The sequence below is a fragment of the Scyliorhinus torazame genome, unplaced genomic scaffold (assembly GCF_047496885.1).
Source record: "Scyliorhinus torazame isolate Kashiwa2021f unplaced genomic scaffold, sScyTor2.1 scaffold_907, whole genome shotgun sequence".
Classification (NCBI taxonomy): Eukaryota; Metazoa; Chordata; class Chondrichthyes; order Carcharhiniformes; family Scyliorhinidae; genus Scyliorhinus; species Scyliorhinus torazame.
In genome coordinates, this window is record NW_027308634.1 from 92 (window position 1) to 72,008 (window position 71,917).

The window sequence follows — 71,917 nt, forward strand, 5'->3', positions numbered from 1 at the left end:
ACTGTGGGACTCCCTCACTCCCCCTCCCTCAGTCCTCCAAACTGCGGGACTCCCTCACTCCCCCTCCGTCAGTCTCCAAACTGTGGGACTCCCTCACTCCCCCCTCTCTCAGTCTCCAAACTGTGGGACTCCCCTCACTCCGCCCCTCCCTCAGCCTCCAAACTGTGAGACTCCCTCACTCCCCCCTCCCTCAGACTCCAAACTGTGGGACTCCCTCACTCCCCCTCCCTCAGTCTCCAAACTGCGTGACTCCCTCACTCCCCCCTCCCTCAGTCTCCAAACTGTGGGACTCCCTCACTCCCCCCTCTCTCAGTCTCCAAACTGTGGGACTCCCTCACTCCGCCCTCCCTCAGCCTCCAGACTGTGAGACTCCCTCACTCCCCCCTCCCTCAGACTCCAAACTGCGGGACTCCCTCACTCCGCCCTCCCTCAGTCTCCAAACTGTGGGGCTCCTCACTCCCCCCTCCCTCAGTCTCCAAACTGTGGGACTCCCTCACTCACCCCTCCCTCAGTCTCCAAACTGCGGGACTCCCTCGCTCCCCCCCTCGGTCAGCCTCCAAACTGTGGGACTCCCTCACTCCCCCCTCCCTCAGTCTCCAAACTGTGGGACTCCCTCACTCCCCCCTCCCTCAGCCTCCAAACTGTGGGACTCCCTCACTTCCCCCTCCCTCAATCTCCAAACTGTGGGACTCCCTCACTCCCCCCTCCCTCAGTCTCCAAACTGTGGGACTCCCTCACTCCCCCCTCCCTCAGCCTCCAAACTGTGGGACTCCCTCATTCCCCCCTCCCTCAGCCTCCAAACTGTGGGACTCCCTCACTCCCCCTCCCTCAGCCTCCAAACTGTGGGACTCCCTCACTCCCCCTCCCTCAGTCTCCAAACTGTGGGACTCCCTCACTCCCCCCTCCCTCAGCCTCCAAACTGTGGGACTCCCTCACTCCCCCCTCCCTCAGTCTCCAATCTGTGGGACTCCCTCACTCCCCCTCCCCTCAGTCTCCAAAGTGTGGAATCCCTCACTCCCCCTCCCTCAGTCCCCAAACAGTGGAACTCCCTCACTCCCCCCTCCCTCAGTCTCCAAACTGTGGGACTCCCTCACTCCCCCCCTCAGTATCCAAACAGTTGAGCTCCCTCACTCCCCCCTCCCTCAGCCTCCAAACTGTAGGACTCCCTCAGTACCCCCCTCCCTCAGTCTCCAAACTGTGGGACTCCCTCACTCCCCCCCTCCCTCAGTCTCCGAAATGTGGGACTCCCTCACTCCCCCATCCCTCAGCCTCCAAATTGTGGGACTCCCTCACTCCCCCCTCCCTCAGTCTCCAAACTGTGGGACTCCCTCACTCTCCCCTCCCTCAGTCTCCAAACTGTGGGACTCCCTCACTCCCCCCTCCCTCAGTCTCCAAACTGTGGGACTCCCTCACTCCCCCCCCCCCCCCCTCAGTCTCCAAACTGTGTGACTCCCTCACTCCCCCCCTCCCTCAGTCTCCAAACTGTGGGACTCCCCCCTCCCTCAGTCTCCAAACTGTGGGACTCCCTCACTCCCCCCTCCCTCAGTCTCCAAACTGTGGGACTCCATCACTCCCCCCTCCCTCAATCTCCAAACTGTGGGACTCCTCACACCCCCCCCCCCTCAGTCTCCAAACTGTGGGGACTCCCTCACTCCCCCCCCCCCTCAGTCTCCAAACTGTGGGACTCCCTCATTCCCCCCTCCCTTAGTCTCCAAACTGTGGGACTCCCTCACTCCCCCCTCCCTCAGTCTCCAAAACTGTGGGACTCCCTCACTCCCCCTCCCTCAGTCTCCAAACTGTGGGTCTCCCTCACTCCCCCCCTCCCTCAGTCTCCAAAACTGTGGGACTCCCTCACACCCCCCTCCCTCAGTCTCCAAACTGTGGGACTCCCTCACTCCCCCCCCCTCCCTCTGTCTCCAAACTGTGGGACTCCCTCACTCCCCCCTCCCTCAATCTCCAAACTGTGGGACTCCCTCACTCCCCCCTCCCTCAGCCTCCAAACTGTGGGACTCCCTCACTCCCCCTCCCTCAGTCTCCAAACTGTGGGACTCCCTCACTCCCCCTTCCCTCAGTCTCCAAACTGTGAGACTCCCTCACTCCCCCCCTCCCTCAGTCTCCAAACTGTGGGACTCCCTCACTCCCCCCCTCCCTCAGCCTCCAAACTTGTGGGACTCCCTCACTCCCCCTCCCTCAGTCTCCAAACTGTGGGACTCCCTCACTCCCCCTTCCCTCAGTCTCCAAACTGTGAGACTCCCTCACTCCCCCCTCCCTCAGTCTCCAAACTGTGGGACTCCCTCACTCCCCCCTCCCTCAGCCTCCAAACTGTGGGACTCCCTCACTCCCCCTCCCTCAGTCTCCAAACTGTGGGACTACCTCACTCCCCCTCCCTCAGTCACCAAACTGTGGGGCACCCTCACTCCCCCTCCCTCAGTCTCCAAACTTTGGGACTCCCTCACTCCCCCTCCCTCAGTCTCCAAACTGTGGGACTCCCTCATTCCCCCTCCCTCAGTCTCCAAACTGCGGGACTCCCTCACTCCCCCTCCCTCAGTCCTCCAAACTGCGGGACTCCCTCACTCCCCCTCCCTCAGTCTCCAAACTGTGGGACTCCCTCACTCCCCCCTCCCTCAGTCTCCAAACTGCGGGACTCCCTCGCTCGCCCCTCCCTCAGTCTCCAAACTTTGGGACTCCCTTACTCCGCCCTCCCTCAGCCTCCAAACTGTGGGACTCCCTCACTCCCGCCTCCCTAAGTCTCCAAACTGTGGGACTCCCTCACTCCCCCCTCCCTCAGTCTCCAAACTGTGGGACTCCCTCACTCCCCCCTCCTCAGTCTCCAAACTGTGGGACTCCCTCACTCCCCCCTCCCTCAGTCTCCAAACTGTGGGACTCCCTCACTCCCCCCTCCACAGTCTCCAAACTGTGAGACTCCCTCACTCCCCGCTCCCGCAGTCTCCAAACTGTGGACCCCCCTCACTCCCCCCTCCCTCAGCCTCCAAACTGGTGGGACTCCCTCACTCCCCCCTCCACAGTCTCCTAACTGTGGGGCTCCCTCACTCCCCCACTCCCTCAATCTCCAAACTGTGGGACTCCCTCACTCCCCCCCTCCCTCAGACTCCAAACTGTGGGACTCCTCACTCCCCCCCTCCCTCAGTCTCCAACTGTGGGACTCCCTCACTCCCCCATCCCTCAGCCTCCAAATTTGTGGGACTCCCTCACTCCCCCCTCCCTTAATCTCCAAACCGTGGGGCACCCCTCACTCCCCCCTCCTTCAGTCTCCAAACTGTGGGATTCCCTCACTCCCCCCTCCCTTAGTCTCCAAACTGTGGGACTACCTCAACTCCCCCCTCCCACAGCCTCCAAACTGTGGACTCCCTCACTCCCCCTCCCTCAGTCTCCAAACTGTGGGACTCCCTCACTCCCCCCCCTCCCTCAGCCTCCAAACTGTGGGACTCCCTCACTCCCCCTCCCTCAGTCTCCAACTGTGGGACTACCTCACTCCCCCCTCCCACAGCCTCCAAACTGTGGGACTCCCTCACTCCCCCTCCCTCAGTCTCCAAACTGTGGGACTCCCTCACTCCCCCCACCCTCAGTCCCCAAACTGTGGGACTACATCACGCCCCCCTCCCTCAGTCTCCAAACTGTGGGACTCCCTCACTCCCCCCTCCCTCAGTCTCCAAATTGTGGGACTCCCTCACTCCCCCCCCTCAGTATCCAAACTGTTGGACTCCCTCACTCCCCCCTCCCTCAGTCTCCAAACTGTGGGACTCCCTCACTCCCCCTCCTCAGTCTCCAAACTGTGGGACTCCCTCACTCCCCCTCCCTCAGTCTCCAAACTGTGGGACTCCCTCACTCCCCCCTCCCTCAGCCTCCAAACTGTGGGACTCCCTCACTCCCCCTCCCTCAGTCTCCAAACTGTGGGACTACCCTCACTCCCCCTCCCTCAGTCACCAAACTGTGGGGCACCCTCACTCCCCCCTCCCTCAGTCTCCAAACTTTGGGACTCCCTCACTCCCCTCCCTCAGTCTCCAAACTGTGGGACTCCCTCACTACCCCCTCCCTCAGTCACCAAACTGTGGGACTCCCTCACTCCCCCCTCCCTCAGTCTCCAAACTGTGGGACTCCCTCACTCTCCCATCCATCAGCCTCCAAATTGTGGGACTCCCTCACTCCCCCCACCCTCAATCTCCAAACTGTGGGACTCCCTCACTCCCCCCTCCCTCAGTCTCCAAACTGTGGGACTCCCTCACTCCCCCCTCCCTCAGTCTCCAAACTGTGGGACTACCTCACTCCCCCCTCCCACAGCCTCCAAACTGTGGGACTCCCTCACTCTCCCTCCCTCAGTCCCCAAACTGTGGGACTCCCTCACTCCCCCCCCTCCCTCAGTCTCCAAACTGTGGGACCCTCTCACTCCCCCCTATCTCAGTCCCCAAACTGTGGGGCTCCCTCACTCCCCCTCCCTTAGTCTCCAAACTGTGGGACTCCCTCACTCCCCCTCCCTCAGTCCCCAAACTGTGGGACTCCCTCGCTCCCCCTCCCTCAGCCTCCAAACTGTGGGACTCCCTCACTCCCCCTCCCTCAGTCTCCAATCTGTGGGACTCCCTCACTCCCCCCCTCCCTCAGTCTCCAAACTGTGGGAATCCCTCACTCCCCCTCCCTCAGTCCCCAAACAGTGGAACTCCCTCACTCCCCCCTCCCTCAGTCTCCAAACTGTGGGACTCCCTCACTCCCCCCCTCAGTATCCAAACAGTTGGACTCCCTCACTCCCCCCTCCCTCAGCCTCCAAACTGTAGGACTCCCTCAGTACCCCCTCCCTCAGCCTCCAAATTGTGGGACTCCCTCACTCCCCCTCCCTCAGTCTCCAAACTGTGGGACTCCCTCACTCTGCCCTCCCTCAGTCTCCAAACTGTGGGACTCCCTCACTCCCCCCTCCCTCAGTCTCCAAACTGTGGGACTCCCTCACTCCCCCCCCCCCCCCTCAGTCTCCAAACTGTGTGACTCCCTCACTCCCCCCTCCCTCAGTCTCCAAACTGTGGGACTCCCCCCTCCCTCAGTCTCCAAACTGTGGGACTCCCTCACTCCCCCCTCCCTCAGTCTCCAAACTGTGGGACTCCATCACTCCCCCCTCCCTCAATCTCCAAACTGTGGGACTCCCTCACACCCCCCCCCCCTCAGTCTCCAAACTTTGGGACTCCCTCACTCCCCCTCCCTCAGTCTCCAAACTGTGGGACTCCATCACTCCCCCCTCCCTCAGTCTCCAAACTGTGGGACTCCATCACTCCCCCCCTCCCTCAATCTCCAAACTGTGGGACTCCCTCACACCCCCCCCCCTCAGTCTCCAAACTGTGGGACTCCCTCACTCCCCCCCCCCCCCTCAGTCTCCAAACTGTGGGACTCCCTCATTCCCCCCTCCCTTAGTCTCCAAACTGTGGGACTCCCTCACTCCCCCTCCCTCAGTCTCCAAAACTGTGGGACTCCCTCACTCCCCATCCCTCAGTCTCCAAACTGTGGGTCTCCTCACTCCCCCCTCCCTCAGTCTTCAAACTGTGGGACTCCCTCACACCCCCCTCCCTCAGTCTCCAAACTGTGGGACTCCCTCACTCCCCCCCCCCTCCCTCTGTCTCCAAACTGTGGGACTCCCTCACTCCCCCCTCCCTCAATCTCCAAACTGTGGGACTCCCTCACTCCCCCCTCCCTCAGCCTCCAAACTGTGGGACTCCCTCACTCCCCCTCCCTCAGTCTCCAAACTGTGGGACTCCCTCACTCCCCCTTCCCTCAGTCTCCAAACTGTGAGACTCCCTCACTCCCCCCCTCCCTCAGTCTCCAAACTGTGGGACTCCCTCACTCCCCCCTCCCTCAGCCTCCAAACTGTGGACTCCCTCACTCCCCCTCCTCAGTCTCCAAACTGTGGGACTCCCTCACTCCCCCTTCCCTCAGTCTCCAAACTGTGAGACTCCCTCACTCCCCCCTCCCTCAGTCTCCAAACTGTGGGACTCCCTCATTCCCCCTCCCTCAGTCTCCAAACTGTGGGACTCCCTCACTCCCCCCTCCCTCAGCCTCCAAACTGTGGACTCCCTCACTCCCCCTCCCTCAGTCTCCAAACTGTGGGACTACCTCACTCCCCCTCCCTCAGTCACCAAACTGTGGGGCACCCTCACTCCCCCCTCCCTCAGTCTCCAAACTTTGGGACTCCCTCACTCCCCTCCCTCAGTCTCCAAACTGTGGGACTCCCTCACTCCCCCTCCCTCAGTCTCCAAACTGCGGGACTCCCTCACTCCCCCTCCCTCAGTCTCCAAACTGCGGGACTCCCTCACTCCCCCTCCCTCAGTCTCCAAACTGTGGGACTCCTCACTCCCCCCTCCCTCAGTCTCCAAACTGCGGACTCCCTCGCTCGCCCCTCCTCAGTCTCCAAACTTTGGGACTCCCTTACTCCGCCCTCCCTCAGCCTCCAAACTGTGGGACTCCCTCACTTCCCCCTCCCTCAGTCTCCAAACTGTGGGACTCCCTAACTCCCCCCTCCCTCAGTCTCCAACTGTGGGACTCCCTCACTCCCCCCTCCCTCAGTCTCCAAACTGCGGGACTCCCTCGCTCCCCCCCCTCCCTCAGCCTCCAAACTGTGGGACTCCCTCACTCCCCCCTCCCTCAGCCTCCAAACGGTGGGACTCACTCACTCCCCCCTCCGTCAATCTCCAAAACTGTGGGCACCCTCACTCCCCCCTCCCTCAGTCTCCAAACTGTGGGATTCCCTCGCTCCCCCCTCCCTCAACCTCCAAACTGTGGGACTCCCTCACTCCCCCCTCCCACTGTCTCCAAACTGTGTGACTCCCTCACTCCCCCCTCCCTCAGTCTCCAAACTGTGGGACTCCCTCACTCTCCCCTCCCTCAGTCTCCAAACTGTGGGACTCCTCACTCCCCCCTCCCTCAGTCTCCAAACTGTGGGACTCCCTCACTCCCCCCCCCTCAGTCTCCAAACTGTGTGACTCCCTCACTCCCCCCCTCCCTCAGTCTCCAAACTGTGGGACTCCCCCCCTCCCTCAGTCTCCAAACTGTGGGACTCCCTCACTCCCCCCCCTCCCTCAGTCTCCAAACTGTGGGACTCCCTCACTCCCCCCTCCCTCAATCTCCAAACTGTGGGGACTCCCTCACACCCCCCCCCTCAGTCTCCAAACTGTGGGACTCCCTCACTCCACCCCCTCCCTCAGTCTCCAAACTGTGGGACTCCCTCACTCCCCCCTCCCTTAGTCTCCAAACTGTGGGACTCCCTCACTCCCCCTCCCTCAGTCTCCAAAACTGTGGGACTCCCCTCACTCCCCCCTCCCTCAGTCTCCAAACTGTGGGACTCCCTCACCTTCTCCTCCCTCAGTCTCCAAACTGCGGGACTCCCTCACTCCCCCTCCCTCAGTCTCCAAACTGTGGGACTCCCTCACTCCCCCCTCTCTCAGTCTCCAAACTGTGGGACTCCCTCACTCCGCCCTCCCTCAGCCTCCAAACTGTGAGACTCCCTCACTCCCCCCTCCCTCAGACTCCAAACTGTGGGACTCCCTCACTCCCCCCTCCCTCAGTCTCCAAACTGTGGGACTCCCTCACTCCCCCTCCCTCAGTCTCCAAACTGCGGGACTCCCTCACTCTCCCCCTCCCTCAGTCTCCAAACTGTGGACTTCCCTCACTCCCCCCTCTCTCAGTCTCCAAACTGTGGGACTCCCTCACTCCGCCCTCCCTCAGCCTCCAAACTGTGAGACTCCCTCACTCCCCCCTCCCTCAGACTCCAAACTGTGGGACTCCCTCACTCCCCCTCCCTCAGTCTCCAAACTGCGGACTCCCTCACTCCCCCTCCCTCAGTCTCCAAACTGTGGGACTCCCTCACTCCCCCCTCTCTCAGTCTCCAAACTGTGGGACTCCCTCACTCCGCCCTCCCTCAGCCCTCCAAACTGTGAGACTCCCTCACTCCCCCCTCCCTCAGACTCCAAACTGCGGGACTCCCTCACTCCGCCCTCCCTCAGTCTCCAAACTGTGGGACTCCCTCACTCCCCCCTCCCTCAGTCTCCAAACTGTGGGACTCCCTCACTCACCCCTCCCTCAGTCTCCAAACTGCGGGACTCCCTCTCTCCCCCCCTCCCTCAGCCTCCAAACTGTGGGACTCCCCTCACTCCCCCCTCCCTCAGTCTCCAAACTGTGGGACTCCCTCACTCCCCCCTCCCTCAGCCTCCAAACTGTGGGACTCCCTCACTTCCCCTCCCTCAATCTCCAAACTGTGGACTCCTCACTCCCCCCCTCCCTCAGTCTCCAAACTGTGGGACTCCCTCACTCCCCCCCTCCCTCACGCCTCCAAACTGTGGGACTCCCTCACTCCCCCCTCCCTCAGTCTCCAAACTGTGGGACTCCCTCACTCCCCCCTCCCTCAGTCTCCAAACTGTGGACTCCCTCACTCCCCCTCCCTCAGTCTCCAAACTGTGGGACTCCCTCACTCCCCCCTCCCTCAGCCTCCAAACTGTGGGACTCCCTCACTCCCCCTCCCTCAGCCTCCAAACTGTGGGACTCCCTCACTCCCCCTCCCTCAGTCTCCAAACTGTGGGACTCCCTCACTCCCCCCTCCCTCAGCCTCCAAACTGTGGGACTCCCTCACTCCCCCCTCCTCAGTCTCCAAACTGTGGGACTCCCTCACTCCCCCCCTCCCTCAGTCTCCAAACTGTGGGACTCCCTCACTCCCCCTCCCTCTCCAAACTGTGGGACTCCCTCACTCCCCCTCCCTCAGCCTCCAAACTGTGGGACTCCCTCACTCCCCCCTCCCTCAGTCTCCAAACTGTGGGACTCCCTCACTCCCCCCTCCCTCAGTCTCCAAACTGTGGGACTCCCTCACTCCCCCTCCCTCAGTCTCCAAACTGTGGGACTCCCTCACTCCCCCCTCCCTCAGTCTCTTAACTGGGGACTCCCTCACTCCCCCCTCCCTCAGCCTCCAAACTGTGGGACTCCCTCACTCCCCCCTCCCCTCAGTCCTCCAAACTGTGGGACTCCCTCACTCCCCCTCCCTCAGCCTCCAAACTGTGGGACTCCCTCACTCCCCCTCCCTCAGTCTCCAAACTGTGGGACTCCCTCACTCCCCCTCCCTCAGTCTCCAAACTGTGGGACTCCCTCACTCCCCCCTCCCTCAATCTCCAAACTGTGGGACTCCCTCACACCCCCCCCCCTCAGTCTCCAAACTGTGGGACTCCCTCACTCCCCCCCCTCCCTCAGTCTCCAAACTGTGGGACTCCCTCACTCCCCCCTCCCTTAGTCTCCCAAACTGTGGGACTCCCTCACTCCCCCCTCCCTCAGTCTCCAAAACTGTGGGACTCCCTCACTCCCCCTCCCTCAGTCTCTAAACTGTGGGACTCCCTCACTCCCCCTCCCCTCAGTCTCCAAACTGCGGGGACTCCCTCACTCCCCCTCCCTCAGTCTCCAAACTGTGGGACTCCCTCACTCCCCCCTCTCTCAGTCTCCAAACTGTGGGACTCCCTCACTCTGCCCTCCCTCAGCCTCCAAACTGTGAGACTCCCTCTCTCCCCCCTCCCTCAGACTCCAAACTGTGGGACTCCCTCACTCCCCCCTCCCTCAGTCTCCAAACTGTGGGACTCCCTCACTCCCCCTCCCTCAGTCTCCAATCTGCGGGACTCCCTCACTCCCCCTCCGTCAGTCTCCAAACTGTGGGACTCCCTCACTCCCCCCTCTCTCAGTCTCCAAACTGTGGGACTCCCTCACTCCGCCCTCCCTCAGCCTCCAAACTGTGAGACTCCCTCACTCCCCCCTCCCTCAGACTCCAAACTGTGGGACTCCCTCACTCCCCCCTCCCTCAGTCTCCAAACTGCGGGACTCCTCACTGCCCCTCCCTCAGTCTCCAAACTGTGGGACTCCCTCACTCCCCCCTCTCTCAGTCTCCAAACTGTGGGACTCCCTCACTCCGCCCTCCTCAGCCTCCAGACTGTGAGACTCCCTCACTCCCCCCTCCCTCAGACTCCAAACTGCGGGACTCCCTCACTCCGCCCTCCCTCAGTCTCCAAACTGTGGGACTCCCTCACTCCCCCCTCCCTCAGTCTCCAAACTGTGGGACTCCCTCACTCACCCCTCCCTCAGTCTCCAAACTGCGGGACTCCCTCGCTCCCCCCTCCCTCAGCCTCCAAACTGTGGGACTCCCTCACTCTCCCCCTCCTCAGTCTCCAAACTGTGGGACTCCCTCACTCCCCCCTCCCTCAGCCTCCAAACTGTGGGATCCCTCACTTCCCCCTCCCTCAATCTCCAAACTGTGGGACTCCCTCACTCCCCACTCCCCCTCAGCCTCCAAACTGTGGGACTCCCTCACTCCCCCTCCCTCAGCCTCCAAACTGTGGGACTCCCTCACTCCCCCTCCCTCAGTCTCCAAACTGTGGGACTCCCTCACTCCCCCCTCCCTCAGCCTCCAAACTGTGGGACTCCCTCACTCCCCCCCTCCCTCAGTCTCCAAACTGTGGGACTCCCTCACTCCCCCTCCCTCAGTCTCCAAACTGTGGGACTCCCTCACTCCCCCTCCCTCAGTCTCTTAACTGTGGGACTCCCTCACTCCCCCCTCCCTCAGTCTCCAAACTGTGGACTCCCTCACTCCCCCCTCCCTCAGTCTCCAAACTGCGGGACTCCCTCGCTCCCCCCTCCCTCAGCCTCCAAACTGTGGGACTCCCTCACTCCCCCCTCCCTCAGTCTCCAAACTGTGGGACTCCCTCACTCCCCCCTCCCTCAATCTCCAAACTGTGGGACTCCCTCACTCCCCCCTCCCTCAGTCTCCAAACTGTGGGACTCCCTCACTCCCCCCTCCCTCAGTCTCCAAACTGTGGGACTCCCTCACTCCCCCCTCCCTCAGCCTCCAAACTGTGTGACTCCCTCAGTCCCCCCCTCCCTCAGTCTCCAAACTGTGGGACTCCCTCACTCCCCCTCCCTCAGTCTCCAAACTGTGGGACTTCCTCACTCCCCCCTCCCTCAGTCTCCAAACTGCGGGACTCCCTCGCTCGCCCCTCCCTCAGTCTGGAACGAGTTTGAATGACGCAATTAAACTAAATTAAAGTAACTCAGGGTGAAATTTAAAAGGGGGCCACCCCTCAAAGGATAACCAAAAGCAAATTAAGCGGGAAACATAAACTAAATTGTGATCAAGCGGTGCGGGTAAAGAGCCTCGTGGAATGTACGGAATCCCGGAGGAGGTCTTTCTGCCAATCGAGGCTACACTGGCCCCTTTAAGAGCACCCCACCCAAGCTTACGCCCCCGCCCTATCCCCGCAACCCCACCTAACGTTCGAGCACTGTGGGGCAATTTAGCGTAGGTTCATCGGGCCTTGCGAATTAGGGGTGGAAGTCGGCAGTGCAGCCCTTCAAGCCTGCTCTGCCATTCGCTCAGATCTTGGCTGAACTCTTCCTGGTCCCAACTCCACCTCCCTGCCCATTCCCCATATCCCCTTCGCCCATTTTCGTTCTCAGAAATATATACACCTCCGTCTTGCAACCATTTAGTGACCCCCAGATTCCACCGCACTGTGGGACAGCGAGTTCTGCAAATTCACCCCCCTCTCCGAGAAGTAGTTCCTCCTCAACTCAGCTCTAAATCCACCGCCTCTCGACCTACATCTGTGACCCGTCGTTCTATTTTCCCCGCACAATCTTCTAAACACCAGCAAGTATTTTGTTAAGTGTAAGTTTGGAGTGGCCAATTCTTTTCTGGTTCCAATTAAGGGGCACTTTAGCGTGGCCAATCCACCTCACCTGCACGTCTTTGGGTTGTGGGGGTGAGGCCCACGCAGACACGGGGAGAGTGTGCAAACTCCACACGGACAGTGACCCAGAGCCGGGATCGAATCCGGGTCCCCGCCGCCGTGAGGCAGCAGTGCTAACCACTGCGCCACCCATGCCCCAACAAGTATAAACCAAAACTGATTAATCTCTCCTCATCTATCAAAGGGCCAAAATATCTCCACCCGCCCTGGAGGGGTTGCACGATTGGATAGGTCATGGTTTGTAGACAGGTTAAAGGGCAGTTTGAAGAATCACGAATGAATCAATCTTTCTCTTATAGACACTAGTAGTCGCTCGCAACGGCAAGTCTCACATTTCCACTACCAACGAATGTCCCAATTGTTGCCGGAACCGGGAACCTGGTCGGAATTCTTCCCAAAATTCATGGATGGACAAAGTGAGATTTATTTGCAAGTCGCCCCCCCCCCCTCCTCAATGAGCACCCTGCCCCTCCCCAAACACAGGTACAGCACGGGGTTAGACACAGAGTAAAGCTCACTCTACAGTGTCCCCATCAAACACTCCCAGGACAGGTACAGCACGGGGTTAGGTACAGAGTAAAGCTCCCTCTACACTGTCCCCATCAAACTCTCCCAGAACAGGTACAGCACGGGGTTAGGTACAGAGTAAAGCTCCCTCTACACTGTCCCCATCAAACACTCCCAGGACAGGTACAGCACGGGGTTAGATACAGAGTAAAGCTCCCTCTACACTGTCCCCATCAAACACTCCCAGGGCAGGTACAGCACGGGGTGAGATATAGAGTAAAGCTCCCTCTACACTGTCCCCATCAAACACTCCCAGGACAGGTACAGCACGGGGTTAGATACAGAGTAAAGCTCCCTCTACACTGTCCCCATCAAACACTCCCAGGACAGGTACAGCACGGGGTTAGATATAGAGTAAAGCTCCCTCTACACTGTCCCCATCAAACACTCCCAGGACAGGTACAGCACGGGGTTAGATACAGAGTAAAGCTCCCTCTACACTGTCCCCATCAAACACTCCCAGCACAGGTACAGCACGGGGTTAGATACAGAGTAAAGCTCCCTCTCCATTCTCCCCATCAAATACTCCCAGGACAGGTACAGCACGGGGTTAGATACAGAGTAAAGCTCCCTCTCCACTCTCCCCATCAAACACTCCCAGCACAGGTACAGCACGGGGTTAGATACAGAGTAAAGCTCCCTCTCCATTCTCCCCATCAAATACTCCCAGGACAGGTACAGCACGGGGTTAGATACAGAGTAAAGCTCCCTCTACACTGTCCCCATCATACACTCCCAGGACAGGTACAGCACAGTGTTAGATACAGAGTAAAGCTCCCTCTACACTGACCCCATCAAACACTCCCAGGACAGGTACAGCACGGGGTTAGATACAGAGTAAAGCTCCCTCTACACTGTCCCCATCACACACTCCCAGGACAGGTACAGCACGGGGTTAGATACAGAGTAAAGCTCCCTCTACACTGTCCCCATCAAACACTCCCAGGACAGGTACAGCAAGGGGTTAGATACAGAGTAAAGCTCCCTCTACACTGTCCCCATCAAACACTCCCAGGACAGGTACAGCACGGGGTTAGATACAGAGTAAAGCTCCCTCTACACTGTCCCCATCAAACACTCCCAGGACAGGTACAGCACGGGGTTAGATACAGAGTAAAGCTCCCTCTACACTGTCCCCATCAAACACTCCCAGGACAGGTACAGCACGGGGTTAGATACAGAGTAAAGCTCCCTCTACACTGTCCCCATCAAACCCTCCCAGGACAGGTACAGCACGGGGTTAGATACAGAGTAAAGCTCCCTCTACACTGTCCCCATCATACACTCCCAGGACAGGCACAGCACGGGGTTAGATACAGAGTGAAGCTGCCTCTACACTGTCCCCATCAAACACTCCCAGGACAGGTACAGCACGGGGTTAGATACAGAGTAATGCTCCCTCTACACTGTCCCCATCAAACACTCCCAAACAGGTACAGCACAGGGTTAGATACAGAGTAAAGCTCCCTCTACACTGTCCCCACCAAACACTCCCAGGACAGTTACAGCACGGGGTTAGATACAGAGTAAAGCTCCCTCTACACTGTCCCCATCATACACTCCCAGGGCAGGTACAGCACAGGGTTAGATACAGAGTAAAGCTCCCTCTACACTGTCCCCATCAAACACTCCCAGGACAGGTACAGCACGGGGTTAGATACAGAGTAATGCTCCCTCTGCACTGTCCCCATCAAACACTCCCAGGACAGGTACAGCACGGGGTTAGATACAGAGTAATGCTCCCTCTGCACTGTCCCCATCAAACACTCCCAAGACAGGTACAGCACGGGGTTAGATACAGAGTAAAGCTCCCCCTACACTGTCCCCATCATACACTCCCAGGACAGGTACAGCACGGGGTTAGATACAGAGTAAAGCTTCCCCTACACTGTCCCCATCATACATTCCCAGGACAGGTACAGCACGGGGTTAGATACAGAGTAAAGCTCCCTCTACACTGTCCCCATCAAACACTCCCAGGACAGGTACAGCACAGGGTTAGATACAGGGTAAAGCTCCCCCTACACTGTCCCCATCATACACTCCCAGGACAGGTACAGCACGGGGTTAGATACAGAGTAAAGCTTCCCCTACACTGTCCCCATCATACATTCCCAGGACAGGTACAGCACGGGGTTAGATACAGAGTAAAGCTCCCTCTACACTGTCCCCATCAAACACTCCCAGGACAGGTACAGCACGGGGTTAGACACAGAGGAAAGCTCCCTCTACACTGTCCCCATCAAACACTCCCAGGACAGGTACAGCACGGGGTTAGGTACAGAGTAAAGCTCCCTCTACACTGTCCCCATCAAACTCTCCCAGAACAGGTACAGCACGGGGTTAGATACAGAGTAAAGCTCCCTCTACGCTGTCCCCATCAAACACTCCCAGGACAGGTACAGCACGGGGTTAGATACAGAGTAAAGCTCCCTCTACACTGTCCCCATCAAACACTCCCAGGACAGGTACAGCACGGGGTTAGATATAGAGTAAAGCTCCCTCTACACTGTCCCCATCAAACACTCCCAGGACAGGTACAGCACGGGGTTAGATACAGAGAAAAGCTCCCTCTACACTGTCCCCATCAAACACTCCCAGGACAGGTACAGCACGGGGTTAGATATAGAGTAAAGCTCCCTCTACACTGTCCCCATCAAACACTCCCAGCACAGGTACAGCACGGGGTTAGATACAGAGTAAAGCTCCCTCTCCATTCTCCCCATCAAATACTCCCAGGACAGGTACAGCACGGGGTTAGATACAGAGTAAAGCTCCCTCTCCACTCTCCCCATCAAACACTCCCAGCACAGGTACAGCACGGGGTTAGATACAGAGTAAAGCTCCCTCTCCATTCTCCCCATCAAATACTCCCAGGACAGGTACAGCACGGGGTTAGATACAGAGTAAAGCTCCCTCTACACTGTCCCCATCATACACTCCCAGGACAGGTACAGCACAGTGTTAGATACAGAGTAAAGCTCCCTCTACACTGACCCCATCAAACACTCCCAGGACAGGTACAGCACGGGGTTAGATACAGAGTAAAGCTCCCTCTACACTGTCCCCATCACACACTCCCAGGACAGGTACAGCACGGGGTTAGATACAGAGTAAAGCTCCCTCTACACTGTCCCCATCAAACACTCCCAGGACAGGTACAGCAAGGGGTTAGATACAGAGTAAAGCTCCCTCTACACTGTCCCCATCAAACACTCCCAGGACAGGTACAGCACGGGGTTAGATACAGAGTAAAGCTCCCTCTACACTGTCCCCATCAAACACTCCCAGGACAGGTACAGCACGGGGTTAGATACAGAGTAAAGCTCCCTCTACACTGTCCCCATCAAACACTCCCAGGACAGGTACAGCACGGGGTTAGATACAGAGTAAAGCTCCCTCTACACTGTCCCCATCAAACCCTCCCAGGACAGGTACAGCACGGGGTTAGATACAGAGTAAAGCTCCCTCTACACTGTCCCCATCATACACTCCCAGGACAGGCACAGCACGGGGTTAGATACAGAGTGAAGCTGCCTCTACACTGTCCCCATCAAACACTCCCAGGACAGGTACAGCACGGGGTTAGATACAGAGTAATGCTCCCTCTGCACTGTCCCCATCAAACACTCCCAAGACAGGTACAGCACGGGGTTAGATACAGAGTAAAGCTCCCCCTACACTGTCCCCATCATACACTCCCAGGACAGGTACAGCACGGGGTTAGATACAGAGTAAAGCTTCCCCTACACTGTCCCCATCATACATTCCCAGGACAGGTACAGCACGGGGTTAGATACAGAGTAAAGCTCCCTCTACACTGTCCCCATCAAACACTCCCAGGACAGGTACAGCACAGGGTTAGATACAGGGTAAAGCTCCCCCTACACTGTCCCCATCATACACTCCCAGGACAGGTACAGCACGGGGTTAGATACAGAGTAAAGCTTCCCCTACACTGTCCCCATCATACATTCCCAGGACAGGTACAGCACGGGGTTAGATACAGAGTAAAGCTCCCTCTACACTGTCCCCATCAAACACTCCCAGGACAGGTACAGCACGGGGTTAGACACAGAGGAAAGCTCCCTCTACACTGTCCCCATCAAACACTCCCAGGACAGGTACAGCACGGGGTTAGGTACAGAGTAAAGCTCCCTCTACACTGTCCCCATCAAACTCTCCCAGAACAGGTACAGCACGGGGTTAGATACAGAGTAAAGCTCCCTCTACGCTGTCCCCATCAAACACTCCCAGGACAGGTACAGCACGGGGTTAGATACAGAGTAAAGCTCCCTCTACACTGTCCCCATCAAACACTCCCAGGACAGGTACAGCACGGGGTTAGATATAGAGTAAAGCTCCCTCTACACTGTCCCCATCAAACACTCCCAGGACAGGTACAGCACGGGGTTAGATACAGAGAAAAGCTCCCTCTACACTGTCCCCATCAAACACTCCCAGGACAGGTACAGCACGGGGTTAGATATAGAGTAAAGCTCCCTCTACACTGTCCCCATCAAACACTCCCAGCACAGGTACAGCACGGGGTTAGATACAGAGTAAAGCTCCCTCTCCATTCTCCCCATCAAATACTCCCAGGACAGGTACAGCACGGGGTTAGATACAGAGTAAAGCTCCCTCTCCACTCTCCCCATCAAACACTCCCAGCACAGGTACAGCACGGGGTTAGATACAGAGTAAAGCTCCCTCTCCATTCTCCCCATCAAATACTCCCAGGACAGGTACAGCACGGGGTTAGATACAGAGTAAAGCTCCCTCTACACTGTCCCCATCATACACTCCCAGGACAGGTACAGCACAGTGTTAGATACAGAGTAAAGCTCCCTCTACACTGACCCCATCAAACACTCCCAGGACAGGTACAGCACGGGGTTAGATACAGAGTAAAGCTCCCTCTACACTGTCCCCATCACACACTCCCAGGACAGGTACAGCACGGGGTTAGATACAGAGTAAAGCTCCCTCTACACTGTCCCCATCAAACACTCCCAGGACAGGTACAGCAAGGGGTTAGATACAGAGTAAAGCTCCCTCTACACTGTCCCCATCAAACACTCCCAGGACAGGTACAGCACGGGGTTAGATACAGAGTAAAGCTCCCTCTACACTGTCCCCATCAAACACTCCCAGGACAGGTACAGCACGGGGTTAGATACAGAGTAAAGCTCCCTCTACACTGTCCCCATCAAACACTCCCAGGACAGGTACAGCACGGGGTTAGATACAGAGTAAAGCTCCCTCTACACTGTCCCCATCAAACCCTCCCAGGACAGGTACAGCACGGGGTTAGATACAGAGTAAAGCTCCCTCTACACTGTCCCCATCATACACTCCCAGGACAGGCACAGCACGGGGTTAGATACAGAGTGAAGCTGCCTCTACACTGTCCCCATCAAACACTCCCAGGACAGGTACAGCACGGGGTTAGATACAGAGTAATGCTCCCTCTACACTGTCCCCATCAAACACTCCCAAACAGGTACAGCACAGGGTTAGATACGGAGTAAAGCTCCCTCTACACTGTCCCCACCAAACACTCCCAGGACAGTTACAGCACGGGGTTAGATACAGAGTAAAGCTCCCTCTACACTGTCCCCATCATACACTCCCAGGGCAGGTACAGCACAGGGTTAGATACAGAGTAAAGCTCCCTCTACACTGTCCCCATCAAACACTCCCAGGACAGGTACAGCACGGGGTTAGATACAGAGTAATGCTCCCTCTGCACTGTCCCCATCAAACACTCCCAGGACAGGTACAGCACGGGGTTAGATACAGAGTAATGCTCCCTCTGCACTGTCCCCATCAAACACTCCCAAGACAGGTACAGCACGGGGTTAGATACAGAGTAAAGCTCCCCCTACACTGTCCCCATCATACACTCCCAGGACAGGTACAGCACGGGGTTAGATACAGAGTAAAGCTTCCCCTACACTGTCCCCATCATACATTCCCAGGACAGGTACAGCACGGGGTTAGATACAGAGTAAAGCTCCCTCTACACTGTCCCCATCAAACACTCCCAGGACAGGTACAGCACAGGGTTAGATACAGGGTAAAGCTCCCCCTACACTGTCCCCATCATACACTCCCAGGACAGGTACAGCACGGGGTTAGATACAGAGTAAAGCTCCCCCTACACTGTCCCCATCATACACTCCCAGGACAGGTACAGCACGGGGTTAGATACAGAGTAAAGCTCCCTCTACACTGTCCCCATCAAACACTCCCAGGACAGGTACAGTACGGGGTTAGATACAGAGTAAAGCTCCCTCTACACTGTCCCTGTTCTTGTCTTTGGGAACAGGCAGATACTCGGTGGGATCTTACTGTGCCTGTTCTTGCTCTGTTTCAGTGAGCTGGGGTTCCTGGTACGACCATGTGAAGGGATGGTGGGAAGCGCAGGACAAACATCGGATTCTCTTCCTCTTCTATGAGGATATGAAGGAGGTAACGGCAGTGGGAGGGACCGAGTGTGGAGGAGAATGAGTGTCCGAGGGTGTGACAGAGAGAGGGTGACCAAGAGAGAATGAGAGAGAGAGTGAGAGAGAGATAGAGAGTGAGAATGCTATTTCAGGGTGAGAGCCCTGAATCCCCCCCCCCCTCTGGTTGGTCGTTCCGTCTCTCACTGACCCCTGGTCTGGACGGTCAGTCGCCTTCTCAAGGAGCTGGGTCTGAATGGACAATTCCCTCTCACTGACCCTTGACCTCATTTCTGGATGCTCGGTCCCGTCTCAGTGACCCCTGACCCTGGTTCTGGTTTCTCGGTCCCCCTGACTCACTGACCCCTGACCCCGGTTCTGGTTTTTCGGTCCCCCCGTCTCAGTGACCCCTGACCCCGGTTCTGGTTATTCAGTCCCCCCTGTTTCACTGACTCCTGACCCCGGTTCTGGTTTCTCGGTCCCCCTGTCTCACTGACCTCTGACCCCGGTACTGGTTTCTCGGTCCCCCTGTCTCACTGACCCCTGACCCCGGTTCTGGTTTCTCGGTCCCCTGTCTCACTGACCCCTGACCCCGGTTCTGGTTTCTCGGTCCCCCTGTCTCACTGACCCCTGACCCCGGTTCTGGTTATTCAGTCCCCCCTGTCTCACTGACCCCTGACCCCGGTTCTGGTTTTTCGGTCCTCCTGTCTCACTGACCCCTGACCCCAGTTCTGGTTATTCAGTCCCCCCTGTCTCACTGACCCCTGACCCCGGTTCTGGTTATTCAGTCCCCCCTGTCTCACTGACCCCTGACCCCGGTTCTGGTTTTTCGGTCCCCCTGTCTCACTGACCCCTGACCCCGGTTCTGGTTTTTCGGTCCCCCTGTCTCACTGACCCCTGACCCCGTTTCTGGTTTCTCAGTCCCCTGTCTCACTGACCCCTGACCCCAGGTCTGGTTATTCAGTCCCCCTGTCTCACTGACCCTGACCCCGGTTCTGGTTTCTCGCTCCCCGGTCTCACTGACCCCTGACCCCGGTTCTGGTTCCTCAGTCCCCCTCTCTCAGTGACCCCTGACCCTGGTTCTGGTTTCTCGGTCCCCCTGTCTCACTGACCCCTGACCCCGGTTCTGGTTTCTCGGTCCCCTGTCTCACTGACCCCTGACCCCGGTTCTGGTTTTTCGGTCCCCCTGTCTCACTGACCCCTGACCCCAGTTCTGGTTATTCAGTCCCCCCTGTCTCACTGACCCCTGACCCCGGTTCTGGTTTCTCGGTCCCCTGTCTCACTGACCCCTGACCCCGGTTCTGGTTATTCAGTTCCCCCTGTCTCACTGACCCCTGACCCCGGTTCTGGTTATTCAGTCCCCCCTGTCTCACTGACCCCTGACCCCGGTTCTGTTTTTTTGGTCCCCCTGTCTCACTGACCCCTGACCCCGGTTCTGGTTTTTCGGTCCCCCTGTCTCACTGACCCCTGACCCCGGTTCTGGTTTCTCAGTCCCCTGTCTCACTGACCCCTGACCCCAGGTCTGGTTATTCAGTCCCCCTGTCTCACTGACCCCTGACCCCGGTTCTGGTTTCTCGCTCCCCGGTCTCACTGACCCCTGACCCCGGTTCTGGTTCCTCAGTCCCCCTCTCTCAGTGACCCCTGACCCCGGTTCTGGTTTCTCGGTCCCCTGTCTCACTGACCCCTGACCCCGGTTCTGGTTTCTCGGTACCCCGTCTCACTGACCCCTGACCCCGGTTCTGGTTTCTCGGTCCCCCTGTCTCACTGACCCCTGACCCCGGTTCTGGTTTCTCGGTCCCCCTGTCTCACTGACCCCTGACCCCGGTTCTAGTTATTCAGTCCCCCTGTCTCACTGACCCCTGACCCCGGTTCTGGTTTCTCGGTCCCCTGTCTCACTGACCCCTGACCCCGGTTCTGGTTATTCAGTTCCCCCTGTCTCACTGACCCCTGACCCCTGTTCTGGTTATTCAGTCCCCCCTGTCTCACTGACCTCTGACCCCGGTTCTGGTTTCTCGGTCCCCCTGTCTCACTGACCCCTGACCCCGGTTCTGGTTTCTCGGTCCCCCTGTCTCACTGACCCCTGACCCCGGTTCTGGTTATTCAGTCCCCCCTGTCTCACTGACCCCTGACCCCAGTTCTGGTTTTTCGGTCCCCCTGTCTCACTGACCCCTGACCCCAGTTCTGGTTATTCAGTCCCCCTGTCTCACTGACCCCTGACCCCGGTTCCGGTTTTTCGGTCCCCCTGTCTCACTGACCCCTGACCCCGGTTCTGGTTTCTCGGTCCCCTGTCTCACTGACCCCTGACCCCAGGTCTGGTTATTCAGTCCCCCTGTCTCACTGACCCCTGACCCCGGTTCTGGTTTCTCGCTCCCCGGTCTCACTGACCCCTGACCCCGGTTCTGGTTCCTCAGTCCCCCTCTCTCAGTGACCCCTGACCCTGGTTCTGGATTCTCGGTCCCCCTGTCTCACTGACCCCGGTTCTGGTTTCTCGGTCCCCCCTGTCTCACTGACCCCTGACCCCGGTTCTGGTTTCTCGGTCCCCTGTCTCACTGACCCCTGACCCCGGTTCTGGTTTCTCGGTCCCCTGTCTCACTGACCCCTGACCCCGGTTCTGGTTTCTCGGTCCCCCTGTCTCACTGACCCCTGACCCCGGTTCTAGTTATTCAGTCCCCCTGTCTCACTGACCCCTGACCCCGGTTCTGGTTTCTCGGTCCCCCTGTCTCACTGACCCCTGACCCCGGTTCTGGTTTCTCGGTCCCCCTGTCTCACTGACCCCTGACCCCGGTTCTAGTTATTCAGTCCCCCTGTCTCACTGACCCCTGACCCCGGTTCTGGTTTCTCGGTCCCCTGTCTCACTGACCCCGGCTCTAGTTATTCAGTCCCCCTGTCTCACTGACCCCTGACCCCGGTTCTGGTTTCTCGGTCCCCCTGTCTCACTGACCCCTGACCCCGGTTCTGGTTTCTCGGTCCCCCTGTCTCACTGACCCCTGACCCCGGTTCTAGTTATTCAGTCCCCCTGTCTCACTGACCCCTGACCCCGGTTCTGGTTTCTCGGTCCCCTGTCTCACTGACCCCTGACCCCGGTTCTGGTTATTCAGTTCCCCCTGTCTCACTGACCCGACCCCGGTTCTGGTTTCTCGGTCCCCCTGTCTCACTGACCCCTGACCCCAGTTCTGGTTTCTCGGTCCCCCTGTCTCACTGACCCCTGACCCCGGTTCTGGTTTCTCGGTCCCCTGTCTCACTGACCCCTGACCCCTGGTCTGGTTATTCAGTCCCCCCTGTCTCACTGACCCCTGACCCCCCGGTTCTGGTTTCTCGGTCCCCCTGTCTCACTGACCCCTGACCCCGGTTCTGGTTATTCAGTCCCCCCTTTCTCACTGACCCCTGACCCCCCGGTTCTGGTTTCTCGGTCCCCCTGTCTCACTGACCCCTGAGGTCTCTAACTCCGGTCCATTCCCATCCTATTTCAGGGTGAGAGCCCTGAATCCCCCCCCCCCTTTGGTTGGTCGTTCCGTCTCTCACTGACCCCTGGTTTGGACGGTCAGTCGCCTTCTCAAGGAGCTGGGTCTGAATGGACAATTCCCTCTCACTGACCCTTGACCTCATTTCTGGATGCTCGGTCCCGTCTCAGTGACCCCTGACCCTGGTTCTGGTTTCTCGGTCCCCTCGTCTCAGTGACCCCTGTTCTGGTTTTTCGGTCCCCTCGTCTCAGTGACCCCTGACCCCGGTTCTGGTTCCTCAGTCCCCCCTCTCTCAGTGAACCCTGACCCCGGTTCTGGTTTCTCGGTCCCCTGTCTCACTGACCCTTGACCCCGGTTCTGGTTTCTCGGTCCCCTGTCTCACTGACCCCTGACCCCGGTTCTGGTTTTTCAGTCCCCCCTGTCTCACTGACCCCTGACCCCGGTTCTGGTTTCTCGGTCCCCCTGTCTCACTGACCCCTGACCCCAGTTCTGGTTTCTCGGTCCCCCTGTCTCACTGACCCCTGACCCCAGTTCTGGTTTCTCGGTCCCCCTGTCTCACTGACCCCTGAACCCTTTTCTGGTTATTCAGTCCCCCCTGTCTCACTGACCCCTGACCCCGGTTCTGGTTATTCAGTCCCCCCTGTCTTACTGACCCCTGACCCCCCGGTTCTGGTTTCTCGGTCCCCCTGTCTCACTGACCCCTGAGGTCTCTAACTCCGGTCCATTCCCATCCTATAGCATCCCAGACGGGAGATCCTGAAGGTGGCAGAGTTCATGGAGAAGGTTCTGGAAGAGGACGTCATTGAGAAGATCGTTCACCATTCCTCCTTCGAGGTCATGAGGGACAATCCGATGACCAATTACACCACCGTCCCGATGAACATCTTGGATCAGAACATCTCCAGGTTCATGCGCAAGGGTAGGTTCGAAGGGTCAAGGGTGAGAGAGCGGGGTGATCGGGATTGACCTTTCACACTTTGGGCCCTGTTCCCTGACCTCCCCTGGGCCCAGCCTTTCCGGGTAGGCCGGATTGGGCCTCCCCTGAACCCACCCCCTGGACCTCCATTCTGGGCTGGAAGAGACGATCTAGCCATTGGAAAGGGTCAATGTAGAGCATGCGGGGCGGGACGGCTCCCTGAGACACTGTCTCCCTCTCCTCACACACGCACACACACACCAGGAAAGGCTCAAGCTATAAGTCCCGCCTTTGTACTAAATCATTCACCGGATGTGGGGCTGACTCAGCCCAGGAATTATTTACCGTCCCTAATTGCCCCTTCAGCCACCATCTTGAACCGCTGGAGTTCTGTGTGGTGTAGGTACACCCACAGTGCTGTTAGGGAGGGAGTTCCAGGATTGTGACCCAGCGACATTGAAGGAACGGCCGACAGCTCAGTGGTTAGCATTGTTAATACTAACTTGATAGAGTTTTTCGAGGAGGTCACTAAGATGATTGATGCAGGTAGGGCAGTGGATGTTGTCTATATGGACTTCAGTAAGGCCTTTGACAAGGTCCCTCATGGTAGACTAGTACAAAAGGTGAAGTCACACGGGATCAGGGGTGAGCTGGCAAGGTGGATACAGAACTGGCTAGGCCATAGAAGGCAGAGAGTAGCAATGGAAAGATGCTTTTCTAATTGGAGGGCTGTGACCAGTGGTGTTCCACAGGGATCAGTGCTGGGACCTTTGCTGTTTGTAGTATATATAAATGATTTGGAGGAAAATGTAACTGGTCTGATTAGTAAGTTTGCGGATGATACAAAGGTTGGTGGAATTGCGGATAGCGATGAGGACTGTCAGAGGATACAGCAGGATTTAGATTGTCTGGAGAATTGGGCGGAGAGATGGCAGATGGAGTTTAATCCGGACAAATGTGAGGTAATGCATTTTGGAAGGTCTAATGCAGGTAGGGAATATACAGTGAATGGTAGAACCCTCAAGAGTATTGAAAGTCAAAGAGATCTAGGAGTACAGGTCCACAGGTCACTGAAAGGGGCAACACAGGTGGAGAAGGTGGTCAAGAAGGCATACGGCATGCTTGCCTTCATTGGCCGGGGCATTGAGTATAAGAATTGGCAAGTCATGTTGCAGCTGTATAGAACCTTAGTTAGGCCACACTTGGAGTATAGTGTTCAATTCTGGTCACCACACTACCAGAAGGATGTGGAGGCTTTAGAGAGGGTGCAGAAGAGAATTACCAGGATATTGCCTGGTATGGAGGGCATTAGCTATGAGGAGCGGTTGAATAAACTCGGTTTGTTCTCACTGGAACGAAGGAGGTTGAGGGGTGACCTGATAGAGGTCTACAAAATTATGAGGGGTATAGACAGAGTGGATAGTCAGAGGCTTTTCCCCAGGGTAGAGGGGTCAATTACTAGGGGGCACAGATGTAAGGTTTAGAGTAGATGTACGAGGCAAGTTTTTTACACAGAGGGTAGTGGGTGCCTGGAACTCGCTGCCGGAGGAGGTGGTGGAAGCAGGGACGATAGTGACATTTAAGGGGCATCTTGACAAATACATGAATAGGATGGGAATAGAGGGATACGGACCCAGGAAGTGTAGAAGATTGTAGTTTAGTTGGGCAGCATGGTCGGCACGGGCTTGGAGGGCCGAAGGGCCTGTTCCTGTGCTGTACATTTCTTTGTTCTTTGTTGCTTCACAGCGCCAGGGTCGATTACCGGCTGGGTCACTGTCTGTGCGGAGTCTGCACGCTCTCCCCGTGTCTGCGTGGGTTTCCTCCGGGTGCTCCGGTTTCCTCCCACAAGTCCCGAAAGACGTGCTTGTTAGGTGAATTGGACATTCTGAATTCTCCCTCTATGTACCCGAACAGGCGCCGGAATGTGGCGACGAGGGGATTTTCACAGTAACTTCATCGCAGCGTTAATGTAAGCCTACTGGTGACACGGATATATTTTCCAGTCAGGGTGGTGTGTGTGTAGGGAGGGGTGTGGGGGGGGGGGGGGGTGAGGAGGGGGGGGGGGGGTGAGGAGGGGGGGGGGGGGTGAGGAGGGGGGGGGGGGGTGAGGAGGGGGTGCATCTACTGCTCGTTGTCCTTCTCGTTAATATCATAATAATCGCTTATTGTCACAAGTCGGCTTCAATGAAGTTACTGTGAAAAGCCCCTAGTCGCCACAATCCGGCTCCTGTTCGGGGAGGCTGGTACGGGAATCGAACCCACGCGGCTGGTCTTGTTCTTCATTACAAGGCAGCTGTCTTAGCCCACTGTGCTGGAGAGGTGGCGGGTTTGGAAGGTGCTGTCGAAGGAGCCTCGGCGAGCGGCTGGCGTGCATCTTGTAGACGGTACACACGGCTGCCGCGGTGCGTCGGTGGGGGGGGGGGGGGGGAGCGGGTGTGGAAGGTGGGGGTCAGCGTGTCGATCGAGCGGGAGCTGCTTTGTCCTGGACGGTGTCGAGCTTCTCGAGTGTTGTTGGGAGACGCACCCATCCAGGCAACTGGAGAGGGTCCCATCGCACTCCTGACTTGTGTCCTTGTCGGTGGTGGACAGGCTTTGGGGGGGGTCAGGAGGTGAGTTGCTCTCCGCAGGATTCCCAGCCTCTGACCTGCTCTGGGAGCCGCAGTGTTTATGTGGCTGGGTCCAGTTTCTGGTCAGTGGGAACCCCCAGGATGTGGATTGTGGGGATTCAGCGATGGGAACGCCTTCGAATGTCAAGAGGCGATGAGGAGAGTCCTCGGCCCCCAGTCACCTTCAGCTGCTTCATCAACGACCTTCCCTCCATCGTAAGGTCAGAAGTTCGCTGATGACTGCACCATGTTCAGCACCATTCACAACTCCTCAGACACTGAATCCGTCCGTGACCATATCCATCTCCCCTTGACATTCAATGACATCACCATCGCTGAATCCCCCACTGTCAACATCCTGGGGGGTTCCCATTGGCCAGAGACACTGCAGGAAGTCGCCAAGCCTCCGACAACAGAGGGCGAGGGGAATGGTGATCCCAGGGACGGAATGGATGGGAAGAGGGGATCCAAACACATCAGCTCGGGAATTTCACCCAAATATATTGACACACTCTCTCCCTCTCTCTTTCCCACTCTCTCCATCCCTCACACTATCTCTATCTCTCTGTCCCGTCGCACGCTCTGGTTCTCTCTCTCTCTCTGTCTCTCTCTCTCTCTGTCTCTCGCTGTCTGTCTCTCTCTCTCTCTGTGTCTCTCTGTCTCTCTCTCTGTCTGTCTCTCTCTCTCTCTCTGTGTCTCTCTGTCTCTCTCTCTCTTTCTCTCGCTGTTGTCATGATATCTATATTTACATATCATGGTGCAATCACACACACACTGATGGACAGGTCGACGGACCAATCAACACACTCACAACATCGCAGCCAATCACCAGTGAGCACACGCACTATAAAACAGGGAACACCACAGTTCCTGCTCATTCCAGCAGCAGCCGGCTCAGAGCACAGAGCTCACAGCGTGCCACTCAGACACTCACCATGTGCTGAGTGCCTCACTAAGATAGTGCTAGGGCTGGGTCCACAGGTTAGCTGGTGAAGTACGAACCACAGCCAGAAGTTAACAGTTGTTATTGTGCAGAATAATAAAACAGAGTTGTACCACCTACAACCATGTTGGTTCGTTTGTACATCGGAACACCCAACACGACAGCTGTCTGACTCTTTTTCTCTCTCTCTCTCTCTGTCTCTTGTTTTTCTCTCTGTCTCTTTCTCTCTCTCTCTCTCTCTCTGTCTGTCTCTCGCTCACTCCCTTTCTGTCACTGTCTACCCCCATCTTTCACAGAATCATAGAATTTACAGTGCAGAAGGAGGCCATTCGGCCCATCAAGTCTGCACCGGCTCTTGGAAAGAGCACCCTACCCAAGGTCAACACCTCCACCCTATCCCCATAACCCAGTAACCCCACCCAACACTAAGGGCAATTTTGGACACCAAGGGGAATTTATCACGGCCAATCCACCTAACCTACACATCTTTGGACTGTGGGAGGAAACCGGAGCACCCGGAGGAAACCCACGCACACACGGGGAGAATGTGCAGACTCCGCACAGACAGTGACCCAAGCCGGAATCGAACCTGGGACCCTGGAGCTGTGAAGCAATTGTGCTAACCACAATGCTATCATGCTGCCCAGTTCGCTCCCTCTCTCTCTCTCTCTCTCTCACTCTGACTCACTTTCTGTCTCTCTCTCACAGGTGAGGTTGGAGACTGGAAGAATCACTTCACAGTATCTCAGAATGAAGATTTTGATGAGTACCAGTCAGTGTACAGATATCTCCCTGAGAGAGAGGGGACTGAGAGACTCCAGTCAGTGTACAGATATCTCCCTGAGAGAGAGGGGACTGAGAGACACCAGTCAGTGTACAGATATCTCCCTGAGAGAGAGGGGGCTGAGAGACACCAGTCAGTGTACAGATATCTCCCTGAGAGAGAGAGAGGGGACTGAGAGACACCAGTCAGCGTACAGATATCTCCCTGAGAGAGAGGGGACTGAGAGACACCAGTCAGTGTACAGATATCTCCCTGAGAGAGAGGGGACTGAGAGACACCAGTCAGTGTACAGATATCTCCCTGAGAGAGAGGGGGCTGAGAGACACCAGTCAGTGTACAGATATCTCCCTGAGTGAGAGGGGACTGAGAGACACCAGTCTGTGTACAGATATCTCCCTGAGAGAGAGAGGGGACTGAGAGACACCAGTCAGTGTACAGATATCTCTCTGAGAGAGAGAGAGGGGACTGAGAGACACCAGTCAGTGTACAGATATCTCCCTGAGAGAGAGGGGGGACTGAGAGACACCAGTCAGTGTACAGATATCTCCCTGAGAGAGACAGAGGACTGAGAGACACCAGTCAGTGTACAGATATCTCCCTGAGAGAGAGAGAGGGGACTGAGAGACACCAGTCAGTGTACAGATATCTCCCTGAGAGAGAGAGGGGACTGAGAGACACCAGTCAGTGTACAGATATCTCTCTGAGAGAGAGAGGGGACTGAGAGACACCAGTCAGTGTACAGATATCTCCCTGAGAGAGAGGGGGGACTGAGAGTCACCAGTCAGTGTACAGATATCTCCCTGAGAGAGACAGAGGACTGAGAGACACCAGTCAGTGTACAGATATCTCCCTGAGAGAGAGCGGGGACTGAGAAACACCAGTCAGTGTACAGATATCTCCCTGAGAGAGTGGGGGGACTGAGAGAGACCAGTCAGTGTACAGATATCTCCCTGAGAGAGAGGGGACTGAGAGACACCAGTCAGTGTACAGATATCTCCCTGAGAGAGGGGGGACTGAGAGACACCAGTCAGTGTACAGATATCTCCCTGAGAGAGAGAGGACTGAGAGACACCAGTCAGTGTACAGATATCTCCCTGAGAGAGAGGGGACTGAGAGACACCAGTCAGTGTACAGATATCTCCCTGAGAGAGAGCGGGGACTGAGAGACACCAGTCAGTGTACAGATATCTCCCTGAGAGAGAGGACTGAAAGACACCAGTCAGTGTACAGATATCTCCCTGAGAGAGAGGGGGGACTGAGAGACATCAGTCAGTGTACAGATATCTCCCTGAGAGAGAGAGTGGACTGAGAGACACCAGTCAGTGTACAGATATCTCCCTGAGAGAGGAGGGACTGAGAGACACCAGTCAGTGTACAGATATCTCCCTGAGAGAGAGGACTGAGAGACACCAGTCAGTGTACAGATATCTCCCTGAGAGAGAGGGGGACTGAGAGACACCAGTCAGTGTACAGATATCTCCCTGAGAGAGAGAGGACTGAAAGACACCAGTCAGTGCACAGATATCTCCCTGAGAGAGAGGGGGGACTGAGAGACATCAGTCAGTGTACAGATATCTCCCTGAGAGAGAGAGTGGACTGAGAGACACCAGTCAGTGTACAGATATCTCCCTGAGAGAGGGGGGACTGAGAGACACCAGTCAGTGTACAGATATCTCCCTGAGAGAGAGGACTGAGAGACACCAGTCAGTGTACAGATATCTCCCTGAGAGAGAGGGGGGACTGAGAGACACCAGTCAGTGTACAGATATCTCCCTGAGAGAGAGGGGACTGAGAGACACCAGTCAGTGTACAGATATCTCCCTGAGAGAGACAGAGGACTGAGAGACACCAGTCAGTGTACAGATATCTCCATGAGAGAGAGGGGACTGAGAGACACCAGTCAGTGTACAGATATCTCCCTGAGAGAGAGAGGGGACTGAGAGACACCAGTCAGTGTACAGATATCTCCCTGAGAGAGAGGGGACTGAGAGACACCAGTCAGTGTACAGATATCTCCCTGAGAGAGAGGGGGGACTGAGAGACATCAGTCAGTATACAGATATCTCCCTGAGAGAGAGAGGGGACTGAGAGACACCAGTCAGTGTATAGATATCTCCCTGAGAGAGAGGACTGAGAGACACCAGTCAGTGTACAGATATCTCCCTGAGAGAGAGGGGGGACTGAGAGACACCAGTCAGTGTACAGATATCTCCCTGAGAGAGACAGAGGACTGAGAGACACCAGTCAGTGTACAGATATCTCCCTGAGAGAGAGAGGGGACTGAGAGACACCAGTCAGTGTACAGATATCTCCCTGAGAGAGACAGAGGACTGAGAGACACCAGTCAGTGTACAGATATCTCCCTGAGAGAGAGAGGGGACTGAGAGACACCAGTCAGTGTACAGATATCTCCCTGAGCGAGAGGGGGGACTGAGAGACACCAGTCAGTGTACAGATATCTCCCTGAGAGAGAGAGGGGACTGAGAGACACCAGTCAGTGTACAGATATCTCCCTGAGAGAGAGGGGACTGAGAGACACCAGTCAGTGTACAGATATCTCCCTGAGAGAGAGGGGGGACTGAGAGACACCAGTCAGTGTACAGATATCTCCCTGAGAGAGAGAGGACTGAGAGACACCAGTCAGTGTACAGATATCTCCCTGAGAGAGAGAGGACTGAGAGACACCAGTCAGTGTACAGATATCTCCCTGCGAGAGAGAGGACTGAGAGACACCAGTCAGTGTACAGATATCTCCTTGAGAGAGAGAGGACTGAGAGACACCAGTCAGTGTACAGATATCTCCCTGAGAGAGAGAGAGGACTGAGAGACACCAGTCAGTGTACAGATATCTCCCTGAGAGAGAGGGGACTGAGAGACACCAGTCAGTGTACAGATATCTCCCTGAGAGAGAGAGGGGACTGAGAGACACCAGTCAGTGTACAGAAATCTCCCTGAGAGAGAGGGGACTGAGAGACACCAGTCAGTGTACAGATATCTCCCTGAGAGAGAGAGAGAGACACCAGTCAGTGTACAGATATCTCCCTGAGAGAGAGGGGACTGAGAGACACCAGTCAGTGTGCAGATATCTCTCTGATAGAGAGGGGGGAGACTGAGAGACACCAGTCAGTGTACAGATATCTCCCTGAGAGAGAGGGGGGAGACTGAGAGACACCAGTCAGTGTACAGATATCTCCCTGAGAGAGAGAGAGGACTGAGAGACACCAATCAGTGTACAGATATCTCCCTGAGGGAGAGAGGACTGAGAGACACCAGTCAGTGTACAGATATCTCCCTGAGAGAGAGAGGGGACTGAGAGACACCAGTCAGTGTACAGATATCTCCCTGAGAGACAGAGGGGACTGAGAGACACCAGTCAGTGTACAGATATCTGCCTGAGAGAGAGGGGACTGAGAGACACCAGTCAGTGTACAGATATCTCCCTGAGAGAGAGGGGACTGCGAGACACCAGTCAGTGTACAGATATCTGCCTGAGAGAGAGGGGACTGAGAGACACCAGTCAGTGTACAGATATCTCCCTGAGAGAGAGGGGACTGCGAGACACCAGTCAGTGTACAGATATCTCCCTGAGAGAGACGGGACTGAGAGACACCAGTCAGTGTACAGATATCTCCCTGAGAGAGAGGGGACTGAGAGACACCAGTCAGTGTACAGATATCTCCCTGAGAGAGAGAGGACTGAGAGACACCAGTCAGTGTACAGATATCTCCCTGAGAGAGAGAGGGGACTGAGAGACACCAGTCAGTGTACAGATATCTCCCTGAGAGAGACGGGACTGAGAGACACCAGTCAGTATACAGATATTGATGTGTTGGGTATGCCGGGTCTGCGAGGACTGCGTTTACTGCAGCAGTGAGAGAGACAGGTGTCCATCACTTGATGAAGTGCAACTCGATTTTATTGAACTCTGAACTATCATCCATGCTTGAACTGTGGTTTGACACTGTGCTGAGTTGACTGGAGACCTGAGGCTAACCTGACCAGACTATCTTTCTCCCACATGGTGTATGTTCTAGTTGCTGCTCACGGGCTATGACTGTCTCAGAGGCTGCATCCCGAGAGAGCGGGAAAACTAGTGCCCACTGGCTTTATAGTGGTCGTGTCCTGTCTGGTGATTGGCTGCTGTGTTCTGTGTGTTCACTGGTCATCCTGTGTGTCAATCACTGCCTGTCTGTGCAGATACCTGTGTGTCTATTGTGACATCTTCCCCCTTTCTTATACTTAATAAAAATATGTGTAGTCAATAAATAGTGAGTGTGTGTGTACAGGAGCCTGACTATATACAAAGTATGTTAACGTATTTACATGGGAAGGTGTCTCGTGCAGATAGAGGGCAGATAACAAACTAGGAAGAAACAATATGTCCAGATGTGTAAACGGATCACAAGGTGATGCAACATTCAGTCTATAAATCCAGCCTCTGTGGCGGGCGACGAGTTCTGGTTGACCGCCTCAAGGGTGGGTCAGGGGTCGCCTGCACTTGAACGGGCGGAACTGCCTCCAACGTAGAGGTTGGTAATTGTACTGGCAGATCGGTGCCTCGTGGAAGGGCGCGTCTCGAGGAACCAGCAGGCGAGGCGGGACATCACGTTCAGCTAGCGGGCGTGGAAGTAGCCGCAGTGCCCGCCTATTACGCCGAAGAAAGGAGCCGTCATGCATGCGCACGAGGAACGATCTCGGGGCCACTTGCTTGACCACCACAGCCGGGGCAGACCAGTCACCGTCAGGTAGCTGAACACGAACTCGGTCAGCAGGAGCCAGAGCGGGAGATCTGTGGCGTGGGCGTCGAACGCCGACTTGCATTGAGCCCGAGACTGCTGCATCCTCTGCAGGACCGGAACATTGTCAAGGTCCCGGGATGTGGCTAGCCGGCACCGTCGTCCGTAGTGTGCGGTTCATTAGCAGCTGTGCTGGGGACAGGACAGCGGACGGAGGAGTCGCCCGGTAGGCTAACAGCGCCAGGTGAAAATCCAAACCCGAGTCAGCAGCTTTGCACAACAGACTTTTAACAATGTGGACCCCTTTAAAGCCTCCCCATTTGACTGGGGGCAGTGGGGGCTTGAGGTGACGTGCGTGAAATTGTGCAGCCAGGCAAAATCCGTCCACTCCTGGCTGAAGAAACAAGGGCCATTATCAGTCATCACTGTAAGTGGAATGCCATGACGGGCAAAAGTCTCTTTGCAGCCTTGATGACTGTTGCTGATGTGAGGTCAGTCAGTCTGACCACCTCGGGGTAGTTGGAAAAGGAGTCCACGAGGAGGACATAGCCTCGGCCTTTTGCATGAAAGAGGTCAATACCAACTCTGGACCATGGGGAGGACACCAGTTCATGCAGCTGTAGAGTCTCTTTGGGCTGAGCCAGCTGGAACCTTTGACACGCTGGGCAATTGAGGACCGTGTTGGCGATATCCTGACTGATGCCTGGCCGATATACTGCCTCTCGGGCTCGACGGCGACACTTTTTGAACCCCAGGTGACCCTCGTGGATTTGGCCGAGGACCAGCTCTCGCATGCTCTGTGGGTTACTATCCTGTCCGGCTTCAGTAATATGCCGTCCACTACCGCTAGATTGTCCTTTATATTATAAAACTGGGGGCACTGCCCCGTTTGCCAACCGTCTGTGAGATGTCGCATCACCCGCTGGAGCAAAGGATCCCTGGCCGTCTCCTGACGAATTGGCACTTTCATCAGTGGCCGGAAAGTTGGATGCACAAAACTTCACCTGAGCGTCTATCTGACAGACAAAGTCCGACTGCTCACAAGGCGTGGCGATGGATCTAGAGAGTGCGTCGGCCACAATGAGCTCTTTGCCTGGGTGTAGACCAGGGCGAAATCGTAGCGGCGGAGTTTGAGGAGGATACGTTGTAGCTGTGGCGTCATATCATTGAGGTCTTTTTGGATGATGTGAACCAATGGCCTGTGGTCTGTCTTGGCCGTGAATTTGGGGAGTCCATCCACGTAATCATGGAATTTGTCAATCCCTGTGAGGAGGCCCAGGCATTCTTTTTCAATCTGAGCGTATCGTTGCTCAGTAGGCGTCATGACTCTCGAGGCATATGCGACTGGGGCCCAGGAGGAGGATTCGTCCCGCTGGAGGAGTACTGCCCCAATGCCAGCCTGGCTCGCCTCGGTGGAGATCTTCGTCTCCTTGGCGGAGTCGAAAAATGCAGTACCGAGGCCTTGGTGAGTTTCGCCCTGAGCTCACGCCACTCTTGCTCATGAGCGGGGAGCCACTGGAAGTCCGTAGTTTTTTTGACAAGATTGCGGAGAGCTGTGGTGTGTGATGCAAGGTTGGATAAACTTCCCAAGGAAATTGACCATCCCTGGGAAGCGGAGGACCGCCTTCTTGTCCTCCGGGGTCTTCATGGCGTTGATCACCAACACCTTGTCTGCGTCTGGCCGCACACCGAACTGCGAAATATGGTCGCCAAGGAACTTTATTTCTGCTTGACCGAATGAGCATTTGGCTCTATTGAGTCGGAGGCCATGCTCGTGGATCCTGTGGAGCACTCGCTTGAGGCGATCGATGTGCTCCTGAGGAGTGGTGGACCAGATAATAATATCATCGACGTACACTGGCACCCCCTCGATGCCGTCCATCATTTGCTCCATTATGCGGCGGGACACCTCCGAGGCGGAGATGATGCCAAAGAGCATCCGGTTGTAACAGTAGCGATCGAACGGGGTGTTAAATGTGCACAACTTTCGACTGGACACGTCCAGCTGTATTTGCCAAAACCCCTTGGAGGCATCCAGCTTGGTGAATAGCTTGGCGTGAGCCACTTCGCTGGTGAGCTCTTCGCGTTTAGGTATAGGGTAGTGTTCCCTCATGATGTTACGGTTCAAATCTTTGGGGTTGATGCAAATGCGAAGTTCCCCTGACGGTTTTTTGACACAGACCATGGAGCTAACCCAGTCCGTGGGTTCAGTGACCTTAGAAATGACGCCCTGGTCCTGGAGGTCTTGCAGCTGCTGCTTGAGGCGGTCCTTGAGGGGTGCCGGCACCCGACACGGTGCATGAACCACAGGTGCGGCATTCGGCTTCAGCAGTATCTTGTATCGGTAAGGTAGTGTACCCATACCTTCGAAGACGCTGTGGTATTGTGCTATGATGTCATCTAATTGGGCTTGGAAGTTGAGATCTGGCGAGGCCGTTGCCTCTGCGGATGACATGGTGTGAACCCGCTGCACAAGATTCAGGATTTTGCAGGCCTGAGCACCGAGCAGGGAAGCTCTGTTGGTTCCGACAATTTCAAAACGCAGGGTTGCTTTTGAAGAACGATGGGATACCGCAAGCTGGCATGAGCCACTGGCAGCAATGGCACTGCCATTGTAGTCGAGGAGCTGGCAGGCCCGTGGAAGAATGCTTTGCTTGACGCGGATGGTGTCAAGGTCAGACTTTGAAATGAGGTTCGCTGAAGCGCCGGTGTCCAGCCTGAAGCGTATGCGAGCCTCGTTGACCGTAAGGGTGGCACACCACTCGTCGTCCGGATCAATGCTCATCACTGGGAGTTGTTTCATCTCCTTCGCTGAAAGCATCGTATGCTTGGTGACGATGTCCACCCGGAATGGGGATGTGAGGCCCTCGGTGTCGGAATCTGGAACCATGTCGGAGTCGGAGTCTGCAACGGGTTGTTGCACTGACCGGACGTTCCTGCGACGGGGATCGCTGTGTATTGGGCAGTCGAGCAGATCTGCACAGAGCTGCGTAGTGGCCGAGCTTGCCACACCGGAGACAGCGTTGAGATTTCGCGGGACATTGCCGTTTTGAATGGGCGGAGCCACAGTTGTTGCACGTCATGGCGCCCACGTCGGGACGCTCCGTGCGCCACCGCGCATGCGCGGTGCGGTCGAACGATGTGCGCACCCGCGCAGTTCGGTCGTCGGCCTCGCCGTCCCCTCGGTCGTGGCGCGCATGCGCAGGAGCCCGGGAAAAGCGCGCAAAATGGCCGCCCTCATCTAGACTCAGGCCCTGGAGCTGTTTTACGGCCTGCACCCACTCCACATCGCGGGGGCCTTGCCGCGCCATCTCTGCCGCCTTGATGTGGGAGCACCGGTTGTTGGCGTGCTCGTGGAGGACGCAGGTTTCGATGGCGATGGTGAGGGTGAGCTGCGTAACTTTAATGAGCTGCTGGCGAAGGAGATCGGAGCAGACCCCGAAAACGATCTGGTCGCGGATCATGGAGTCGGAAGTGGAGCCGTAGTTGCAGGACTGCGCGAGGATACGGAGGTGGGTTAAGAAAGACTGAAAAGGTTCATCCTGACCCTGCAGCCTCTGCTGGAACACACAGCGTTCAAACCTCTTGTTGACTTCGATGTCACAGTGGCTGTCGAACTTCAGCAGGACTGTTTTAAACTTTGTCTTGTCCTCGCCTTCAGTAAAGGTGAGGGAGTTGAAGATGTGGATAGCATGGTCCCCGTCTGTAGAGAGGAAGAGAGCGATCTTCCTGGCATTCGACACGGTTTCGAGGTCGGTGGCGCCAAGATACAGCTGGAACTTCTGCTTGGAAATCTTCCAGTTAGCACCGAGGTTGCCGGCGATGCGGAGCTGCGGGGGAGGGCGGACGCTGTCCATGTTACCGGATGGCTGATTGCTGGTCAAAGGCAGACTATCTCAAGGTAGGTCGGTCAAACTCGAGCATAACTCACTGGTACCATGATGTGTTGGGTAAGCTGGGTCTGCGATGACTGCGTTTACTGCAGCAGTGAGAGAGACAGGCTTCCAACACTTGAAGAAATGCAATTCTATATTATTGCACTCTGAACTATCAGACATACTTTAACTGGGAGTTGACACTATGCTGAGTTGACTGGAGACCTGAGGCTAACCTGACCAGACTATCTTTCTCGCACATGGTGTATGTTCTAGTTGTTGCTCACGGGCTCTGACTGTCTCAGAGGCTGGATCCCGAGAGAGCGGGAATACTAGTGCCCACTGGCTTTATAGTGGTCATGTTCTGTCTGGTGATTGGCTGCTGTGTTCTGTGTGTTCACTGGTCATCCTATGTGTCAATCACTGCCTGTCTGTGCAGATACCTGTGTGTATATTATGACAGATATCTCTCTGAGAGGGAACTGAGAGACACCAGTCAGTGTACAGATATCTCCCTGAGAGAGAGGGGACTGAGAGACACCAGTCAGTGTACAGATATCTCCCCGAGAGAGAGAGGGGACTGAGAGACACCAGTCAGTGTACAGATATCTCCCTGAGAGAGAGAGGGGACTGAGAGACACCAGTCAGTGTACAGATATCTCCCTGAGAGGGAACTGAGAGACACCAGTCAGTGTACAGATATCTCCCTGAGAGGGAGGGGACTGAGAGACACCAGTCAGTGTACAGATATCTCCCTGAGAGAGAGGGGACTGAGAGACACGAGTCAGTGTACAGATACCTCCCTGAGAGAGAGGGGACTGAGAGACACCAGTCAGTGTACAGATATCTCCCCGAGAGAGAGAGGGGACTGAGAGACACCAGTCAGTGTACAGATATCTCCCTGAGAGAGAGGGGACTGAGAGACACCAGTCAGTGTACCGATATCTCCCTGAGAGAGAGGGGACTGAGAGACACCAGTCAGTGTACAGATATCTCCCCGAGAGAGAGAGGGGACTGAGAGACACCAGTCAGTGTACAGATATCTCCCTGAGAGAGAGAGGGGACTGAGAGACAACAGTCAGTGTACAGATATCTCCCTGAGAGGGAACTGAGAGACACCAGTCAGTGTACAGATATCTCCCTGAGAGGGAGGGGACTGAGAGACACCAGTCAGTGTACAGATATCTCCCTGAGAGAGAGGGGACTGAGAGACACCAGTCAGTGTACAGATATCTCCCTGAGAGACAGCGGGGACTGAGAGACACCAGTCAGTGTACAGATATCTCCCTGAGAGAGAGGGGACTGAGAGACACCAGTCAGTGTACAGATATCTCCCTGAGAGTGAGAGGGGACTGAGAGACACCAGTCAGTGTACAGATATCTCCCTGAGAGAGAGAGGGGACTGAGAGACACCAGTCAGTGTACAGATATCTCCCTGAGAGAGTGGGGACTGAGAGACACCAGTCAGTGTACAGATATCTCCCTGAGAGAGAGAGAGGACTGAGAGACACCAATCAGTGTACAGATATCTCCCTGAGGGAGAGAGGACTGAGAGACACCAGTCAGTGTACAGATATCTCCCTGAGAGAGAGAGGGGACTGAGAGACACCAGTCAGTGTACAGATATCTCCCTGAGAGACAGAGGGGACTGAGAGACACCAGTCAGTGTACAGATATCTGCCTGAGAGAGAGGGGACTGAGAGACACCAGTCAGTGTACAGATATCTCCCTGAGAGAGAGGGGACTGCGAGACACCAGTCAGTGTACAGATATCTGCCTGAGAGAGAGGGGACTGAGAGACACCAGTCAGTGTACAGATATCTCCCTGAGAGAGAGGGGACTGCGAGACACCAGTCAGTGTACAGATATCTCCCTGAGAGAGACGGGACTGAGAGACACCAGTCAGTGTACAGATATCTCCCTGAGAGAGAGGGGACTGAGAGACACCAGTCAGTGTACAGATATCTCCCTGAGAGAGAGAGGACTAAGAGACACCAGTCAGTGTACAGATATCTCCCTGAGAGAGAGAGGGGACTGAGAGACACCAGTCAGTGTACAGATATCTCCCTGAGAGAGACGGGACTGAGAGACACCAGTCAGTATACAGATATTGATGTGTTGGGTATGCCGGGTCTGCGAGGACTGCGTTTACTGCAGCAGTGAGAGAGACAGGTGTCCATCACTTGATGAAGTGCAACTCGATTTTATTGAACTCTGAACTATCATCCATGCTTGAACTGTGGTTTGACACTGTGCTGAGTTGACTGGAGACCTGAGGCTAACCTGACCAGACTATCTTTCTCCCACATGGTGTATGTTCTAGTTGCTGCTCACGGGCTATGACTGTCTCAGAGGCTGCATCCCGAGAGAGCGGGAAAACTAGTGCCCACTGGCTTTATAGTGGTCGTGTCCTGTCTGGTGATTGGCTGCTGTGTTCTGTGTGTTCACTGGTCATCCTGTGTGTCAATCACTGCCTGTCTGTGCAGATACCTGTGTGTCTATTGTGACATCTTCCCCCTTTCTTATACTTAATAAAAATATGTGTAGTCAATAAATAGTGAGTGTGTGTGTACAGGAGCCTGACTATATACAAAGTATGTTAACGTATTTACATGGGAAGGTGTCTCGTGCAGATAGAGGGCAGATAACAAACTAGGAAGAAACAATATGTCCAGATGTGTAAACGGATCACAAGGTGATGCAACATTCAGTCTATAAATCCAGCCTCTGTGGCGGGCGACGAGTTCTGGTTGACCGCCTCAAGGGTGGGTCAGGGGTCGCCTGCACTTGAACGGGCGGAACTGCCTCCAACGTAGAGGTTGGTAATTGTACTGGCAGATCGGTGCCTCGTGGAAGGGCGCGTCTCGAGGAACCAGCAGGCGAGGCGGGACATCACGTTCAGCTAGCGGGCGTGGAAGTAGCCGCAGTGCCCGCCTATTACGCCGAAGAAAGGAGCCGTCATGCATGCGCACGAGGAACGATCTCGGGGCCACTTGCTTGACCACCACAGCCGGGGCAGACCAGTCACCGTCAGGTAGCTGAACACGAACTCGGTCAGCAGGAGCCAGAGCGGGAGATCTGTGGCGTGGGCGTCGAACGCCGACTTGCATTGAGCCCGAGACTGCTGCATCCTCTGCAGGACCGGAACATTGTCAAGGTCCCGGGATGTGGCTAGCCGGCACCGTCGTCCGTAGTGTGCGGTTCATTAGCAGCTGTGCTGGGGACAGGACAGCGGACGGAGGAGTCGCCCGGTAGGCTAACAGCGCCAGGTGAAAATCCAAACCCGAGTCAGCAGCTTTGCACAACAGACTTTTAACAATGTGGACCCCTTTAAAGCCTCCCCATTTGACTGGGGGCAGTGGGGGCTTGAGGTGACGTGCGTGAAATTGTGCAGCCAGGCAAAATCCGTCCACTCCTGGCTGAAGAAACAAGGGCCATTATCAGTCATCACTGTAAGTGGAATGCCATGACGGGCAAAAGTCTCTTTGCAGCCTTGATGACTGTTGCTGATGTGAGGTCAGTCAGTCTGACCACCTCGGGGTAGTTGGAAAAGGAGTCCACGAGGAGGACATAGCCTCGGCCTTTTGCATGAAAGAGGTCAATACCAACTCTGGACCATGGGGAGGTCAACACCCACTTTGGACCATGGGGAGGTCAATACCAACTTTGGACCATGGGGAGGACACCAGTTCATGCAGCTGTAGAGTCTCTTTGGGCTGAGCCAGCTGGAACCTTTGACACGCTGGGCAATTGAGGACCGTGTTGGCGATATCCTGACTGATGCCTGGCCGATATACTGCCTCTCGGGCTCGACGGCGACACTTTTTGAACCCCAGGTGACCCTCGTGGATTTGGCCGAGGACCAGCTCTCGCATGCTCTGTGGGTTACTATCCTGTCCGGCTTCAGTAATATGCCGTCCACTACCGCTAGATTGTCCTTTATATTATAAAACTGGGGGCACTGCCCCGTTTGCCAACCGTCTGTGAGATGTCGCATCACCCGCTGGAGCAAAGGATCCCTGGCCGTCTCCTGACGAATTGGCACTTTCATCAGTGGCCGGAAAGTTGGATGCACAAAACTTCACCTGAGCGTCTATCTGACAGACAAAGTCCGACTGCTCACAAGGCGTGGCGATGGATCTAGAGAGTGCGTCGGCCACAATGAGCTCTTTGCCTGGGTGTAGACCAGGGCGAAATCGTAGCGGCGGAGTTTGAGGAGGATACGTTGTAGCTGTGGCGTCATATCATTGAGGTCTTTTTGGATGATGTGAACCAATGGCCTGTGGTCTGTCTTGGCCGTGAATTTGGGGAGTCCATCCACGTAATCATGGAATTTGTCAATCCCTGTGAGGAGGCCCAGGCATTCTTTTTCAATCTGAGCGTATCGTTGCTCAGTAGGCGTCATGACTCTCGAGGCATATGCGACTGGGGCCCAGGAGGAGGATTCGTCCCGCTGGAGGAGTATTGCCCCAATGCCAGCCTGGCTCGCATCGGTGGAGATCTTCGTCTCCTTGGCGGAGTCGGAAAATGCAGTACCGAGGCCTTGGTGAGTTTCGCCCTGAGCTCACGCCACTCTCGCTCATGAGCGGGGAGCCACTGGAAGTCCGTAGTTTTTTTGACAAGATTGCGGAGAGCTGTGGTGTGTAATGCAAGGTTGGATAAACTTCCCAAGGAAATTGACCATCCCTGGGAAGCGGAGGACCGCCTTCTTGTCCTCCGGGGTCTTCATGGCGTTGATCACCAACACCTTGTCTGCGTCTGGCCGCACACCGAACTGCGAAATATGGTCGCCAAGGAACTTTATTTCTGCTTGACCGAATGAGCATTTGGCTCTATTGAGTCGGAGGCCATGCTCGTGGATCCTGTGGAGCACTCGCTTGAGGCGATCGATGTGCTCCTGAGGAGTGGTGGACCAGATAATAATATCATCGACGTACACTGGCACCCCCTCGATGCCGTCCATCATTTGCTCCATTATGCGGCGGGACACCTCCGAGGCGGAGATGATGCCAAAGAGCATCCGGTTGTAACAGTAGCGACCGAACGGGGTGTTAAATGTGCACAACTTTCGACTGGACGCGTCCAGCTGTATTTGCCAAAACCCCTTGGAGGCATCCAGCTTGGTGAATAGCTTGGCGTGAGCCACTTCGCTGGTGAGCTCTTCTCGTTTAGGTATAGGGTAGTGTTCCCTCATGATGTTACGGTTCAAATCTTTGGGGTTGATGCAAATGCGAAGTTCCCCTGACGGTTTTTTGACACAGACCATGGAGCTAACCCAGTCCGTGGGTTCAGTGACCTTAGAAATGACGCCCTGGTCCTGGAGGTCTTGCAGCTGCTGCTTGAGGCGGTCCTTGAGGGGTGCCGGCACCCGACACGGTGCATGAACCACAGGTGCGGCATTCGGCTTCAGCAGTATCTTGTATCGGTAAGGTAGTGTACCCATACCTTCGAAGACGCTGTGGTATTGTGCTATGATGTCATCTAATTGGGCTTGGAAGTTGAGATCTGGCGAGGCCGTTGCCTCTGCGGATGACATGGTGTGAACCCGCTGCACAAGATTCAGGATTTTGCAGGCCTGAGCACCGAGCAGGGAAGCTCTGTTGGTTCCGACAATTTCAAAACGCAGGGTTGCTTTTGAAGAACGATGGGATACCGCAAGCTGGCATGAGCCACTGGCAGCAATGGCACTGCCATTGTAGTCGAGGAGCTGGCAGGCCCGTGGAAGAATGCTTTGCTTGACGCGGATGGTGTCAAGGTCAGACTTTGAAATGAGGTTCGCTGAAGCGCCGGTGTCCAGCCTGAAGCGTATGCGAGCCTCGTTGACCGTAAGGGTGGCACACCACTCGTCGTCCGGATCAATGCTCATCACTGGGAGTTGTTTCATCTCCTTCGCTGAAAGCATCGTATGCTTGGTGACGATGTCCACCCGGAATGGGGATGTGAGGCCCTCGGTGTCGGAATCTGGAACCATGTCGGAGTCGGAGTCTGCAACGGGTTGTTGCACTGACCGGACGTTCCTGCGACGGGGATCGCTGTGTATTGGGCAGTCGAGCAGATCTGCACAGAGCTGCGTAGTGCCCGAGCTTGCCACACCGGAGACAGCGTTGAGATTTCGCGGGACATTGCCGTTTTGAATGGGCGGAGCCACAGTTGTTGCACGTCATGGCGCCCACGTCGGGACGCTCCGTGCGCCACCGCGCATGCGCGGTGCGGTCGAACGATGTGCGCACCCGCGCAGTTCGGTCGTCGGCCTCGCCGTCCCCTCGGTCGTGGCGCGCATGCGCAGGAGCCCGGGAAAAGCGCGCAAAATGGCCGCCCTCATCTAGACTCAGGCCCTGGAGCTGTTTTACGGCCTGCACCCACTCCACATCGTGGGGGCCTTGCCGCGCCATCTCTGCCGCCTTGATGTGGGAGCACCGGTTGTTGGCGTGCTCGTGGAGGACGCAGGTTTCGATGGCGATGGTGAGGGTGAGCTGCGTAACTTTAATGAGCTGCTGGCGAAGGAGATCGGAGCAGACCCCGAAAACGATCTGGTCGCGGATCATGGAGTCGGAAGTGGAGCCGTAGTTGCAGGACTGCGCGAGGATACGGAGGTGGGTTAAGAAAGACTAAAAAGGTTCATCCTGACCCTGCAGCCTCTGCTGGAACACACAGCGTTCAAACCTCTTGTTGACTTCGATGTCACAGTGGCTGTCGAACTTCAGCAGGACTGTTTTAAACTTTGTCTTGTCCTCGCCTTCAGTAAAGGTGAGGGAGTTGAAGATGTGGATAGCATGGTCCCCGTCTGTAGAGAGGAAGAGAGCGATCTTCCTGGCATTCGACACGGTTTCGAGGTCGGTGGCGCCAAGATACAGCTGGAACTTCTGCTTGGAAATCTTCCAGTTAGCACCGAGGTTGCCGGCGATGCGGAGCTGCGGGGGAGGGCGGACGCTGTCCATGTTACCGGATGGCTGATTGCTGGTCAAAGGCAGACTATCTCAAGGTAGGTCGGTCAAACTCGAGCATAACTCACTGGTACCATGATGTGTTGGGTAAGCTGGGTCTGCGATGACTGCGTTTACTGCAGCAGTGAGAGAGACAGGCTTCCAACACTTGAAGAAATGCAATTCTATATTATTGCACTCTGAACTATCAGACATACTTTAACTGGGAGTTGACACTATGCTGAGTTGACTGGAGACCTGAGGCTAACCTGACCAGACTATCTTTCTCCCACATGGTGTATGTTCTAGTTGTTGCTCACGGGCTCTGACTGTCTCAGAGGCTGGATCCCGAGAGAGCGGGAATACTAGTGCCCACTGGCTTTATAGTGGTCATGTTCTGTCTGGTGATTGGCTGCTGTGTTCTGTGTGTTCACTGGTCATCCTATGTGTCAATCACTGCCTGTCTGTGCAGATACCTGTGTGTATATTATGACAGATATCTCTCTGAGAGGGAACTGAGAGACACCAGTCAGTGTACAGATATCTCCCTGAGAGAGAGGGGACTGAGAGACACCAGTCAGTGTACAGATATCTCCCCGAGAGAGAGAGGGGACTGAGAGACACCAGTCAGTGTACAGATATCTCCCTGAGAGAGAGAGGGGACTGAGAGACACCAGTCAGTGTACAGATATCTCCCTGAGAGGGAACTGAGAGACACCAGTCAGTGTACAGATATCTCCCTGAGAGGGAGGGGACTGAGAGACACCAGTCAGTGTACAGATATCTCCCTGAGAGAGAGGGGACTGAGAGACACGAGTCAGTGTACAGATACCTCCCTGAGAGAGAGGGGACGGAGAGACACCAGTCAGTGTACAGATATCTCCCCGAGAGAGAGAGGGGACTGAGAGACACCAGTCAGTGTACAGATATCTCCCTGAGAGAGAGGGGACTGAGAGACACCAGTCAGTGTACAGATATCTCCCTGAGAGAGAGGGGACTGAGAGACACCAGTCAGTGTACAGATATCTCCCCGAGAGAGAGAGGGGACTGAGAGACACCAGTCAGTGTACAGATATCTCCCTGAGAGAGAGAGGGGACTGAGAGACAACAGTCAGTGTACAGATATCTCCCTGAGAGGGAACTGAGAGACACCAGTCAGTGTACAGATATCTCCCTGAGAGGGAGGGGACTGAGAGACACCAGTCAGTGTACAGATATCTCCCTGAGAGAGAGGGGACTGAGAGACACCAGTCAGTGTACAGATATCTCCCTGAGAGACAGCGGGGACTGAGAGACACCAGTCAGTGTACAGATATCTCCCTGAGAGAGAAGGGACTGAGAGACACCAGTCAGTGTACAGATATCTCCCTGAGAGTGAGAGGGGACTGAGAGACACCAGTCAGTGTACAGATATCTCCCTGAGAGAGAGAGGGGACTGAGAGACACCAGTCAGTGTACAGATATCTCCCTGAGAGAGTGGGGACTGAGAGACACCAGTCAGTGTACAGATATCTCCCTGAGAGAGAGAGAGGACTGAGAGACACCAATCAGTGTACAGATATCTCCCTGAGGGAGAGAGGACTGAGAGACACCAGTCAGTGTACAGATATCTCCCTGAGAGAGAGAGGGGACTGAGAGACACCAGTCAGTGTACAGATATCTCCCTGAGAGACAGAGGGGACTGAGAGACACCAGTCAGTGTACAGATATCTGCCTGAGAGAGAGGGGACTGAGAGACACCAGTCAGTGTACAGATATCTCCCTGAGAGAGACGGGACTGAGAGACACCAGTCAGTGTACAGATATCTGCCTGAGAGAGAGGGGACTGAGAGACACCAGTCAGTGTACAGATATCTCCCTGAGAGAGAGGGGACTGCGAGACACCAGTCAGTGTACAGATATCTCCCTGAGAGAGACGGGACTGAGAGACACCAGTCAGTGTACAGATATCTCCCTGAGAGAGAGGGGACTGAGAGACACCAGTCAGTGTACAGATATCTCCCTGAGAGAGAGAGGACTGAGAGACACCAGTCAGTGTACAGATATCTCCCTGAGAGAGAGAGGGGACTGAGAGACACCAGTCAGTGTACAGATATCTCCCTGAGAGAGACGGGACTGAGAGACACCAGTCAGTATACAGATATTGATGTGTTGGGTATGCCGGGTCTGCGAGGACTGCGTTTACTGCAGCAGTGAGAGAGACAGGTGTCCATCACTTGATGAAGTGCAACTCCATTTTATTGAACTCTGAACTATCATCCATGCTTGAACTGTGGTTTGACACTGTGCTGAGTTGACTGGAGACCTGAGGCTAACCTGACCAGACTATCTTTCTCCCACATGGTGTATGTTCTAGTTGCTGCTCACGGGCTATGACTGTCTCAGAGGCTGCATCCCGAGAGAGCGGGAAAACTAGTGCCCACTGGCTTTATAGTGGTCGTGTCCTGTCTGGTGATTGGCTGCTGTGTTCTGTGTGTTCACTGGTCATCCTGTGTGTCAATCACTGCCTGTCTGTGCAGATACCTGTGTGTCTATTGTGACATCTTCCCCCTTTCTTATACTTAATAAAAATATGTGTAGTCAATAAATAGTGAGTGTGTGTGTACAGGAGCCTGACTATATACAAAGTATGTTAACGTATTTACATGGGAAGGTGTCTCGTGCAGATAGAGGGCAGATAACAAACTAGGAAGAAACAATATGTCCAGATGTGTAAACGGATCACAAGGTGATGCAACATTCAGTCTATAAATCCAGCCTCTGTGGCGGGCGACGAGTTCTGGTTGACCGCCTCAAGGGTGGGTCAGGGGTCGCCTGCACTTGAACGGGCGGAACTGCCTCCAACGTAGAGGTTGGTAATTGTACTGGCAGATCGGTGCCTCGTGGAAGGGCGCGTCTCGAGGAACCAGCAGGCGAGGCGGGACATCACGTTCAGCTAGCGGGCGTGGAAGTAGCCGCAGTGCCCGCCTATTACGCCGAAGAAAGGAGCCGTCATGCATGCGCACGAGGAACGATCTCGGGGCCACTTGCTTGACCACCACAGCCGGGGCAGACCAGTCACCGTCAGGTAGCTGAACACGAACTCGGTCAGCAGGAGCCAGAGCGGGAGATCTGTGGCGTGGGCGTCGAACGCCGACTTGCATTGAGCCCGAGACTGCTGCATCCTCTGCAGGACCGGAACATTGTCAAGGTCCCGGGATGTGGCTAGCCGGCACCGTCGTCCGTAGTGTGCGGTTCATTAGCAGCTGTGCTGGGGACAGGACAGCGGACGGAGGAGTCGCCCGGTAGGCTAACAGCGCCAGGTGAAAATCCAAACCCGAGTCAGCAGCTTTGCACAACAGACTTTTAACAATGTGGACCCCTTTAAAGCCTCCCCATTTGACTGGGGGCAGTGGGGGCTTGAGGTGACGTGCGTGAAATTGTGCAGCCAGGCAAAATCCGTCCACTCCTGGCTGAAGAAACAAGGGCCATTATCAGTCATCACTGTAAGTGGAATGCCATGACGGGCAAAAGTCTCTTTGCAGCCTTGATGACTGTTGCTGATGTGAGGTCAGTCAGTCTGACCACCTCGGGGTAGTTGGAAAAGGAGTCCACGAGGAGGACATAGCCTCGGCCTTTTGCATGAAAGAGGTCAATACCAACTCTGGACCATGGGGAGGTCAACACCCACTTTGGACCATGGGGAGGTCAATACCAACTTTGGACCATGGGGAGGACACCAGTTCATGCAGCTGTAGAGTCTCTTTGGGCTGAGCCAGCTGGAACCTTTGACACGCTGGGCAATTGAGGACCGTGTTGGCGATATCCTGACTGATGCCTGGCCGATATACTGCCTCTCGGGCTCGACGGCGACACTTTTTGAACCCCAGGTGACCCTCGTGGATTTGGCCGAGGACCAGCTCTCGCATGCTCTGTGGGTTACTATCCTGTCCGGCTTCAGTAATATGCCGTCCACTACCGCTAGATTGTCCTTTATATTATAAAACTGGGGGCACTGCCCCGTTTGCCAACCGTCTGTGAGATGTCGCATCACCCGCTGGAGCAAAGGATCCCTGGCCGTCTCCTGACGAATTGGCACTTTCATCAGTGGCCGGAAAGTTGGATGCACAAAACTTCACCTGAGCGTCTATCTGACAGACAAAGTCCGACTGCTCACAAGGCGTGGCGATGGATCTAGAGAGTGCGTCGGCCACAATGAGCTCTTTGCCTGGGTGTAGACCAGGGCGAAATCGTAGCGGCGGAGTTTGAGGAGGATACGTTGTAGCTGTGGCGTCATATCATTGAGGTCTTTTTGGATGATGTGAACCAATGGCCTGTGGTCTGTCTTGGCCGTGAATTTGGGGAGTCCATCCACGTAATCATGGAATTTGTCAATCCCTGTGAGGAGGCCCACATTCTTTTTCAATCTGAGCGTATCGTTGCTCAGTAGGCGTCATGACTCTCGAGGCATATGCGACTGGGGCCCAGGAGGAGGATTCGTCCCGCTGGAGGAGTATTGCCCCAATGCCAGCCTGGCTCGCCTCGGTGGAGATCTTCGTCTCCTTGGCGGAGTCGGAAAATGCCAGTACCGGGGCCTTGGTGAGTTTCGCCCTGAGCTCACGCCACTCTCGCTCATGAGCAGGGAGCCACTGGAAGTCCGTAGTTTTTTTGACAAGATTGCGGAGAGCTGTGGTGTGTGATGCAAGGTTGGATAAACTTCCCAAGGAAATTGACCATCCCTGGGAAGCGGAGGACCGCCTTCTTGTCCTCCGGGGTCTTCATGGCGTTGATCGCCGCCACCTTGTCTGCGTCTGGCCGCACACCGAACTGCGAAATATGGTCGCCAAGGAACTTTATTTCTGCTTGATCGAATGAGCATTTGGCTCTATTGAGTCGGAGGCCATGCTCGTGGATCCTGTGGAGCACTCGCTTGAGGCGATCGATGTGCTCCTGAGGAGTGGTGGACCAGATAATAATATCATCGACGTACACTCGCACCCCCTCGATGCCGTCCATCATTTGCTCCATTATGCGGCGGGACACCTCCGAGGCGGAGATGATGCCAAAGAGCATCCGGTTGTAACAGTAGCGACCGAACGGGGTGTTAAATGTGCACAACTTTCGACTGGACGCGTCCAGCTGTATTTGCCAAAACCCCTTGGAGGCATCCAGCTTGGTGAATAGCTTGGCGTGAGCCACTTCGCTGGTGAGCTCTTCTCGTTTAGGTATAGGGTAGTGTTCCCTCATGATGTTACGGTTCAAATCTTTGGGGTTGATGCAAATGCGAAGTTCCCCTGACGGTTTTTTGACACAGACCATGGAGCTAACCCAGTCCGTGGGTTCAGTGACCTTAGAAATGACGCCCTGGTCCTGGAGGTCTTGCAGCTGCTGCTTGAGGCGGTCCTTGAGGGGTGCCGGCACCCGACACGGTGCATGAACCACAGGTGTGGCATTCGGCTTCAGCAGTATCTTGTATCGGTAAGGTAGTGTACCCATACCTTCGAAGACGCTGTGGTATTGTGCTATGATGTCATCTAATTGGGCTTGGAAGTTGAGATCTGGCGAGGCCGTTGCCTCTGCGGATGACATGGTGTGAACCCGCTGCACAAGATTCAGGATTTTGCAGGCCTGAGCACCGAGCAGGGAAGCTCTGTTGGTTCCGACAATTTCAAAACGCAGGGTTGCTTTTGAAGAACGATGGGATACCGCAAGCTGGCATGAGCCACTGGCAGCAATGGCACTGCCATTGTAGTCGAGGAGCTGGCAGGCCCGTGGAAGAATGCTTTGCTTGACGCGGATGGTGTCAAGGTCAGACTTTGAAATGAGGTTCGCTGAAGCGCCGGTGTCCAGCCTGAAGCGTATGCGAGCCTCGTTGACCGTAAGGGTGGCACACCACTCGTCGTCCGGATCAATGCTCATCACTGGGAGTTGTTTCATCTCCTTCGCTGAAAGCATCGTATGCTTGGTGACGATGTCCACCCGGAATGGGGATGTGAGGCCCTCGGTGTCGGAATCTGGAACCATGTCGGAGTCGGAGTCTGCAACGGGTTGTTGCACTGACCGGACGTTCCTGCGACGGGGATCGCTGTGTATTGGGCAGTCGAGCAGATCTGCACAGAGCTGCGTAGTGCCCGAGCTTGCCACACCGGAGACAGCGTTGAGATTTCGCGGGACATTGCCGTTTTGAATGGGCGGAGCCACAGTTGTTGCACGTCATGGCGCCCACGTCGGGACGCTCCGTGCGCCACCGCGCATGCGCGGTGCGGTCGAACGATGTGCGCACCCGCGCAGTTCGGTCGTCGGCCTCGCCGTCCCCTCGGTCGTGGCGCGCATGCGCAGGAGCCCGGGAAAAGCGCGCAAAATGGCCGCCCTCATCTAGACTCAGGCCCTGGAGCTGTTTTACGGCCTGCACCCACTCCACATCGTGGGGGCCTTGCCGCGCCATCTCTGCCGCCTTGATGTGGGAGCACCGGTTGTTGGCGTGCTCGTGGAGGACGCAGGTTTCGATGGCGATGGTGAGGGTGAGCTGCTTAACTTTGAGGAGTTGCCGGCGAAGGGGATCGGAGCAGACCCCGAAAACGATCTGGTCGCGGATCATGGAGTCGGAAGTGGAGCCGTAGTTGCAGGACTGCGCGAGGATACGGAGATGGGTTAAGGAGTACTGAAAAGGTTCATCCTTACCCTGCAGCCTCTGCTAGAACACACAGCGTTCAAACCTCTTGTTGACTTCGATGTCACAGTGGCTGTCGAACTTCAGCAGGACTGTTTTAAACTTTGCCTTGTCCTCGCCTTCAGCAAAGGTGAGGGAGTTGAAGATGTGGATAGCATGTTCCCCGGCTGTAGAGAGGAAGAGAGCGATCTTCCTGGCATTCGACACGGTTTCGAGGTCGGTGGCGCCAAGATACAGCTGGAACTTCTGCTTGGAAATCTTCCAGTTAGCACCGAGGTTGCCGGCGATGCGGAGCTGCGGGGGAGGGCGGACGCTGTCCATGTTACCGGATGGCTGATTGCTGGTCAAAGGCAGACTATCTCAAGGTAGGTCGGTCAAACTCGAGCATAACTCACTGGTACCATGATGTGTTGGGTAAGCTGGGTCTGCGAGGACTGCGTTTACTGCAGCAGTGAGAGAGACAGGCTTCCAACACTTGAAGAAATGCAATTCCATATTATTGCACTCTGAACTATCAGACATATTTTAACTGTGGGTTGACACTATGCTGAGTTGACTGGAGACCTGAGGCTAACCTGACCAGACTATCTTTCTCCCACATGGTGTATGTTCTAGTTGTTGCTCACGGGCTCTGACTGTCTCAGAGGCTGGATCCCGAGAGAGCGGGAAAACTAGTGCCCACTGGCTTTATAGTGGTCATGTTCTGTCTGGTGATTGGCTGCTGTGTTCTGTGTGTTCACTGGTCATCCTATGTGTCAATCACTGCCTGTCTGTGCAGATACCTGTGTGTATATTATGACAGATATCTCTCTGAGAGGGAACTGAGGACACCAGTCAGTGTACAGATATCTCCCTGAGAGGGAGGGGACTGAGAGACACCAGTCAGTGTACAGATATCTCCCTGAGAGACAGCGGGGACTGAGAGACACCAGTCAGTGTACAGATATCTCCCTGAGAGAGAGGGGGCTGAGAGACACCAGTCAGTGTACAGATATCTCCCTGAGAGACAGCGGGGACTGAGAGACACCAGTCAGTGTACAGATATCTCCCTGAGAGAGAGGGGACTGAGAGACACCAGTCAGTGTACAGATATCTCCCTGAGAGTGAGAGGGGACTGAGAGACACCAGTCAGTGTACAGATATCTCCCTGTGAGAGAGGGGGGACTGAGAGACACCAGTCAGTGTACAGATATCTCCCTGAGAGACAGGGGACTGAGAGACACCAGTCAGTGTACAGATATCTCCCTGAGAGAGAGAGGGGACTGAGAGACACCAGTCAGTGTACAGATATCTCCCTGAGAGGGAACTGAGAGACACCAGTCAGTGTACCGATATCTCCCTGACAGAGAGGGGACTGAGAGGCACCAGTCAGTGTACAGATATCACCCTGAGAGTGGGGACTGAGAGACACCAGTCAGTGCACAGGTATCTCCCTGAGAGAGAGAGGGGACTGAGAGACACCAGTCAGTGTACAGATATCTCCCTGAGAGAGAGAGGGGACTGAGAGACTCCAGTCAGTGTACAGATATCTCCCTGAGAGAGAACTAGGAGCCACCAGTCAGTGTACAGATAGCTACCCGAGAGAGGACTAGGAGACACCAGTCAGTGTACAGATATCTCCCTGAGTGAGAGGGGACTGAGAGACACCAGTCAGTGTACAGATAGCTCCCTGAGAGAGAGAGGACTGAGAGACACCAGTCAGTGTACAGATATCTCCCTGAGAGAGAGAGGACTGAGAGACACCAGTCAGTGTACAGATATCTCCCTGAGAGAGAGGGGACTGAGAGACACCAGGCAGTGTACAGATATCTCCCTGAGAGAGAGGAGGGACTGAGAGACACCAGTCAGTGTACAGATATCACCCTGGGAGAGAGAAGGGACTGAGAGACACCAGTCAGTGTACAGATATCTCCCTGAGAGAGAGGGGGGACTGAGAGACACCAGTCAGTGTACAGATATCTCCCTGAGAGAGAGAGGACTGAGAGACACCAGTCAGTGTACAGATATCTCCCTGAGAGAGGACTGAGTGACACCAGTCAGTGTACAGATATCTCCCTGGGAGAGGGGACTGAGAGACACAGTCAGTGCACAGATATCTCCCTGAGAGAGAGAGGACTGAGAGACACCAGTCAGTGTACAGATATCTCCCCGAGAGAGGACTGAGAGACACCAGTCAGTGTACAGATATCTCCCTGAGAGAGAAGACTGAGAGACACCAGTCAGTGTACAAATATCTCCCTGAAGGGGGAGTGAGAGACACCAGTCAGTGTACAGATATCTCCCTGAGGACTGAGAGACACCAGTCAGTGTACAGATATCTCCCTGACAGAGAGGGGACTGAGAGGCACCAGTCAGTGTACAGATATCTCCCTGAGAGAGAGGGGGGACTGAGAGACACCAGTCAGTGTACAGATATCTCCCTGAGAGAGAGAGGACTGAGAGACACCAGTCAGTGTACAGATATCTCCCTGAGAGAGGACTGAGTGACACCAGTCAGTGTACAGATATCTCCCTGAGAGAGAGGGGACTGAGAGACACCAGTCAGTGTACAGATATCTCCCTGAGAGTGAGAGGGGACTGAGAGACACCAGTCAGTGTACAGATATCTCCCTGTGAGAGAGAGGGGACTGAGAGACACCAGTCAGTGTACAGATATCTCCCTGAGAGACAGGGGACTGAGAGACACCAGTCAGTGTACAGATATCTCCCTGAGAGAGAGAGGGGACTGAGAGACACCAGTCAGTGTACAGATATCTCCCTGAGAGGGAACTGAGAGACACCAGTCAGTGTACAGATATCTCCCTGACAGAGAGGGGACTGAGAGGCACCAGTCAGTGTACAGATATCACCCTGAGAGTGGGGACTGAGAGACACCAGTCAGTGTACAGATATCTCCCTGAGAGTGAGATGGGACTGAGAGACACCAGTCAGTGTACAGATATCTCCCTGAGAGAGAGAGGGGACTGAGAGACACCAGTCAGTGTACAGATATCTCCCTGAGAGGGAAGTGAGAGACACCAGTCAGTGTACAGATATCTCCCTGAGAGAGGGGACTGAGAGACACCAGTCAGTGCACAGATATCTCCCTGAGAGAGAGGAGACTGAGAGACACCAGTCAGTGTACAGATATCTCTCTGAGAGAGAGAGGGGGCTGAGAGACACCAGTCAGTGTACAGATATCTCCCTGAGAGAGAGGGGACTGAGAGACACCAGTCAGTGTACAGATATCTCTCTGAGAGAGAGAGGGGACTGAGAGACACCAGTCAGTGTACAGATATCTCCCTGAGAGAGAGAGGGGACTGAGATGCACCAGTCAGTGTACAGATATCTCTCTGAGAGAGAGAGGGGGGGCTGAGAGACACCAGTCAGTGTACAGATATCTCCCTGAGAGAGAGAGGGGACTGAGAGACTCCAGTCAGTGTACAGATATCTCCCTGAGAGAGAACTAGGAGCCACCAGTCAGTGTACAGATAGCTACCCGAGAGAGGACTAGGAGACACCAGTCAGTGTACAGATATCTCCCTGAGAGAGAGAGGACTGAGAGACACCAGTCAGTGTACAGATATCTCCCTGAGAGAGAGGGGACTGAGAGACACCAGTCAGTGTACAGATATCTCCCAGAGAGAGAGAGGACTGAGAGACACCAGTCAGTGTACAGATATCTCCCTGAGAGATTAAGGACTGAGAGACACCAGTCAGTGTACAGATATCTCCCTGAGAGAGAGAGGACTGAGAGACACCAGTCAGTGTACAGATATCTCCCTGAGAGAGAGAGGACTGAGAGACACCAGTCAGTGTACAGATATCTCCCTGAGAGATTAAGGACTGAGAGACACCAGTCAGTGTACAGATATCTCCCTGAGAGAGAGGGGACTGAGAGACACCAGGCAATGTACAGATATCTCCCTGAGAGAGAGGAGGGACTGAGAGACACCAGTCAGTGTACAGATATCACCCTGGGAGAGAGAAGGGACTGAGAGACACCAGTCAGTGTACAGATATCTCCCTGAGAGAGAGGGGGGACTGAGAGACACCAGTCAGTGTACAGATATCTCCCTGAGAGAGAGAGGACTGAGAGACACCAGTCAGTGTACAGATATCTCCCTGAGAGAGGACTGAGTGACAACAGTCAGTGTACAGATATCTCCCTGGGAGAGGGGACTGAGAGACACAGTCAGTGCACAGATATCTCCCTGAGAGAGAGAGGACTGAGAGACACCAGTCAGTGTACAGATATCTCCCTGAGAGAGAGGGGGGACTGAGAGACACCAGTCAGTGTACAGATATCTCCCTGAGAGAGAAGACTGAGAGACACCAGTCAGTGTACAAATATCTCCCTGAGGGGGGAGTGAGAGACACCAGTCAGTGTACAGATATCTCCCTGAGGACTGAGAGACACCAGTCAGTGTACAGATATCTCCCTGACAGAGAGGGGACTGAGAGGCACCAGTCAGTGTACAGATATCTCCCTGAGAGAGAGGGGGGACTGAGAGACACCAGTCAGTGTACAGATATCTCCCTGAGAGAGAGAGGACTGAGAGACACCAGTCAGTGTACAGATATCTCCCTGAGAGAGGACTGAGTGACACCAGTCAGTGTACAGATATCTCCCTGGGAGAGGGGACTGAGAGACACAGTCAGTGCACAGATATCTCCCTGAGAGAGAGAGGACTGAGAGACACCAGTCAGTGTACAGATATCTCCCTGAGAGAGAGGGGGGACTGAGAGACACCAGTCAGTGTACAGATATCTCCCTGAGAGAGAGAGGACTGAGAGACACCAGTCAGTGTACAGATATCTCCCTGAGAGGGAACTGAGAGACACCAGTCAGTGTACAGATATCTCCCTGACAGAGAGGGGACTGAGAGGCACCAGTCAGTGTACAGATATCACCCTGAGAGTGGGGACTGAGAGACACCAGTCAGTGTACAGATATCTCCCTGAGAGTGAGATGGGACTGAGAGACACCAGTCAGTGTACAGATATCTCCCTGAGAGAGAGAGGGGACTGAGAGACACCAGTCAGTGTACAGATATCTCCCTGAGAGAGGGGACTGAGAGACACCAGTCAGTGCACAGATATCTCCCTGAGAGAGAGGAGACTGAGAGACACCAGTCAGTGTACAGATATCTCTCTGAGAGAGAGAGGGGTCTGAGAGACACCAGTCAGTGTACAGATATCTCCCTGAGAGAGAGGGGACTGAGAGACACCAGTCAGTGTACAGATATCTCTCTGAGAGAGAGAGGGGGCTGAGAGACACCAGTCAGTGTACAGATATCTCCCTGAGAGAGAGAGGGGACTGAGAGACTCCAGTCAGTGTACAGATATCTCCCTGAGAGAGAACTAGGAGCCACCAGTCTGTGTACAGATAGCTACCCGAGAGAGGACTAGGAGACACCAGTCAGTGTACAGATATCTCCCTGGGAGAGGGGACTGAGAGACGCCAGTCAGTGTACAGATATCTCCCTGGGAGAGAGGACTGAGAGACACCAGTCAGTGTACAGATATCTCCCTGAGAGAGAGAGGACTGAGAGACACCAGTCAGTGTACAGATATCTCCCTGAGAGAGAGAGGGGACTGAGAGACTCCAGTCAGTGTACAGATATCTCCCTGAGAGAGAACTAGGAGCCACCAGTCTGTGTACAGATAGCTACCCGAGAGAGGACTAGGAGACACCAGTCAGTGTACAGATATCTCCCTGGGAGAGGGGACTGAGAGACGCCAGTCAGTGTACAGATATCTCCCTGGGAGAGAGGACAGAGAGACACCAGTCAGTGTACAGATATCTCCCTGAGAGAGAGAGGACTGAGAGACACCAGTCAGTGTACAGATATCTCCCTGAGAGAGAGAGGACTGAGAGACACAGTCAGTGCACAGATATCTCCCTGAGAGAGAGAGGACTGAGAGACACCAGTCAGTGTACAGATATCTCCCCGAGAGAGGACTGAGAGACACCAGTCAGTGTACAGATATCTCCCTGAGAGAGAAGACTGAGAGACACCAGTCAGTGTACAAATATCTCCCTGAGGGGGGAGTGAGAGACACCAGTCAGTGTACAGATATCTCCCTGAGGACTGAGAGACACCAGTCAGTGTACAGATATCTCCCTGACAGAGAGGGGACTGAGAGGCACCAGTCAGTGTACAGATATCACCCTGAGAGTGGGGACTGAGAGACACCAGTCAGTGTACAGATATCACCCTGAGAGAAAGGGGACTGAGAGACACCAGTCAGTGTACAGATATCTCCCTGAGAGAGAGGACTGAGAGACACCAGTCAGTGTACAGATATCTCCCTGAGAGAGAGAGAGGGGACTGAGAGACACCAGTCAGTGTACAGATATCTCACTCAGAGAGAGAGAGGGGACTGAGAGACACCAGTCAGCGTACAGATATCTCCCTGAGAGAGAGAGAGTGGACTGAGATACACCAGTCAGTGTACAGCTATCTCACTGAGAGAGAGGGGACTGGGAGACACCAGTCAGTGTACAGATATCTCCCTGAGAGGGAACTGAGAGACACCAGTCAGTGTACAGATATCTCCCTGACAGAGAGGGGACTGAGAGGCACCAGTCAGTGTACAGATATCACCCTGAGAGTGGGGACTGAGAGACACCAGTCAGTGTACAGATATCTCCCTGAGAGTGAGATGGGACTGAGAGACACCAGTCAGTGTACAGATATCTCCCTGAGAGAGAGAGGGGACTGAGAGACACCAGTCAGTGTACAGATATCTCCCTGAGAGGGAAGTGAGAGACACCAGTCAGTGTACAGATATCTCCCTGAGAGAGGGGACTGAGAGACACCTGTCAGTGCACAGATATCTCCCTGAGAGAGAGGAGACTGAGAGACACCAGTCAGTGTACAGATATCTCTCTGAGAGAGAGAGGGGGCTGAGAGACACCAGTCAGTGTACAGATATCTCCCTGAGAGAGAGGGGACTGAGAGACACCAGTCAGTGTACAGATATCTCTCTGAGAGAGAGAGGGGGCTGAGAGACACCAGTCAGTGTACAGATATCTCCCTGAGAGAGGGGACTGAGAGACACCAGTCAGTGCACAGATATCTCCCTGAGAGAGAGGAGACTGAGAGACACCAGTCAGTGTACAGATATCTCCCTGAGAGAGAGGGGACTGAGAGACACCAGTCAGTGTACAGATATCTCTCTGAGAGAGAGAGGGGGCTGAGAGACACCAGTCAGTGTACAGATATCTCCCTGAGAGAGAGAGGGGACTGAGAGACTCCAGTCAGTGTACAGATATCTCCCTGAGAGAGAACTAGGAGCCACCAGTCAGTGTACAGATAGCTACCCGAGAGAGGACTAGGAGACACCAGTCAGTGTACAGATATCTCCCTGAGAGAGAGAGGACTGAGAGACACCAGTCAGTGTACAGATATCTCCCTGAGAGAGAGAGGACTGAGAGACACCAGTCAGTGTACAGATATCTCCCTGAGAGATTAAGGACTGAGAGACACCAGTCAGTGTACAGATATCTCCCTGAGAGAGAGAGGACTGAGAGACACCAGTCAGTGTACAGATATCTCCCTGAGAGAGAGAGGACTGAGAGACACCAGTCAGTGTACAGATATCTCCCTGAGAGATTAAGGACTGAGAGACACCAGTCAGTGTACAGATATCTCCCTGAGAGAGAGGGGACTGAGAGACACCAGGCAATGTACAGATATCTCCCTGAGAGAGAGGAGGGACTGAGAGACACCAGTCAGTGTACAGATATCACCCTGGGAGAGAGAAGGGACTGAGAGACACCAGTCAGTGTACAGATATCTCCCTGAGAGAGAGGGGGGACTGAGAGACACCAGTCAGTGTACAGATATCTCCCTGAGAGAGAGAGGACTGAGAGACACCAGTCAGTGTACAGATATCTCCCTGAGAGAGGACTGAGTGACAACAGTCAGTGTACAGATATCTCCCTGGGAGAGGGGACTGAGAGACACAGTCAGTGCACAGATATCTCCCTGAGAGAGAGAGGACTGAGAGACACCAGTCAGTGTACAGATATCTCCCTGAGAGAGAGAGGGGACTGAGAGACACCAGTCAGTGTACAGATATCTCCCTGAGAGAGAAGACTGAGAGACACCAGTCAGTGTACAAATATCTCCCTGAGGGGGGAGTGAGAGACACCAGTCAGTGTACAGATATCTCCCTGAGGACTGAGAGACACCAGTCAGTGTACAGATATCTCCCTGACAGAGAGGGGACTGAGAGGCACCAGTCAGTGTACAGATATCTCCCTGAGAGAGAGGGGGGACTGAGAGACACCAGTCAGTGTACAGATATCTCCCTGAGAGAGAGAGGGGACTGAGAGACACCAGTCAGTGTACAGATATCTCCCTGAGAGAGAGAGGACTGAGAGACACCAGTCAGTGTACAGATATCTCCCTGAGAGAGGACTGAGTGACACCAGTCAGTGTACAGATATCTCCCTGGGAGAGGGGACTGAGAGACACAGTCAGTGCACAGATATCTCCCTGAGAGAGAGAGGACTGAGAGACACCAGTCAGTGTACAGATATCTCCCTGAGAGAGAGGGGGGACTGAGAGACACCAGTCAGTGTACAGATATCTCCCTGAGAGAGAGAGGACTGAGAGACACCAGTCAGTGTACAGATATCTCCCTGAGAGAGGACTGAGTGACACCAGTCAGTGTACAGATATCTCCCTGAGAGAGAGGGGACTGAGAGACACCAGTCAGTGTACAGATATCTCCCTGGGAGAGGGGACTGAGAGACGCAGTCAGTGCACAGATATCTCCCTGAGAGAGAGAGGACTGAGAGACACCAGTCAGTGTACAGATATCTCCCCGAGAGAGGACTGAGAGACACCAGTCAGTGTACAGATATCTCCCTGAGAGAGAAGACTGAGAGACACCAGTCAGTGTACAAATATCTCCCTGAGGGGGGAGTGAGAGACACCAGTCAGTGTACAGATATCTCCCTGAGGACTGAGAGACACCAGTCAGTGTACAGATATCTCCCTGACAGAGAGGGGACTGAGAGGCACCAGTCAGTGTACAGATATCACCCTGAGAGTGGGGACTGAGAGACACCAGTCAGTGTACAGATATCACCCTGAGAGAAAGGGGACTGAGAGACACCAGTCAGTGTACAGATATCTCCCTGAGAGAGAGGACTGAGAGACACCAGTCAGTGTACAGATATCTCCCTGAGAGAGAGAGAGGGGACTGAGAGACACCAGTCAGTGTACAGATATCTCACTCAGAGAGAGAGAGGGGACTGAGAGACACCAGTCAGCGTACAGATATCTCCCTGAGAGAGAGAGTGGACTGAGATACACCAGTCAGTGTACAGCTATCTCACTGAGAGAGAGGAGACTGGGAGACACCAGTCAGTGTACAGATATCTCCCTGAAAGAGAGGGGACTGAGAGACACCAGTCAGTGTACAGATATCTCCCTGAGAGAGAGAGCGGGGACTGAGAGACACCAGTCAGTGTACAGATATCTCCCTGAGAGAGAGAGGGGACTGAGAGACACCAGTCAGTGTATGAGACACGATCAATTGGAAAAAGACGATAGTTGAATCCAACTGAGGCTTTATTGCAGTAAGATGTGTGGCCTCCCACAGCAGCTGGCGAAATGGCTGCTGGCTGGAGGACACACATATTTATACCCTGCCTCCTGGGCGGAGCCAGCAGGCTGGGTCTACTGGCGAACCTGTAGTACAGGTCGTACCGTACATCACTTAATACAGGTGCTACTGTCATTTACCACATCCACCCCGTTAAAAATTGAGTCCTGCGGTGGTGGAGGAGAACTTTTTCCAACAATCAGTTAATATTTACAAGATTTGACCAAACAAATGTCCTTTGATGTCCGGTGGACCGGTCAGAGGTTTAGCCGGTCCGGGGCCTTCATGTTCCTCTGGGAGCGACGCAGTGGTGTCGGCGATGTTGGTGCTGGTCTGGTCGATGGTGACTCCGGGAGCGTGCTGAAATCCTCTTCATCGTCGGGCGTGGGCAGGGCGGGGGGAGATTAATGGTCCTGGGGGGGGGGGTGCTGCTGTTGGGAGCGACGGGAGAGGGGAGGGTGGCGCCGGGGGCGGAGGGGTGGATCCTGCTGGTGCCAGGTCCCTGAGGGAGACAGTATCCAGGCGGCCGTCGGGGAACGCCACGTAGGCGTACTGGGGGTTTGCGTGGAGCAAGTGCACCCTCTCCACCAACGGGTCCACCTTGTGGAGTCGGACGTGTTTACGGAGCACGGTTCCCGGAGCTGTGAGCCAAGCCAGGAGCGACACACCGGATGTGGACTTCCTGGGGAAGGCAAAAAGACGGTCATGGGGTGTATTGTTAGTGGCAGTGCAGAGTAATGAGCGAATGGAGTGGAGTCTATCAGGGAGGACCTCTTGCCAGCGGGAGATTTCTGGACCGTAGGGCCAGTTGGACGGCTGTCCATACCGTCCCATTCTCCCTTTCTACCTGTCCGTTTCCCCAGGGGTTGTAGCTGGTCGTTCTGCTGGAGGTGATACCCCTGCTGAGCAGGAACTGACGCAGCTCATGAATGAGGATCCCCTGTCACAGTGGATGTAGGCAGGGAAACCGAACAGAGAAGATGGCGCTGAGGGCTTTAATGACGGTGGCAGACGTCATGTCGGGGCATGGGATGGCGAAGGGGAATCTGGAATATTCGTCGGTCACACTGAGAAAATGTGTGTGATGGTCGGTGGAGGGGAGGGGCCGTTTGAAATCCACGCTGAGGCGTTCAAATGGGCGGGAGGCCTTCACCAGGCGCGCACGGTCCGGCCGGTAGAAGTGCGGTTTGCACTCCGCACAGACCTGGCAGTCCCCGGTGATTGTCCGCACTTCCTCGGCGAAGTAGGGCAGATTGCGGGCCTTATTGAAATGGTTCAATCGAGTGACCCCCGGGTGACAAAGGCTGTCGTGCAGGGTCCTGAGTCGGTCTATCTGTGTGCAGGCACATGTACCTCGAGATAAGGCGTCTGGGGACTCGTTGAGTTTGCCGGGGCGATACAAAATCTCGTAATTATAGGTGGAGAGCTCGATCCTCCACCGCAAGATTTTATCATTTTTGATCTTGCCCCGCTGTGTGTTCGTGGTGAATGTAAATAGTTAATTCACCAGTTATGCTCTATGTTATTAACCCAGTGGGTTTTATCTGTGGGCCATTATATGGCTTCACCCACAGGGGGAGATGTTGGAGGACGTTGGAGCATGTACGGGCTCCGCCCCTTTGAAGGAGTATAGGAGTAGGTGGCCTGTGGGACTGTCCTCAGTATGTACCAGTCACAGGCAGGCAAAGTGGATAGTTTATTAAAACCATTGTTTTACTCCGACACGAGTCCTTGATGTCGTGTTGGGTGTTCCGATGCACAAATGAACCAACACGGTTGTAGATGGTACAACTCTGTTTTATTGTCTTGTACAATAATAACTTCTGGCTGAGGTTCGTGCTTCACCAGCTAACCTGTGGACCCAGCCCTGGCACTATCTTAGTGAGGCACTCAGCACATGGTGAATGTCTGAGTGGCACGCTGTGAGCTCTGTGCTCTGAGCTATCTCCTGGTGGAATGAGCGGGAACTGTGGTGTTCCCTGTTTTATAGTGCGTGTGCTCTCACTGGTGATTGGCTGTGATGGTGTGTGTGTGTTGATTGGTCCGTCGACCTGTCCATCAGTGTGTGTGATTGCACCATGATATGCTAATGTGGATATCATGACATCCCCCCTTTTCACAAGGATATGTGCCTACATGCTAATAAATATTGGTGTGCATCTGAGTGTGTGTGTGTGTGCAATATTTACAACATGTACATGAGGCTAAACTATATACAGAGGAAGGTGTCAGGTGCAACAGAACAACGAGGTTGTACCACTAACAAAACAAATGCAATCATCAAACAACGAGAGAGAACTTCTGGAATTACAAGAAAGAAACTCGTTAACAGTCTGTAAAACGATTCAGTGAGTCCAATGTTCAAACAGGCTCATCAGTCCAGTCTATTAGGTGGGCGACGAATTCGGGTTGACCGCCTCAAGGGTGGGTCAGGATCTACCGGCTGAGGAATGGGCCTGGCCACGGGCGAGAGAGGAATATGCAGAGTGGCAGGAAGCTCCACGAAGTTGACATCAGGGACAACAGGAGGGCGTGGCACCGGTGCATGATCACGTAGCGAGCGCGGAAGCAGCCGAAGGGCCCGCCGATTACGCCGGCGAATGGAGCCATCAGGCATGCGAACCAGGAACGAGCGGGGAGCCACGCGGCAGAGAACCTCAGCAGTTGCCGACCAGCCACCCTCTGGTGGGTGTATGCGGACGTTGTCTCCAGGCGCCAGGGCAGGAAGATCAGTTGCCCGAGCGTCATGTGCCACCTTCTGCTGAGCACGCTGCTGTTGCAGCCTTCGCTGTACTGGGGCACGGTCGGGGTCAGGAACATGAATGGACGGCACAGTGGTCCTGAGGGTGCGACTCATCATCAGCTGGGCTGGCGAGAGGCCCGTGGACAGTGGGGCCGAGCGATAGGCCAGCAGGGCTAAACGGAAGTCAGATCCGGCATCAGCAGCCTTGCAGAGGAGCCGCTTCACGATGTGGACGCCCTTTTCCGCCTTGCCATTCGACTGAGGATGCAGAGGGCTGGACGTCACGTGTGTGAAGTTGTATGAAGTGGCAAAGGAAGACCATTCTTGGCTCGCAAAACAGGGCCCGTTGTCAGACATGATGGTGAGTGGAATTCCATGGCGAGCGAAGGTTTCTTTGCGTGCTCTGATGACTGCTGATGATGTCAAGTCGTGCAGGCGTATGACCTCCGGATCATTTGAAAAATAGTCAATCAGAATGATGTAGTCCCTGCCGAGCTCATGAAAGAGGTCCACGCCCACCTTTGCCCAGGGGGACGTTACCAACTCATGGGGCTGAAGCGTCTCAGGGGGTTGCGCCGGCTGAAACCTTTGGCAGGTGGGGCAGTTGAGCACCATGTTGGCGATGTCGTCGCTGATGCCCGGCCAGTACACAGCCTCTCGGGCCCTCCGCCTGCACTTTTCAACTCCGAGATGGCCTTTGTGCAGTTGGTCGAGGACCAGCTGGTGCATGCTGTGTGGGATCATAATCCGGTCCAACTTCAGAAGGACACCATCAATGACGGCCAAGTCGTCCCGGACATTGTAGAACTGCGGGCACTACCCTTTGAGCCACCCTCCTGTCATGTGGCGCATCACACATTGTAGAAGGGGGTCAGCCGCAGTCTCACGGCGAATGTGGGCCAGACGTGCATCAGTAGCCGGCAGATTGGCCGATGTGAAGGCTACTTGTGCGTCAACCTGACAAACGAACCCCTCCAAGTCGGGCGGTGTGTTCACTGCTCTGGACAGGGCATCCGCGATGATGAGGTCCTTTCCCGGGGTGTAAACAAGTTGGAAGTCGTACCTCCGGAGCTTGAGCAGAATGCGCTGGAGGCGAGGGGTCATCTCATTGAGGTCCTTTTGTATGATGCCGACCAGGGGGCGATGGTCGGTCTCCACAGTGAACTGCGGAAGACCATACATATAATCGTGGAATTTGTCGATGCTAGTCAACAAACCCAGGCACTCCTTCTCAATCTGCGCATTGCGCTGTTCTGTGGGGGTCATGGCCCGCGAGGTATAGGCGCCCGGGGCCCATGATGCGGTGTCGTCCCGTTGCAGGAGTACCGCCCCAATGCCGGACTGGCTGGCATCAGTCGAGATCTTTGTGTCCGGAGTAGTGTCGAAAAACGCCAATACCGGGGCGGTGGTGAGCTGGATCTTGAGCTCCTCCCATTCCTTCTGGTGTGTGGGCAGCCACTGGAATTCCGCTGTCTTCTTGACTAGGTGGCGAAGAGCCGTTGTGTGCGAGGTAAGGTTGGGAATAAACTTCCCCAGGAAGTTGACCATCCCGAGAAAGCGCAGCACTGCCTTCTTGTCTGCCGGCTGCGGCATGGCTGCAATAGCTGCCACTTTGTCGGCATCCGGCCGCACCCGACCGGGATATGTGGTCCCCCAGGAACTTTAGCTCAATTTGGCCAAAAGAACACTTGGCTCGGTTGAGGCGCAGGCCCTGATCTCGTATCCATGCAAAGACGCGCTGGAGACGACTGATGTGCTCCTGTGGTGTGGTGGACCAGATGATAACGTCGTCAACATAGACGCGCACCCCTTCGATGCCCTCCATCATCTGCTCCATGATGCGATGGAACACCTCGGAGGCCGAGATGATGCCAAACAGCATCCTATTGTAGCAGAACCTGCCAAAGGGGTGTTGAAAGTGCACAGCTTCCTGCTGGACTGATCCAATTGAATCTGCCAAAAACCCTTTGAGGCATCAAGCTTGGTGAATATTTTTGCCCGAGCCATTTCGCTCGTGATTTCCTCTCGTTTGGGTATGGGTTAGTGTTCCCTCATAATGCTGTTGTTCAGGTCTTTTGGGTCGATACAGATCTGGAGCTCGCCGGAGGGCTTCTTGACGCACACCATGGAGCTGACCCATGGCGTTGGCTCTGTGACCCGGGAAAGCGCTCCTTGGTCCTGCAGGTCCTGCAGGTGCTGCTTGAGGCGGTCCTTGAGTGGTGCTGGGACCCTGCGAGGTGCGTGAATGACCGGGGTGGCGTCCGGGTTGAGCCCAATTCTGTAAGTGTAGGGCAGTGTGCCCTTGTCCTCGAAAACCTCCTGGTTGTGGGCGAGGAATGAGTGGAGCTGCGCCCTAAAGTCTGCATCCGGGAAATCGCACTTGCCTTCTGGAGACAGAGTGTGTACCCGCTGAACGAGGTGGAGGATCGTGCACGCCTGTGCGCCTAACAGAGAGTCCTTCGAGGATCCAACTATCTCAAAAGACAATGTGGCTGTATGTGAATTGTGTGTAACCTCGAGCTGGCAGGACCCCATGGCCGGGATGACGTTTCCGTTGTAATCAACCAGCTGACAGTGGGATGGCATAATCGGTGGTTTAACCTTCAAGGTCTGGAAGGCTGACCATGCGAGGAGATTGGCGGAGGCACCAGTGTCCAGGCGAAATGTGATCGGTTGACCGTTAGGGTGGCACACCACTCATCGCCCGGATCAACGCTGTGCACTGGCAGCGGCTGGTGGTTCTGACTTGGGGATATCCGGTTCCTGTCTATTACCGCAACGCGGAAAGGCTCCCTGTCTTCGGTATCACAGGTCTGCATGTTGTCAGGGTTTGACTCGGTGTATGGGGGCTGAATCGCCCGCACGTCCCTGCCAGGCTGGCGGAATTGCGGAGAGTTGGCAGGTTGAGCTGCTCGACAGCACGCAGCGTAGTGGCCCATCCTGCCACAGCGGAGGCATTGCCGCTTTAAGTGTGCGGATCCAGAGTTGCCGCACGTCGTGACGTCATGGCGTTCGTTGCGCCACCGCGCATGCGCGGTGCGGTCCTGCGTAGAGCGCGCCTGCGCATCCCGTCCCTCTGCGTCGACGTCCCCTCTTTTGCCGCGCACAAGCGCGGGAGGGCTCGGAAAATGCGCGAAATGGCTGCCCTCGTCCGGGCCGCGGGCCGGGAGGAACTCGATCGACTGGACCCGCTCGGCCTCGTAGAGCCCCTGCCGTGCCGTTTCTGCCGCCTGGAATTGGAAGTACCGGCTGGTCACGTTTTCGTGGAGGACGCAGGTTTCGATGGCAGTCGCTAGGGTGAGGCGCTTTATTTTGAGGAGCTGCTGGCGTCGGGTGTCCGAGGTGACCCCAAAAACTATCTGATCCCGAATCATGGAGTCGGAGGTGGCCTCATAGCCGCAGGACTGCGCGAGGATACGGAGGTGTGTCAAAAAGGATTGAAAAGGCTCATCCTTACCCTGCAGGCGCTGCTGGAAGAGGTACCTCTCAAAACTCTCATTGACTTCCACGCTGAAGTGTTCCTCAAATTTTAGAAGGACCGTCTTGTACTTCGTCTTGTCCTCGCCTTCCGCGAATGCCAGGGAGTTGTAGCTGTGGATGGCGTGTTGCCCCGCCGTGGAGAGGAGGAGGGCGATCTTCCTGGTGTCCGATGCATTCTCTCTGTCTGAGGCTTCTAGGAAGAGCTGGAAGTGCTGTTTAAACAGCTTCCAGTTTACGCCGAGATTTCCAGCGATTCGGAGCGGCTGCGGCGGGCTGATGGTTTCCATGGCGCAGGATGGCGGGTTTCTGAAGAGGTGCAGGTAGGTCTCACAGTTACTGGCGAGTTTCCAGTCCTGGTACCATGTCGTGTTTGGTGTTCCGATACACAAACGAACCAACACGGTTGTAGATGGTACAACTCTGTTTTATTATTCTGCACAATAACAACTGTTAATTTCTGGCTGTGGTTCGTACTTCACCAGCTAACCTGTGGACCCAGCCCTTTCACTATCTTGGTGAGGCACTCAGCACATGGTGTATGTCTGAGTGGCGCGCTGTGAGCTCTGTGCTCTGAGCTATCTCCTGGTGGAATGAGCGGGAACTGTGGTGTTCCCTGTTTTATAGTACGTGTGCTCTCACTGGTGATTGGCTGCGATGATGTGTGTGTGTTGGTTGGTCCAACTGCCTGTCCATCAGTGTGTGTGTGATTGCACCATGATATGTTAATGTGGATATCATGACACTTGAGTGAATTGATGGTCGCATCAATTTAATTAACGATCTGAACAAAAACGATGATGGAATCAGCCCTCTGACAGACTGGAGCTCGATCCACAGGCCGCGGAGGCGAAGGACATTTTTTCACACTGGCTGCGGTGTTTCAAGGCCTACCTTGCCGCGTCGTCGACGCCATCCGTCACGGACGGACAAAAATGGAGTCTCCTCCACGCACGGGTGAGTCACCGCATTTCTGTGCAGCTCGAAGAGGCCAATCCTCGAGCGTATCTACGTGCGGCCTGTGAACGAGGTCTATGCGCGACATATTCTCACTACTCGACGCCAGCGCCCCGGGGAGTCGCTCGGCGACTATCTGCCCGACCTCAAAGCCCTCGCGCGCAATTGCAACTATCAGGCCGTTCCGGCCACTCAGCACATGGAGCTCGCCGTCCGAGACGTCTACGTTGCGGGGGTCAGATCAAATTACGTGCGGCAGTGACTGCTCGAGAAAGGGACCTGGACGAGACGGTGAAACTGGCGACTTCACTGGAGGTCGCTTTCCAGAGCCTCACTGCCTTTCCAGCCGAACACGCGACCCCCTCGTGGGCTCCCGACCAGAGACTACCCCAGGCCTGTGCTGCGCGCCCACCCGCTCATCATGGGGGGTCGCCTTGTTATTTTTGCGGCCAGCCTCAACACCCTCGACAGCACTGCCCGGCCCGCAACGCGCACTGCAACAGTTGCGGCCGAAAAGGGCACTTCGCCAAGGTCTGCCTCGCCAAGCCTCAGCACGCGAACTCTCAGACCCGGACTGCCGACTCTCAGGCCCGCAGGCCTCGCAATGTGGCAGCGTGCCTGCCGGCTCCGCACAGCACGTGCGACTCACGGGGCCGCCATTTTGGCCATCCTCCCCCACGCGGCCGGCCACGTGCGATCCATGGGGGCCGCCATCTTGGACGCCATCTTCCTCGACGCCCACCACGCTTGATCAACGGCGGCCGCCATCTGCTACGCCGCTCGACGCGTACGACCTGCTCGGACAGTCACCGGGGGGCCGCCCCAGCACAGCCGACCACACCGCCGGTTACCCTCAACTCAGCGCAGTCACCTTGGACCAGTCACGACCCAAGCAGCTCAAGAGCTCAATGAAGGCTGTCCGGGTTAACGGGTACGAGACACCTTGCCTGTTCGACTCCAGGAGCACCGAGAGTTTCATCCACCCGGATATGGTAAGCCGCTGCTCGCTCCCGATATTCCCGGCGCAACAAACAATTTCCCTCGCCTCCGGGTCGCACTCGGTACAAATCCGAGGGTGCACTATGGTAACCTTAGCGGTACAGGGCGCTGAGTACACTAATTCCCAGCTGTACGTGCTCCCAGACCTCTGCACCCCCTCCTCGATTTTCAATGTAATCTCACAAGAGCTCAGCTTTGGCGGACCCCTGCCCCCCCTCACTGTGTGCAGCCGAGCCACTCTGAAAGTCGACCCTCCCTCCCTCTTCGCTAATCTCACCGCTGACTGCAAGCCAGTAGCCACTCGCAGCAGGCGATATAGCATGCAGGACAGAATATTTATTAGGTCTGAGGTCCTGCGTCTCTTGCGGGAGGGGGTCATAGAGGCCAGCAATAGCCCCTGGAGAGCTCAGGTGGTGGTCGTCAAGACCGGGGAGAAGGTCCGGATGGTGGTTGATTACAGCCAGACCATTAACCGGTTTACGCAACTCGCTGCGTACCCCCTTCCCCGGATTGCAGACATGGTCAATCAGATCGCGCACTACCGCGTGTTCTCCACGGTGGATCTGAAGTCTGCGTACCACCAGCTCCCAATCCGCCCGGAGGATCGCCACTACACGGCCTTTGAGGCAGACGGCCGCCTTTTCCACATCCTCCGGGTCCCCTTTGGCGTCACGAGCGGGGTTTCGGTGATCCAACGAGCGATGGACCGAATGGTGGACCGGTACGGGCTGCAGGCCACGTTTCCGTGCTTGGACAATGTCACCATCTGCGGCCATGATCAGCAGGACCACGACGCCAACCTCCACCGATTTCTCCAAACTGCCCAAAAACTCAACCTCACCGACAACAAGGAGAAATGCGTTTTCCGCACAACCAGGCTAGCCATCCTCGGCTACGTCGTGGAAAACGGGGTCCTAGGGCCCGACCCTGACCGTATGCGCCCCCTCCTGCAACTCCCTCTCCCTCACTGCCCCAAGGCCCTGAAGAGGTGCCTTGGATTTTTCTCCTATTGCGCCCAGTGGGTCCCCCAGTATGTGGACAAAGCCCGCCCACTATTTAAGGCCACCCTCTTTCCACTGGCAGCCGAGGCTCGCCAGGCCTTCAGCGGCATCAAGGCGGACATCGCCAAAGCTGTGATGCGCGCGGTGGACGAGTCCGCCCCCTTCCAGGTGGAGAGCGACGCCTCAGAGGCCGCTCTCACCGCCACCCTCAACCAAGCAGGCAGACCGGTAGCGTTCTTTTCCCGCACCCTCACCACCTCCAAAATTCGACACAGTCGAAAATGAGGCCCAAACCATCGTGGAAGCCGTGCGGCACTGGAGGCACTACCTCGCTGGTAGGAGGTTTACCCTCGTCACCGACCAACGATCGGTTGCCTTCATGTTCGACAATACGCAGCGGGGCAAGATCAAGAATGACAAGATCTTGAGGTGGAGAATCGAACTCTCCACCTATAATTACGATATAGTGTATCGTCCTGGGAAGCTCAACGAGCCCCCAGATGCCCTGTCCCACGGCACGTGCGCCAGCGCGCAAGGTGACCGACTACGGGCTATCCACGATGACCTCTGCCACCCGGGGGTCACCCGGCTCGCCCATTACATCAAGGCCCGCAACCTGCCCTACTCCACCGAGGAGGTCAGAGCCGTGACCAGGGACTGCCAGATCTGTGCGGAGAGTAAACCGCACTTCTATCGACCGGATAAGGCCCACCTGGTAAAGGCATCCCGGCCCTTTGAGCGCCTCAGTATCGATTTCAAAGGGCCCTCCCCTCCAATAACCGCAACACGTACTTCCTGAACATCATAGACGAGTTCTCCCGCTTCCCGTTTACATCCCCTGCCCCGACATGACCACCCCCACTGTCATCAAAGCCCTGCACAGTGTCTTCACCCTGTTTGGTTTCCCCAGTTATGTCCACAGCGACCGGGGCTCGTCGTTCATGAGCGACGAACTGCGTCAGTACCTGCTCAGTAAGGGCATCGCCTCGAGCATGACTACCAGTTATAACCCCAGGGGAAACGGGCAGGTGGAGAGGGAGAACGCGACGGTCTGGAAGACCGTCCTACTGACCCTGCGGTCCAGGAATCTCCCAGTTTCTCACTGGCAGGAGGTCCTCCCCGATGCGCTCCACTCTATTAGGTCCCTCCTTTGCACGGCCACAAACCAGACTCCTCATGACCGCTTATTTATTTTCCCTAGGGGACTACCTCAGGGGCCTCGCTCCCCCTGGCTGATGATACCGGGTCCGGTTCTCCTCCGGAAACACGTTCGGAGCCATTAGACCGACCCCCTGGTAGAGAGGGTCCAGCTCCCGCACTCAAACCCGCACTACGCATACCTGATGGTCGACAGGATACCGTCTCCCTCCGAGACCTTGCGCCTGCAGGCTCCGCCACCACAACCGTCCACAGTACCCCCCGCGCTGTACCCCACTCCTTCTCCCATGCCCAGCGCCCCCGCGCCCATTGGGCTCCCGCGCTCCCTTCCACCCGGCACACCAGTCCGCAGGAACGGAGCTCAGGAAGAGCCGGTCCTGTAGCCCACCCCTGGGGCTGCACCGGACCCACCGGGGGTGAATGTGGTGAATGTAAATACAGTCAATTCACCAGTTATGTTCTATGTTATTAACCCTGTGGGTTTTATCGGTGGGCCATTGATTGGCTGCACCCACAGGGGGAGATGTTGGAGCATGTGCGGGCTCCAGCCATTTGGAGGAGTATAAGAGTAGGTTGCCTGTGGGACTGTCCTCAGTATGTACCCGTCGCAGGCAGGCAAAGTGGATAGTGAATTAAAACCACTGTTTTGCTCCGACACAAGTCCTTGATTGGATTGATGGTTGCATCAGTAGATATCTCCCTGAGAGAGAGAGGGGAGACTGAGAGACACCCGTCAGTGTACAGATATCTCCCTGAGAGAGAGAGGACTGAGAGACACCAGTCAGTGTACAGATATCTCCCTAAGAGAGAGAGGGGACTGAGAGACACCAGTCAGTGTACAGATATCTCCCTGAGAGAGAGAGAGAGGACTGAGAGACACCAGTCAGTGTACAGATATCTCCCTGAGAGAGAGAGAGGGGACTGAGAGACACCAGTCAGTGTACAGATATCTCCCTGAGAGAGGGGACTGAGAGACACCAGTCAGTGTACAGATATCTCCCTGAGAGAGAGAGAGGACTGAGAGACACCAGTCAGTGTACAGATATCTCCCTGAGAGAGAGAGAGAGAGGACTGAGAGACACCAGTCAGTGTACAGATATCTCCCTGAGAGAGAGAGGGGACTGAGAGACACCAGTCAGTGTACAGATATCTCCCTGAGAGAGGGGACTGAGAGACACCAGTCAGTGTACAGATATCTCCCTGAGAGAGAGAGAGGACTGAGAGACACCAGTCAGTGTACAGATATCTCCCAGAGAGAGGACTGAGAGACACCAGTCAGTGTACAGATATCTCCCTGAGAGAGAGGGGACTGAGAGACACCAGTCAGTGTACAGATATCTCCCTGAGAGAGAGAGGGGACTGAGAGACACCAGTCAGTGTACAGATATCTCCCTGAGAGAGAGAGGGGACTGAGAGACACCAGTCAGTGTACAGATATCTCCCTGAGAGAGAGAGAGGACTGAGAGACACCAGTCAGTGTACAGATATCTCCCTGAGAGAGAGAGGGGACTGAGAGACACCAGTCAGTGTACAGATATCTCCCTGAGAGAGAGAGGGGACTGAGAGACACCAGTCAGTGTACAGATATCTCCCTGAGATAGAGAGAGAGGACTGAGAGACACCAGTCAGTGTACAGATATCTCCCTGAGAGAGAGAGAGGACTGAGAGACACCAGTCAGTGTACAGATATCTCCCTGAGAGAGAGAGAGGACTGAGAGACACCAGTCAGTGTACAGATATCTCCCTGAGAGAGAGAGAGGACTGAGAGACACCAGTCAGTGTACAGATATCTCCCTGAGAGAGAGAGAGAGGACTGAGAGACACCAGTCAGTGTACAGATATCTCCCTGAGAGAGAGAGGGGACTGAGAGACACCAGTCAGTGTACAGATATCTCCCTGAGAGAGGGGACTGAGAGACACCAGTCAGTGTACAGATATCTCCCTGAGAGAGAGAGAGGACTGAGAGACACCAGTCAGTGTACAGATATCTCCCTGAGAGAGAGAGGACTGAGAGACACCAGTCAGTGTACAGATATCTCCCTAAGAGAGAGAGGGGACTGAGAGACACCAGTCAGTGTACAGATATCTCACTGAGAGAGAGGGGACTGAGAGACACCAGTCAGTGTACAGATATCTCCCTGAGAGAGAGAGGGGACTGAGAGACACCAGGCAGTGTACAGATATCTCCCTGAGAGAGAGGGGACTGAGAGACACCAGTCAGTGTACAGATATCTCCCTGAGAGAGAGAGAGGACTGAGAGACACCAGTCAGTGTACAGATATCTCCCTGAGAGAGAGAGAGAGGACTG

The 71,917-nt window shown here is 55.3% G+C and overlaps 1 protein-coding gene across 1 annotated transcript; it reads left to right on the forward strand.

Annotated features, from left to right (window-relative positions):
- Window positions 1-18,708: 18,708 nt before the first annotated feature.
- Window positions 18,709-27,479, forward strand: LOC140406827 (sulfotransferase 1C1-like; the record flags this gene model as incomplete). Its single annotated transcript, XM_072494725.1, has 3 exons — window positions 18,709-18,803; window positions 22,975-23,155; window positions 27,410-27,479. Coding segments are annotated over 3 exons (346 nt in total), but the record flags the coding sequence as incomplete, so codon positions are not given.
- Window positions 27,480-71,917: the final 44,438 nt, after the last annotated feature.